Source organism: Pocillopora damicornis, chromosome 13, assembly GCF_964200805.1.
Source record: "Pocillopora damicornis chromosome 13, jaPocDami1.2, whole genome shotgun sequence".
Taxonomy (NCBI): domain Eukaryota; kingdom Metazoa; phylum Cnidaria; class Anthozoa; order Scleractinia; family Pocilloporidae; genus Pocillopora; species Pocillopora damicornis.
In genome coordinates this window covers 4,140,748-4,192,395 of record NC_142682.1, presented here as the reverse complement: position 1 = coordinate 4,192,395, position 51,648 = coordinate 4,140,748, and the positions used below count along the sequence as shown (strand labels likewise).

The 51,648-nt window shown below is 38.4% G+C and overlaps 7 protein-coding genes across 7 annotated transcripts in view; 5 read left to right on the top strand and 2 right to left on the bottom strand.

Moving 5' to 3' along the window:
- LOC113682572 (uncharacterized) overlaps positions 1–110 on the bottom strand; it is a 1,590-nt gene extending 1,480 nt beyond the window's left edge. Inside the window, exon 1 of the mRNA XM_089191234.1 lies at positions 70–110. The gene's annotated coding sequence lies outside the window, so the exon portion shown is untranslated. The remainder of the gene's footprint in view (positions 1–69) is intronic.
- A 3,891-nt stretch (positions 111–4,001) lies between these two features.
- LOC113682580 (uncharacterized) lies at positions 4,002–6,905 on the bottom strand. Its single transcript, XM_027199745.2, has 5 exons — positions 6,897–6,905; positions 6,069–6,398; positions 4,807–4,918; positions 4,472–4,711; positions 4,002–4,067 (listed from the first exon to the last, which is right to left on the bottom strand). The coding sequence occupies exons 1-4, from the start codon at positions 6,903–6,905 to the stop codon at positions 4,560–4,562; spliced, it is 603 nt and encodes a 200-aa protein (XP_027055546.2). The 3' UTR covers positions 4,002–4,067; positions 4,472–4,559.
- Positions 6,906–8,331: 1,426 nt separating this feature from the next.
- On the top strand, positions 8,332–13,170 carry LOC149035051 (uncharacterized). The gene is made up of 6 exons (XM_089191233.1): positions 8,332–8,444; positions 9,735–9,985; positions 10,559–10,670; positions 10,907–11,038; positions 11,562–11,800; positions 12,378–13,170. The coding sequence occupies exons 1-6, from the start codon at positions 8,375–8,377 to the stop codon at positions 12,738–12,740; spliced, it is 1,167 nt and encodes a 388-aa protein (XP_089047359.1). The 5' UTR covers positions 8,332–8,374; the 3' UTR covers positions 12,741–13,170.
- A 1,302-nt stretch (positions 13,171–14,472) lies between these two features.
- On the top strand, positions 14,473–19,993 carry LOC149035050 (uncharacterized). The gene is made up of 6 exons (XM_089192462.1): positions 14,473–14,542; positions 16,300–16,559; positions 17,171–17,282; positions 17,726–17,857; positions 18,367–18,605; positions 19,188–19,993. The coding sequence occupies exons 1-6, from the start codon at positions 14,473–14,475 to the stop codon at positions 19,548–19,550; spliced, it is 1,176 nt and encodes a 391-aa protein (XP_089048588.1). The 3' UTR covers positions 19,551–19,993.
- Positions 19,994–26,383: 6,390 nt separating this feature from the next.
- LOC149035049 (uncharacterized) lies at positions 26,384–30,867 on the top strand. The gene is made up of 6 exons (XM_089191232.1): positions 26,384–26,612; positions 27,861–28,111; positions 28,686–28,797; positions 28,933–29,064; positions 29,592–29,830; positions 30,408–30,867. Exons 1-6 carry the CDS (start codon positions 26,543–26,545, stop codon positions 30,768–30,770), a joined length of 1,167 nt encoding a protein of 388 aa, XP_089047358.1. The 5' UTR covers positions 26,384–26,542; the 3' UTR covers positions 30,771–30,867.
- Positions 30,868–38,385: 7,518 nt separating this feature from the next.
- Positions 38,386–43,374, top strand: LOC149035048 (uncharacterized). Its single transcript, XM_089191231.1, has 6 exons — positions 38,386–38,456; positions 39,745–39,995; positions 40,569–40,680; positions 40,917–41,048; positions 41,565–41,803; positions 42,266–43,374. Exons 1-6 carry the CDS (start codon positions 38,387–38,389, stop codon positions 42,626–42,628), a joined length of 1,167 nt encoding a protein of 388 aa, XP_089047357.1. The 5' UTR covers position 38,386; the 3' UTR covers positions 42,629–43,374.
- A 914-nt stretch (positions 43,375–44,288) lies between these two features.
- LOC149035047 (uncharacterized) lies at positions 44,289–49,573 on the top strand. The gene is made up of 6 exons (XM_089191230.1): positions 44,289–44,423; positions 46,185–46,435; positions 47,005–47,116; positions 47,348–47,479; positions 47,907–48,145; positions 48,723–49,573. Exons 1-6 carry the CDS (start codon positions 44,354–44,356, stop codon positions 49,083–49,085), a joined length of 1,167 nt encoding a protein of 388 aa, XP_089047356.1. The 5' UTR covers positions 44,289–44,353; the 3' UTR covers positions 49,086–49,573.
- The last annotated feature ends 2,075 nt before the right edge of the window (positions 49,574–51,648 follow it).

The following is a 51,648-nucleotide window of genomic DNA, read 5'->3' as shown; positions in this document are numbered from 1 at the left end:
ACACTGTAATTAAAAGAAGCGAGGTAATTTTTGCTGACCTTCACCTTTCTAAAACAAATTGCAACTCACCTTCCTTTTAGGGTTCACCTCGACAGTCCCAGGCAATTTCAATGTGCTGATTCACGTTTGAGGACAACTTCAACGGCGGAGTGAGTGTTCAAGAATATGCTTATGTCATATTCTAATGTTAGTGTGGTGCGTGACGTAAATGACGTAAAAGAGTAAAGATCCTGAGGCTAAATTGCATGAATTTCATAAAAAGTTATAATAATATTAATGTACACATTTATAAAATGACATTTTCATTTAATATAAAATGATTATAAAAACGACTACATATTAAAGTTTTACCGATTGGACATGGATGGATTAAATGTGTTCGTGTAACGATTTGTGTCCATTTTTAGCAACATAAAATTGCGTTGGTTTCTAAAATTGTGTCTGCTTATGTTCTTGGGTGGCAGCAAATGATGGAGTTTATGCGCAGTATCCAGATACGACTGAGTCAAAGAGTTTAGAACATTGTTCTTTGCGCCTGCCTTTCAAAGATCTGATGTTATACAATTCTAAAATGACGTGATATGAAAGGCCAGGAGAAATTCAAATTACGGAAAGCGCGCTTTTCTGAATATGCTCTTGGTCTTCGCTTAAATTAGCAGAAAACGCATGGTTATATAAGGGCGCACAATACTCTAACACCGGCCTAATGCAGGTAGATAGAAGCAGATGGGTTATTTTCGGGAAGAATGACTTGTTTTGTACGAGAAATACGCTCGATAAAAAAAAAACCCACCGTATACTAGACCGATTTTTGATCAACAGGATACGAACGTTCTTTGTTTGTTAGAAACTTTCGATAGGTTCGCAGTTGCTCAGATACTGATATTGATCGATACCTCATTGTGTTGCGGTAAAATAGTGTCTTTCTCAGAGGTGAGGACTCTGGAAAGTAGCCTACAAAGGGAACGATAGCCCACTAAGGGCTCCAGATGACGGTGATTACTGACTGACACTCAGATCTACTCTGATATATATATCCTATTAGTATAAGTAATCACATGATTTCGAGTACAATTTGGAATAAATAAGCACGAGTAAACTTTTTCAAAGACCGACAAAATTGCACGAGCCCGTAGTCTTTGAAAAACATTTCAAGTGCTTATTTATTCCAAATTGCACGAGAAAAGTAATTTGATTACGTATTAATAATATATATTAAAAAATACGAGATCGTTTATCATAATTATACAGAAGCAAAGCGCGCGCATCAAGTGCAAAAATAATATATTCAAATGCAAGCGACATTGTATGTTCGGTCAAAACAACCGCGTACGATTAAAACAATAATATACAATGATATTTTCACATCTTTAAGGCTCAAAAAAGTTCAAATTCAGTCTGGTTTGTTACCTCTTTGCACTGAATTAACCCTCTTATGCATTGAATTACCTGTAAACTTCATTTATCTTAATCAATCAGAACTGAGTCATTTTTTCATGTAACTTATCAGACGTTAGTGTAGCTAAGTATTTTTACGAGTTGTGCCGCATTTTGACGAGCCCGTTATCAGTACAACTAATAAGCGTCATTTATCGATCGTGCTATATTACAATTTCCCTTCTGAGCAAATTTCGTCTTAGAACAAATACACAAGGATATTTTCGTGCCAAATGGAGCCTTCGTGTTTTCCAGTTTAAGTTGAAATCGATTCAAGTTGCTTTGGAAATTAAGAAAAATCCGCAGGGTGTCTCCCAAGCAATATTGTTGACACGCATGCCCCTCGCTCATGCATTCTCTGAATAAGACTAGAGGAGCGTAACTTATTCACTGTGCAAACGTGCCTATCTGAGAGAGCTGGTTTGGTCAACTGAAATAATCTAGGCTAAAAATTTATAATAATTATTACCACTTTCGTATTTACACCATCATTACGTAAAAGCATCACATATCGAAAATCCTATCGTAGCAGTATGCAGGAATTTTGTCACTATGTACCCAGCTGTTAAACGGCCTAGGTTGCCACTGATATATTGGCCACTGGTTGAGCATCGATCCAGAGTACCAGTTGGAAGGTCGTAGTCCCTACTACTATAGGAAGCACTCAGAATTCATTTTTCCGAGTATGTCTGAGTCATTTACAGAAATAATCTATACCACTGAGTACTCTAAGCTTTCAGACACTGAATATTCCCTTTTACTTACAGTTTTTGGGCTTCTACTTTGAATTTCGCTCTCTCGACGGACCTATAATGCAGCCTAAGAACGAAAATATCTCCGGTTTTTTTCAACAAAATTTCAAAATAGTTTTCGGCCGCATCGAGTCGCGCCTAAAACGTGGTCCAATTCTTGAACTGTGAACTAGCGATGATAAAAACTGATTGGAATAGCTTTTTTTTCTACAACACAGTTTCTAAATTTTCAGTTTTGGTTCTAATCATCAGATGATTGCAGCGATCAGGCCTGATGCTACATCGATCAAAATTGAAAGAGAAAATAGGAAAAGATGAGGAAAAAGTAAACGCCCGCCTCATCTTTAAAAATGTGTCTGGTTAGAGGTTAGCCTTTCAACAGCTTTTAAAGCTGACTCATCCTAAATAATATCTTACATTTCACACGCAGTGGCGTGGTCTCGAGAGACATACACTTTTGTGATTAAAATGGAACGATATTTATAAGGGAGATGACTGGGGACGAGTTAGCCTTTGAGGTGCTCTTTGTAGAGAGGGCTTTTTCTCTGGAATTTAAGGAGGGAGGAGGCAGGGAGGGGGGGGGGAAGGGGTTAAGAACTAGGCCATTGGAAAAACCACTCAGTTCCTCGCATTAGGAGTAGGTTGAATAGTCTACATGGTATAGTTGCCTCGTTGTTTATGAAAGTGAGTCTGCTTGGCAATTTCATTTATCTCAGCCCAACACTGATCAGGCTGCTGTTAAGAGGCCGGTGGCCATTGACATTAAAGGCCACACCAGTAAATGCTCTTGAAGTAGTCGCTGACCGGAAGAATGGAGAGATCATATCACTGCACCAGAACGTGCAGCGTTTCCTGCAGTAGTAAAAGTGGCCTGTCACGATGAATCCAGAGTAGAAGTTTGTATTGCAGATGAGAAGCTCATAATTATATCTTGCGTCTGCCACACCTCCTGCTCTCCAAAACCCTGGAAATTGTTTTTGGTAATTTCCCGCTGGTACGAGACTGGAGCCAAACTGATATGTAAAGAAGTGGTGAAACAGAGAATTAACTCTGAAGTGTAAATTAAAGTGCTATTTAAACCCATGAATAACCCACAGGGCGTTAGCCCTAATAAAGGGAAACAGGGAACCACACGAGGCAAAGAAAAAATCTTTTGACCTCGGTGGGAATCGAACCCACGACCTCCGGATTTGATCTACCGTTACTCTGCCGACTGAGCTACGAGGTCGCACAGAGAAAGTCGGGGACGATTTAGGATGGTGAATCGCGGCGAAGAGAAAGTAAGGGTACATATGAATGTTGTGCCGCGTAGCACTGGGAACACAAATGGTTAAACAGAGAATTAACTCTGAAGTGTAAATTAAAGTGCTATTTAAACCCATGAATAACCCACAGGGCGTTAGCCCTAATAAAGGGAAACAGGGAACCACATGGGTTTAAATAGCACTTTAATTTACACTTCAGAGTTAATTCTCTGTTTCACCATTTGTGTTCCCAGTGCTACGCGGCACAACATTCATATGTACCCTTACTTTCTCTTCGCCGCGATTCACCATCCTAAATCGTCCCCGACTTTCTCTGTGCGACCTCGTAGCTCAGTCGGCAGAGTAACGGTAGATCAAATCCGGAGGTCGTGGGTTCGATTCCCACCGAGGTCAAAAGATTTTTTCTTTGCCTCGTGTGGTTCCCTGTTTCCCTTTATTAGGGCTAACGCCCTGTGGGTTATTCATGGGTTTAAATAGCACTTTAATTTACACTTCAGAGTTAATTCTCTGTTTCACCATTTGTGTTCCCAGTGCTACGCGGCACAACATTCATATGATATGTAAAGAAGGCTTGGTCACCCTTGAGTTCGTCAACAAAAAGAATTTCACGAAACTGCAAAATAATTTTTTAGGGAAAATGTTCCATGTGCTTTCTTAATAAATTGTAAAATGACATGCAATTCATGCTGGGAAACCCGATGATAGATAAGTGAACTTGGAATTAAGTTTCATGAGTTATTTGAGGGTCAACAGTCTTGTTAATAATGTAGCATGCCCAACTTAACATTAAATGTAAGCAGTAAACGTAAGCTAACAAAAGAAAATATTTTATGGTACATTTTATTGGGTACACAACCATAATCCTCTCCGGATGATGAATAATAACCGGTGATCGGGCCCTTATTGTTCGAAGAATAAAATTTATGTCAATCAGTTTAGGCTAATTCAAGATATTAGGTTTGAGTTTTTCTTTCATTTTTTTATTGACGACTAACTTTATCAAAGATTTTATCTCACCTGAATATGATTACAGTTAGTTCTGTAGCCATTTGTTCCATATAGCCGACGTTCGTTGTATGTCACTTCCTTTTTAGGATTAACGCTATTATTGGTTGAGTAACACATCGTCCATCCGCCCCCCAAATGACGTCATATCACAATAGACCCATATAGAGCTGTGCCCGCCATCAGGATATATGCGGTACATACCATTTGGAGCGTGCGGTGATGCAGTTTTAATATCCCGGCAACTCTTTCCTAAAGACATAGTATTAAAGTAAGCAGCGATATTAATATAATCTCTTTTCATTTTTATTCCCAAGACGCCCTTAACTACACCCAGGCCTACTTACCCGTTCCGCAGTTTAACCCGGTAAATCCCTCGCTACATTCGCACTGGAAAGTTGTTGGTGTCAACGAAAGGCAGGTGGCGTTGTTTAGACATGGACTGGACGAGCAACCATTCTGTAAAGAATATCATATTTTTTATATGTAACATATTCATTTAAACTACGCACAAGCCATTTTAATAACTTGGGCGGGTAACAAAGCCTTGATGGGCGCCTCTTCGCCTCGATGCGCTGCTCTGCCACACACAATCTCTGGAGAAGTGCTTGTAGGTCCTCAAAGCGTATTAAGAGTTTACAGAACAACCTGGTTTTAAAACTCAATATATGTTGGATCATGAATGGAAGAAGTTCCTTTTCATGTGAACACAAATATTTTCCACTTTTTTAAGACAGTGAGCGATTCTTCTATTTCTTGGCACGTAAGGTTTGGCAGCGAAGTACAAAACAGCAATTTTTCAAACGATCTTCATAATGCAAGCCATTTTCATATTATTCTACCTTTGGAGGTTCCCTTTTAGTATGGCTTCCCCGTTTTTTCCAAGCCAAACGGTTATTTGGGACAGCTAATACTGTACCAACTCTCGTGGTTATTAAGTAAACAAAAAATGTATATAGAGGGTGCAATCATTGAGAGTTGTTCATGTGGCTGGATAGAGTTTCACCCAATGACAATAGTTTTATTCTGTGCCATCTCTCTCCTTCTCTCTCTCCCTCTCTCTCGCGCCAAATATCCCAAGGTGATCGAATCTGACAGTTTTATGATTCTAGCGTAAAATTTTACAGATCATAGAGCTGTGATTAAAATCGATACGATTTCAAAGCAGAGTAGAAAGTAGTAAGTTTAGTTGGTAGTAAGCTTATACCCTATTCACACCAGCAAAACATGTTTGGTTAAACTGATTTTTTATTGAATGAAAATCATAAAGAGAGAACTGGAAAAACTTATTTTTCTATAGGATTCAAGTACTTGCTAACTTGCATTTCCAATGTGCCATATTTTAAGTAGAAAAAGATTAGGTTAAGTTGTTTCCGCTAGGAAAAAAAATTAAAGCGTGTTTAACAAAACAACTTTAAAACATGTTCAAGCTTTGGTGTTAATAGGGTATTAGTCTCTAACTAATGATGAGAAGTGGAAGAGACGCCCTAAATTGATAATGGTTCTCTCCCAGCCACAGAGGATGGGTCAGCGAAAAGGCGAAACACCTGGTGACGTGACAGATATCTAAGACGTTAAAAATAGAGAGTCTACAGCGACTACTCTGTACCATAGTCCCTATGTACGTGTAACTTGGCATGAGGACCAAATCCTGAGGGTGTTGCACGTGATCTGAATCACTGAGCTCACATTCGTGTCCATAAACTATGTGAGGTCCCACATTATAAGAGAGGCACTTAGGTTCTATGAAACATCGAAGCTGGCACTCGTCATTGTCGTTTACAAGCACGCTGATGATCACGTGACCAATAAGGGATTTATTGATGAGGGGAAGTTGGTACCGAGCTTGTCTGCAGACATCTGCAAATGAGTAGGAAAGACACCGTTGCGTCACGAGTAGAATGGCGATGTAAGAAGAAGGGCCAGCGACGATCGAGGACTATCCACATGATACATACACATACAAAAAAATTAAATCTGAGAAATTTCATGCTCAACAGTGTAGGAAGCATACTTTGTATAGTGACAATTTAATTGGCTATTCGTCGACAGATCTGAAATTACAATTTACCCTCTTTCTCTGTTTGTTTGAGCGCAAGCCTCTTTCAACATCGCTGAACGTAGTAAAGTGAGCACAGTACTTGACAAACGTGAGCCTGAAAGGGCTAACTCGCCAACAAGTTTAAAACATGGACTCTAAAGCGAAATCTGGACAGGTACGACCGAGTTCGGATCCTTATGGAATTTGGTAGCTTTCCCCTTTTCTCTTTTTTTACACACTCAAGCAAATGACACCTTTCTATATTTCCATGGTCTTGCCTCTGCTTCCGGGCTGCGGTTTAGGGTCGGAAGCTTTTTAGTAAACACTGAAGAATATCTCCATTGTTTTTTCTAATTTGAACTAAAATATTTCTCCTTGAGCTACATATATAGTTACTTTTCCCATTTCTATAGAACTGGCGACATCATTTCATAAATAATTAATTGAAAAAAAGCAATTAAACGGAGAAATTCACATTAGTCAGAAACTGTATTCACTTGTCTCACTGTGAGCCTTTCAAACTTCAATATCATAATTACATTGTTGTTTTTTTTAAGGTTTTCTTTAATTAAACAGTTTTAAATGAAGTTCAGCTAGGGACATTTTATAACTCTCACAAATCAAAGAAAAAAGCAAACCAAAATGAGATTTCATGGCAAAAGTAAAAATGAAAGTTAATCAAAACTGAACGAAACAAATTATCGCAATAATTTTATGTAAATTTATTTTCCAACGAAGAAAAAAAAATTGCTAAAGAAGAAACATCTGTACAAGACGAAATCCTCGAGGGTAAAGCGCAGAGACTAGCACACTCTAACTTTTAATTCGACCAGAAGACAGAGCACAGTTTGCTTTTACTAAGTCAAATTCTCCCTTTATATGAAGAATGATGCTTATGGATAAATAAAAAAGGCCTTACTTCGTGTAGTTAGGAAAACCTTAAAGCTTTTTAGGTATCAACAATGGAATTCTTTAACTTACCGATTCCTTGAACTGTGTGAAGATATAATGTGAGCGAGATCTTTAGGATAAGAAGAAAAACGAAGAGGTCGAACATCATGATTATCAAGGTAGGAAGCTGAAGCGCTATGTGGGCCAAGAAATCTGACTTGAGCGCTGACAGGTGTATTTTGAGATATCATGACTAAATTCTGGCTTATTTACGCCAGTAAGTCACGCCAGGCGGGCCGTTTCTCTAAAGTCCCGTTAACTTTCGCGCGCGCAGTAATATTTTTAATATTTTAAAATTCATGTTTATTATTCTAATGTTTTCGATATCTTTTAATCCTAAAGAAATATGGTGCAAGATGAAGCTCAGAAACCAGCTCATTTTAGTTCGTATGCTGATATTTTATTGACTTTTACCATGGTAAGTGGTACTTAGAATTCGCGCGGCCAAGCGAGGACTACGCAAAACCACCATTCTAGAGCCTCGTGCAAACATCACAAACAAATGTTCGCTGCAAATGTCACGACAATACAAAAGGATCGTGATAATTGCATAAGGACATAAATATTCAATATTTAATGTGGTGGGTGATATTAGGAGAAAGCCCTTTTAAATCAAATCAAAATAAATATTATTTGGTTAAGTTTAGATATGAGTCACGTTTGCAGACAGCCTTTTTCGAAGATTTCTGGCAAAGCTGGTTAAGACTTTCGTAGAACCTCTTTAGCGTTTTTTGAGTTAAATTATTTGTCTAAAAAAAAAAGCGTTGGCGATGATTTCCATAGTAACGACATAACAAGACACAAGGCTGCCTCACTTTGGAGTTTTAAGCTGGCCTGTCATTGGATCGTTTGGCTGTCAGGCTTCCTCAACTCTTCCTTAAATCTAATTTAGAAACTTGACAGCAAAGTATCATCTCTAAAACATGTTTCTCGCCATAGCTTCATCACATTACCTTATGTTCGCAGTTCATTTCGTGGTTGTCGGAGGTAGCGGTAAGTCTCTAAAATTAATTAAAGTTAGAGAGCATAATACGAAAAAGGAAAAAAGGAAACGTTCATACTTTACCTTGTCTCCAAGGTTGAAACCTAAGAAAGTTCTTTCCACTCAAAGCATCATTTTCTCGTTCACAGTTCTGCTTACGGTTTAGTTATCCATCTCGAGGGTAGCGATAAGCAGTCTTGGGTGATGGTAGAGAGACGGAAAGTTGTTCTCACGATGAGAGTTTAGTCAAACACACCAGGTGTTTCAGATCTCCTACTTACGAAAATTTGCGCGAAAATTCAAGCACTAAAAATTCAACAAGCGTAAAAATATTTCGGAAGACTATCGACAACATTTTATCACTTGTAAATACTTCAGCTGATAGGAAGGATTTTCTGCTGTTTTACTCCACTAATATCGCAACACTAAGAAGGGACTTGGTACAATGTTTGAAGATAACGATACTTTACATATCGAGGACTGATACATAACTAATCATTACTAATTCATGGTAATATAAAATGTTGTTGAATTCTTAGTTGTGTTTACGACTAAGAGACCGAAATAGTTGTACAGCTCGAATTATTTTTGACAAAGGCAAACCGAAAGAAAATCCAATTAAGTTGAGTTTGAAAAACAAATGTTTGCGTGAAATACATATATCGGCAAAAGTGATTTATGATTCATGCTAATTAGGGGTCTCTCGAAGCATCTCTTGGTCAGGTGTAGGATGAAGTATGATCATTTGCTGTCAAAAACACACAAACTCAAATGTTTCCTTTGATGTGCGGTAAGGATATTCAACTCAAAATGAGAAATTATTTCGGATCGTTACAACACGATAGGAAGAAAGTGAATGGTGGTTTTTGAATGTTGCTGCCGGCACTCATCACAAGGAAGCGTTGTAAATGAAAAAGTAATTAAAAGATTAATTTGTTGCGTTATGGTAGAAAAGTTGCAAGGAAAGCGTAAATATGTCTCTTTAAGACCTGAGAGTTCCCCTAAAGTTGCTGTTTTTGAAGAAATGTGCTTGCATCTTCCCACTTTTTATGCATTTGACTTTTTAAGTAATTCATCCTCATAAAGTGTTGTTCGGCTTTAAACAAATGATTTTGAAAAGTTTTCGCAAAGATTGTGGGGAAGCCTGCAAGCAGGCATCAGTTGTTGATTTTCGTCTTACGGCCCCTCTCCGGGCACTGCATCCTATTACACCATTGGCAGACGCCCATGGAAATTTTATTGAAAACCCCTGCAAACCATATTTGAAAAAAATCTCATGATACTTCTTGTTTTATTTACAGATGTCTGCAGACAAGTACATTTCTTACAAGGCATTGCTGATAAAGCCCTTATTGGTCACATTATCAAAACGATACCAGTGGAGACAGATGACCATTGTGAGATTGCTTGTTACCGCGACCTCATGTGTCTCTCCTACAACATAGGACCCAAACAGGCTCATGGACATCAATGTGAACTCAGCAAATCGGATCACATCCAAGACCCTGCTGATTTAGTTCCTATGGCAGGGTACATATACAGACCAACTGAGGTACATAATGTAATGGGCCATTCCTGAGTTTCAAAAAGGCCTCTCCCTCAGAATGAGGCCAAATTGGCAAAGCTTTTGTCGTAAGAATGGAGGTTATTTACATTAGGAGAGAATATGATTTCCGCCCAAAGATGTCGCACGATAATAGCCTCGTTTCAAAGCAATGTTGGAGAGAGGGAGAATGGAGACTAATGTTCACTGAACATCTAACTTTAATTTATTTAAAATAATTATGCCGTGTAGCTGACTTAAAAAAAGAAATTGTGTAGGGTTTCACCAAATTCAGGGAACAAATTTATCCTCTTTGGCAAGATTTTAGTTAGCAGCTGTCATTGATAAGTTTTCAAAATCTTTGCTGATGTATTTAAAGAAATGTTTCTTTTCGCCTTTTGGGATTAAGTGCGACATACTGTAATTCTTTGTATCAGGCACACTCAGTTAACTCTTTTGCCCGAAATTACGCCGTTATTTGAATCTCCAAAGTTTTTCCCACTTCATTTTCAAGTTTTGGCGACTGTTCGTGATTTCTCTGCCAGAATAACGTGACAGATAATTTATTTATTTCTTGGTTAGAGTCGTTGTTCGTCAAGTCCTTGCCCTGATAACGCCACATGTCTTTCTCTCACGGAGACAACTTTCCAGTGTTTGTGTCAACCAGGATTTAGTGGTAACAGCTGTGAAACGGGTATGTTAAGCAACCAAGCAATGTGGTGTCACCTCATAAATTAAGACGCGATTGTTTTTAGTTTTGTATCTGATAGCGTGAATTGATTTAGAGGATAGAGCGAGTATTCTTAACCAATCACAGAGCGAGGTAAAGCAAATTCAAAGCAGTTTAGGATCACTTTCGATGCTTGACCTAACTGACCTCCCTGAGCTGATTTTCCCTGTCAATCATTTGAAAGTCACTTTTTGCTACAGACATAGACGAGTGTGAAGTCAACCAGTTCAACTGCCCGGTGAACGAGGAGTGCGTTAACACCGCAGGCTCATATGTATGCAATTGTGTCAGCGGTGTGTTCGATGGCGTAGGAGTCTGCCAACTTATGACAGGTAAGCTAATGAGAAACGTCCGCGAGAAAGTATGATACCTTAAGCAACGCGAGCCAGCGGGAGGTCTGTACGGGATTTCAATACAAGCTACAACTTGAGTAACTCCGAGAACAAACTTAATGTTTGAATACCACCAACAAACTCATTAAAAAATAGTTTTAGTTGTAGTGGCGCCATATTGTGGAATAGCCTCCCTTGCGAGGCTGGTTGCGCGGAACCCCTCGGGTCGTTCCAACGAGAAATCAACAAAGTTCACTAAGGCACAATATTTATGGAAAGCAGTAATATAAAGTAAGTAATATAATTAGTAGTCAATATTTTTTAATCCTTTGTCAATAGCTGGTGAACTGCTCGTGATTACACAAATTTTAAGGACAATAATAACACTGATAATATCAGACCTCCGGCTAAACTCATTCCGACTCGTTTCAAATCTTCCCACGGGCGGAAAAAAGCGTGCCCTATATCGCTAATAACGAGGCCTGGTATCTAACTTCTTTTTTTTTCTCTCTCTCTTTGAAAGGAACTGATTGCAAGGAGATCAAGACCACAGTCCCGAGTGCTCCAGATGGGATGTACGAAATACAACCGAACATCGGGAACAGCAAATTCTGGGCGTATTGTGATATGACGTCATTTGGAGGAGGATGGACGATGTGTTACTCTACTGACAATCTTGCTGACCCTAAATCAGAAGTGAGCTATGACGAGAATTATCCCTATGGTGCAGATGGTTACCGAACTGACTGCAATAATGTTCAGGTGATTAAGAGGGGTTGAGGTGCAAGAGTTTAATTTTGAGGATTAACGATGTTTGGCAAATCCTGGCATATGTGTTTGTCATATTTCAGGCGCCATAATGAGTAATCAGCCTGATAAATAGCTTATAAACACTCTCTTGCCCTGATTTTACTTTATTCTGATGTTATAATTTTCTGGAAATATTTTATATTTTCACTGGGTGTTTTATCGTTTTTATTCTATATTTAGGTTTTAACCCACTCTGTATCCTACTATAGATGAGGACTGTCAGTGATCCCCGCTGGAATGCCAAATTTACTACAAGAATTTCAGTACCCTCTGTACTGTGCTTCATTTGGTCTGGCGCTCATAATTTGAACATGGGTCACTGTTTCTTAAATTTGATGACTACATTTTCAAAATTAGAGACTGTTTTTTTTTTGGAATGCTAAACTATTTCTTATCACCAGAATAGTGCTTTTTCATCAAGTTTCAGTCCGAAGATTCCTAATCTATTTGTTCTTGCTCTCTTAACCTAGTCATCTTATTCGACACGACAGTCTTTTCCTGTCTTTTTTTTCTTTTTTTTTGCTTGCAGTTTCAGGAAATTCTCTTTGTGGATGAGACCACGAATGAAAAGGCTTTCTTTACCTATAAACTTAATTCCAGTCTCGTCGCAGAGGGAATTTACCAGACACAAATCTCCGGCCTGTGGCTAGGTGGAGGTGTAGCTACCACAAGTCAAGAATACCAGCTTCTTATCTGTGACCACAGCTTCTACTCTGGCTTTTTCATATCCGGTTATACAAACTGTTATAAGAGGTGCAATAGTTGGTGTGGTGATACACACACCCCTTACTTCCGATCAGCGTCCACTCATTCAGGTTATGCTGGAGTCGCCTTTAACGTCAATGGACATCGGCCGCGAAGCAGCAGACTGATTAGTGTCGGACTGAGATAAATTATGGCTTAAAGAGTTTTTGTGGCGTACAATATGGTGTTATACCTTCAGTAAGTCAGTCAGTCAGTTGATCGTTGGTCAGTCAGTCAGTCAGTCAGTCGGTCTGTCGGTCAGTTGACCGATTATAGCCGAATGTTGTTATCTGCTACTTTCAAAATATTCATTCGTGGCAGCTTTCAAACGCAAAATGATGATGATTTAAACGTATCAGTGTTAAAAACTCTCAAACCACATGTCTTTTGGCCATCTATAGCCGTCTTCTGATGGTCAATCTAAAAAAGGACGGATATCATAATACGTGCATGTTTACGTCAAGTTTTGTTCCTTGGCCTCCAAGCCTCGCTTTCAGTTTGTAGACTGTTGAGTTTGAATTGAAAAATATTCCCGTAAGTCTGAAATCAAAGAATAAACTTATAAAAACAGCAAGAAAGTGATAAAGACTTGTGTACATTTTTGTGCAAGCGATGTTTAGGGTAAATATTTCGGTAAATGATTTCTATTTGTATACGAGCGATTGATGATGATGATAAAGAGGTACCCATCGTGCTTTGTGCTCCCCAACTTCTTCATGGCGAGCGTCACTCAAGATGGCTGGGAATGGGCCAGGTGCACTCTTAAATAGAGAAAAAGACCCAAGTAATAATAAGGAAAAAAATGAAAGCAAAAATGAAAACTTAATGTGAAAAGCACTGTTTGCGGTTGTGCAAATAAAGCTTCCTTTTAAGTCATAAAAATAGGTTAGTTCAGTTGACAGGCGGACAAAATAAAAAATTAAAGAAGTAAAGAAATGACTCCCCGTAGGCGAACTGCTATGAGTGAAATTGATTGAAGTGATTTCGACGGGAATTCGCACTAGTGCCTTTCAGATGTTAGTAATACCAATTCATCTGTATAGCTTCGTGTTGGGAGCGTAAATTTCTTTAAGCTTCTTTAACGTTTTTTTCTTTTAATGAAGCTCGCCTCTGTATATTATTTCTTTTCTTGTGTATCATTCGAAGATCAAAGTATTATTGGCGACATCAGTGCATGGCAAATTGTAATTACTTCTAGAATCATTCTGGTTCATGTAAATCACTGTGGTTGTGGTTCCCCCGGTCAACCGTCAAACGATCCGTGAAACAGCTCTTTGTTTACCTATCATCATATTTGTCCAGTGGAGACAACATGGTTACCTTTTTTTCTTTCAATAATGTTCGTAAGCTTTTTGTAACGTTGGTAGCCTGTATAAGCGTTGTTTTTGCTAAATTTTTCATTCGCTAGTTGACCTCAACTAGGGCGGTCGTTCCGTTGGTTTTTGCTAGCGCCGTGGTACTTTTTTCGGAGAGTTTTTCCTATCGGACTTGGTTATGCCACAAATTCTAAGTTCATTTATTTTTCATGTAGCTTTGTTTTTACTCTTGTCGTTATTCTTGACGTTATCATATTTGTACTTTGATATTTGTATTAATTATTAATTTTCAGTCGAATCACGTTTACACGTTTATACATTTGCACATCTTCCATCTTTACATTTGTCTATCTGGGAGTTATTAAACGCGCATTCAGGTTTGGCGTAAACCTGTAGTATTTAGCAGTAGCGACGGTTTCCATAGTAACGTCTTAACAAGACATATGGTTGCCTCGCTTTGGAGTATTAAGCTGGCCTCGCATTGGATCGTTAAGCTATGGGGTTTTCCCAACTCTTCTTTAAATCTAAACTGGAAACTTGACAGCAAAGTACCATCTCAACAACATGTCTCTCGCCTTCGCTTTATTACATCACATTATTTTCGCAGTTCATTTCGTGGTTGTCGGAGGTGTCGGTAAGTCTCTCAAATTAATCAATTAAAGTTAGAGAGCATAATATGAAAAGGAAAAAAAAACATTCATACTTTACCTTGTCTCCAAGGTTGAAACCTAAGAAAGTTCTTTTCCCTCAAAGTATCATTTTCTCGTTCGCAGTTCTGCTTACGTTTTAGTTATCCATCTCGAGGGTAGCGATAAGCAGTCTTGAGTGATGGTAGAGACGGAAAGTTTTTCTCTCGATGAGCGTTTAGTCAGACACATCAGGTGTTTCAGATCGATCTCCTGCTAACTATAATTTGCACGAAGATTTAAGCGCTGAAAATAAAGCATGCGTAAAAGTATTTCGGAAGACTATCGACAACATTTTATCACTTGTAAGTACTTCAGCTGATAGAGGGATTTTCCGTTGTTTTATTCCACTAATCTTGCAACATTTAGCAGGGACTTGGAAACATGTTTGAAGATAAAGATACTTTATATATCGAGGACTGATAATTTACTTTTCATTACTAATTCATGGTAAATGCTGTCGAATTATTAGTTGTGTTTACGACCAAGACACCGGAATAGGTACAGCTTGTATTATGAGCCTGAGCTATTAATTTTCTCGTAATTACTTTCCATGTTAAAATGTTATTGCTAACACTTAGTACTAACAATAATAAACGAAATCTATACTCGCTGTGTTTGCTTCCTAATACAATAATGCATAATAAAAGCCAATGGCAATTTGCAACTTTTTCGATTCCTAACTACACTCAGATCTCGCAAGACTTCGGAGGGGTAAGTGGTAAATTGAAGGTGGAAATAGTTATAGAATGAACACTTTTAATTTCGAGATCTGAAACGGATATAGATATCATGATTGTCAAAACTTGTACAACTTTAGCAGCAACTGAGACAATTAATTTCCATCGGAAATATTCGACAAACTTTACCATTACCCCTTACCGCTTGGTTCTGCTGCTAAAAGTGATTTCATGCAAATAAGGTGTCTCTCGAAACACCTCTTGGTCGCAGGTTATGGAATTAAATATGATACTTTGCGGTTAAAAACATGCATATGTAGATGTTTCCTCGATGTACAGTGAGGATATTTAACTCAAAATGAGGAATTGTTTCGGATCGATACAACACGGAAGGAAGGAAATGGACGGTGGTTTTTGAATGTTGCAGATGACACTCATCAAAAGGGAACGCTGTGAATGGAAAAAAATGTATTTCAAAGATGACTTTGTTGCATTATGGTGGAAAAGATAAGCGCTAACGTAAATGTGTTTCGTTCAGTCCTGAGAGTTCCCCCAAAGTTATTGTTTTTAGAAAAACGCGCTTGCATCTTCTCCCTTTCATGCATTTGATTTTATAAGTAATCCATTCTTGATAAAGAGTTGTTCAACTTTGAACAAATGATTTTGAAATGTTGTCCCACTAGATGGTGGGAAAAATTAAGCTTAGCTCAGTGACTTGAGTTTAATATACGGTGGTAGACGACAACGTTTCCTCGCTCATATTGATATAACCATTTACTCTTACCTGATAAACTAATAATTTCAGACGCAATGGTTTATAAAAAGCCGCCACCGATGTTCTACTGCCGCCATTACGAACCCTTACCGCAGTCTGTTTAACCTACAACCAGGCATTCATGTTTGAGTTTCGCCTTACGGCCCTCTCCGGGCATACCATCGGCAGGAGCCTGTGTGAAATATTATTGAAAACCCCCACAAATCATATCTGAAAAAAAATCTCACGTTACTTCTTGTTTTATTTCAAGATGTCTGCCGACAAGTGCATTTCTTACAAGGCATTGCTGGTAAAGCCCTTATTGGTCACGTGATCAAAACGATACCAGTGGAGACAAATGACCAATGTGAGATTGCTTGTTACCGCGACTTCATGTGTCTCTCCTATAACATAGGACCCAAACAGGCTGGTAGACATCAATGTGAGCTCAGCAAATCCGATCACATCCGAGACCCTGCTGATTTAGTTCCTATAGCAGGGTACATATACAGACCAACTGAGGTATACAATGTAATGGGCCATTTCTGAGTTCCAAAACACCTTACACTCAGAATGAGGCTAAATTAGCAAAGCTTTTGTCGTGCGAATGAAGGTTATTTACATTAGGATATAATATGATTTCCGCTTAATGGTTTCAAAAGATAATGGCCTCGTTTCAAAACAATGTCGGAGAGGGGGAGAATGGAGACTAATGTTGATTGAAAATCTAACTTTACAAGTTTAATTGTGAAAATGAAGCCTCATCGATTTTAATTTATCTAAAATAAATATGTCGTATAGCTGACTTAAAAAAAGAAATTGCATAAGGTTTTACTAAATTAAGGGAACAAATTTATTCCCTTTGGCAAGATTCTAGTCAGTTAGCAGGTGTCATCGACAGGTTTTCGAAATCTTTTCTGATGTATTTAACAAACAATGCATCTTTTGGTCTTTTGCCACTAAATGCGACATACTGTAATTCCTTTGTATCAGGCACACTCAGTGAACTCTAATTTTTTCCAGGAATTACGCCGTTGTTTGAATCTCCAAAGTTTTGCCCACTTCATTTTCAAGTTCTGGCGACTGATCATGATTTCTCTGCCAGAATAACGTGACCAATATTTACTTTATTTCTTGGTTAGAGTCGTTGTTCGTCAAGTCCTTGCCCTGATAACGCCACATGTGTTTCCCTCATGGAGACAACTTTCCAGTGCCTGTGTCCACCAGGATTTACCGGGAACAGCTGTGAAACGGGTATGTTAAGCAAACCAAGCAATTTAGTGTCACCTCATGAATTAACCCTTTATCTCCTAGAAGTGATTAACATGAAACTTCCCTATAATAACCATACGTTATTCAGCAAACAGGTAATGAGAATATTCGAACTTATCAGATAGAAGCTGCTATTTTGATCTAGCACCAAGCTCAAGTAACTAATTTACAAGGAAATGTGTAGCAGCTGGAGGGGAGAATTAACAATCGGATCTTGGGAGTTAAAGGATTAAGACGCGATTGTTTTTAGTTTTGCATCTGATTGCATGAATATATTGAGAGCATAGAGCCAGTATTAATGACCAATCACAGAACGGGGTGAAGCAAATATAAAGCAACTCAGGATCACTTTCGATGCTTGACCTAACTGACCTCCCTGAGCTGATTTTCCCCGTCACTCATTTGAAAGTCGCTCTTTGCTGCAGACATAGACGAGTGTGAAACCAACCAGTTCAACTACCCGGTGAACGAGGACTGCGTTAACACCACGGGCTCATATGTATGCAATTGTGTCAGCGGTGTGTTTGATGGCGTAGGAGTCTGCCAGCTTATGACAGGTAAGCTAATGGGAAACGTCGGCGAGAGAGTATGATGCCCTAAGCAACGCGAGCCGGCGGGAGGTGTGTACGCGACTTCATTTTTAACGCAGTACAAGCTACAACCTGAGGGACTTCGAGAACAAACTTAATGTTCGAATACCACCAACAAATTCATTTTAAAATATTTTTAGTTATAGTGGCCCCACGTTGTGGAATAGCCTTCCCGGCGAGGCTTGGTGCGCGGAATCCCTCGGGTCGTTCAAACAAGAAATCAATAAAGCTCTCTGAGGCTCAGTGATATAGCGTAATTAATATAATTAATAGTTAAAAGTCTTTAATCCTTTGTAAATAGCTCGTGAATTTCCCGTGATTATATAAATTTCAATGAAAATAATAACACTGATAATTAGACCTCCGGCAAACCTCTTACCGATTCGTTTCAAATCTTCCTACGGGCGGAAGAGGCGTGTCCTATATCGCTAACAAAGAGGCCTGGTATCTAACCTTTTTTTTTGTCTCTTTGAAAGGAATTAATTGCAAAGAGATCAAGACAACATTCCCGAGTGCTCCAGATGGGATGTACGAAATACAACCGAACATCGGGCACAACAAATTCTGGGCGTATTGTGATATGACATCATTTGGAGGAGGATGGACGATGTGTTACTCTACTGACGATCTTGCTGACCCTAAAACAGAAGTGACCTATGACGAGAATTATCCTTATGGTACAAATGGTTACCGAACTAACTGCAATAATGTTCAGGTGATTGAAAGAGGTTAAGGTGCAAGAGTTTAATTTTGAGGATTAAAAATGTTTGGCAAATTCTGGCATATGTGTTTGTCATATTTCAAGCGCTATAATGAGTAATCAGCCTGATAAATAGCTTATAAACACTCTCTTGCCCTCATGTTATTCCTAGGAGGTTCTTTATCGTTTTTTTAATTCCGGAAATATTTTATATTTTCACTGGGAGTTTTATTTTTTTATTGTATATTTAGGTTTTTAACCAACTCTGTACCATAATGTAGATGAGGACTGACAGTGATTCCCGCTGGAATGCTAAATTTACTACAAGAATTTCAGTACCTTCTGTACTGTGCTTCATTTGGTCTAGCACTCGTAATTTGAACATGAGTCACTGTATTTGATGACCACATTTTCAAAATAAGAACCTGTTCTTTTCTGGAAGGCTAAACTATTTCTTTTCCCCAGAATGGTGCTTTTTTCATCAAGTTTTAGTCTGAAGACTCTTAACCAACTTGTTCTTGATCTCTTAACCTGATCATCTTATTCAACACGACAGTCTATTTTTTAATTTTTTTTTTTTTTTTTTTTTTTTTGCAGTTTCGGGAAATTCTCTTTGTGGATGAGACCACGAATGAAAAGGCTTTCTTTACCTATAAACTTAATTCCAGTCTCGTCGCAGAGGGAAATTACCAGACACAAATCTCCGGCTTGTGGCTAGGTAGAGGTGTAGCTGCCACAAATCATGAATACCAGCTTCTTATCTGTGACCACAGCTTCTACTCTGGCTTTTTCATATCCGGTTATACAAACTGTTATAAGAGGTGCAATAGTTGGTGTGAGGATTGGCTCACCCCTTACTTCCGGTCAGCGTCAACTGATTCAAGTTATGCCGGAGTCGCCTTTAACGTCAATGGACATCGGACGCGAAGCAGCAGACTGATGAGTGTTGGACTGAGATAAATGATGGCTGAAAGAGTTTTTGTGGCACGCAATATAGTGTTGTACCTTCAGTAAGTCAGTCAATCAGAGAGACAGTCAACCATTCACTCAGTCAAAAGGTCAGTCAGTTGATCGTTGGCGAGTCAGTCAGTCAGTCGGTCAGTTGACCGATGATAGCCGAATTTTTTTATCTGCTACTTTCGAAATATTCGTTTGTGGCAGCTTTCAAACGTAAAATGATGATAAGATTTAGAAAGTATCAGTGTTAAAATATACATTTTCTGGCCATTTATAGCCATCTTCTCATGATCTCTCTAAAAAAAAAGGATATCATAATACGTGCAGGTTTTCGTCGGATTTCGCCCCCAGGCATCCAAGCCTTGCTTTCAGAGTGTGGACTGTTGAGTTTTAATCGAAAAATTTTCCCATAATACTGAAATCAAAGAATATCCCCAGGAAAACAACAAGAAAGTGATAAAGATCTTTGTACATGTTCGTTCAAACGATGCTCTGGATAAATTTCTTTGGTAAATGACTTCCATTTATATACGAGCTATTGATGATGATGATGATGACGATGGAAAGGTACCCATCGTGCTTTGTGCTCCTCCGCTTCTTCATGGTAAGCGTCACTCAAGATGGCTGGGAACTGACCAGGTACGCTCTTGAATAGAGAAAAATATAATAATAATAATAATAATAATAATAAGGAAAAAAATGAAGACTCTGGGTGAAAAGCAGTTTCTACTGTTGTGTAAATGAAGCTGCTTTTATAGTCAGAAAAACAGCTTAGTTGATCATGAGTTGACCGGCTAACAAAATAAAATATTGAAGAAGTAAAGAAATGATCCACGTAAGCGAGCTGCTATAAACGAAAAAATCAATTAAAAGATTACTTGAAAAAATTGGGTTTCGACAGGATTCGCACCGCACCCGTGCCTTTTAGATGTTAGTAATACCAATTTACCTGTATAGCTTCATTTTGGGAGCGTAAAGTTTTTCATGCCTCTTTTGTGGTTTGTTCTTTTAATGAAGCTCGCCTCTATATATTTTTTCGTTTCTTGTGTATCATTCGAAGATCAACGTGTTATTGGCGACCAAATTCATTAGCGACATCTGTGCATGGCCAATTAATTTGTAATTACTTCTATAATTATTTTTGTTAATGTAAATCATTGTTGTTGTGGTTCCCCCGGCTATTCAGGGTCAACCGTTTAACGATCAATGATACAGTTTGTTGTTAAACTATCATTATATTTGTCCAGTGAAGACAACATGGTTGATTTGTTTGTTTCAATAGTAATAGTAAGCTTCTCGTTTACGCTATATATATTAAGTGTTCACAGAGGTGATAAGTTTCTGAAAATTTTGAAGCTTAAAAAGTGATTGCTGGTGTCGTTAAGTAATTTTTGAGCTTGCCGAAGGAGTTTCAAAGAGTTTTTTTTCTTAACTATTGTTTAAAGTCTATATGAAAATCTCAAGCAAAAGCTGCCATTCCAACGTTTCCTAGAAATTCAAACGAGGCGTTAACTTAACATACTGCTCGTTTAAAGGATGATTAACAAGCTGATGTTCTCGTCAAAACGCTTGGTTATACTCACTCCTTGGTAGCTCAGAACAAAAGAGCCAACTGCTATCTTCTTTTGCTTTCCACCTTTTGAGTTTTTTAATAATTTACCAGTTTATGTATTAACATTACTTTCAAGAAGCGCAGCGTTGCCTGATACATTAATGCACTATAAACAATTGCCCACCCACGCGGAGGTAAATATCAACTATTTTTACCGACACTAAGGTGAATAATTGGCTTAGTATCTTTACAGAAACCAAATATTAGTTTATTTCTGTCAGTATACCAAAACAAATCGCGACGAAGGCGCCGCTAACGTTTTCTCGCGCAGCTTACACTCGTTGTCCTTGAAATCCCATTGGCTCCTCGTGACACGTCCTTTCGTTCTGATCGGCTGATGCGTTCACTTTGGTTTTATGACCTTCATGAACTTTTTCACTATTCATCCATACATCATTTGAAAAGATCAAATTCGGTTTCATTGACGAATTTCATTTCCAGACATTTGCCGAATACTGGAATTCTTACCTCGCGACCTTGGCAAAGCTCTTAGTGGTCACGTGATAACAACTGTACAAGTAGAAACTGTCGCGCAATGCGAGGTTAGATGTTTCCAGGAACCTAACTGTCTCTCCTACAATCTGGGACCTTACCAGACTTATGAACACACCTGTGAGCTCAGTAATTCAGACCGCGTGCTGCACCCTAATGATTTGGTTCCCAGGCCAGGCTACACATACAGTGGAACTGAGGTAATTTGATAGAAAATCACTTTAGATGAGTTTGGTCAGTCTGTGGATTCCACATCGTGTATAAAAATTGACACTAATGGTGAATCTTCTTTAGGGTGAATCTATTAAGAGCCCGTTTAAACAATAAAGCAAGAAATTTTGAATCAGTTTAGACCTATTTTGCAGCTGGCATCAAACTGATGCCCTTCAAGGTAGATCTTAACTCTCTTTGTTTCAAAATGGTTGCTCGTCAATTTTGTGTCTTAACAAAGCTACTTGCCTTTCACTGACACCAACAACCTTTCAGTGCCTTTGTAGCTCAGGATGTAACGGAATTAATTACGAAAGCATAATACCGCGTGATGTACGTTTCGAGATAGGATCTTAACATCTGTGAAGGGGAAACGGCATTCCTATCATTCCTATCATTCCTATTCCATCTGTCCTCAAATCCTTGCCGTATGCAGAATTTCTGTAGCATAAACGCAGTCCATGGATTAGCTACAACCAATTTCCTTGAGCTGCTGGGTCAGTAATTTATCAGAATCAGGTTAATAGTAGGTAATATGTATGACCCACCAAGGAACTTCTGGAACATTCATTGAAATAGATCATAGATCGCGTTTTGAAAAACGAAAAGCTCCTGGGGACGAGTTTATCTCATAAAACTCGCAATTAACTTTTATTTTTCTGCCGTAAAAAAATCCTTACTTATGGATGACATTGCGAGATTTTTTTTTCAATTGTTATCAAGGAAAGGACTACCAAGCCATAAAGACCCAATTCCCGCAAGCTCCGAATGGAATGTACCAGGTCCAACCAGATACCAGCAAACTCTGGGTCTATTGTGATATGACGTAATTTGGCGGAGGCTGGACAATGTGTTATTCAATTTATGACACCTTTGATCTTAAGAAGGAAGTGACGTATAACGCGAGTCTGCCTTACCGAACAAATGGTTACCAAATTGACTATAATAATATCCAGGTAAAACCACCATTTTTAAAATACTCCAGTACCTAAGTAGCATAATGTTATTGGGTGAATAGAACGAAACAGGGGGGCGATTGGGTTGGTGGTCATTCATGGTTGCTCAGCTATATTTGTCGGGTAGTTACTCACTAGGAGGTAAAGCAGTCATGACAAAAATGACGAGAAAAAAGTCAGTTATATAGAAATAACGTATGGGCGTGCGAACATCTGGAATTTCTCTTCGAGTTGAACACGAGAAAATGTTTTTTGATGTAAGATTTATAAAAATTTATTTATGTAAAAACCGTAGGCCTGTATTACAAGAAAAGCTACCAAGCGACCTTGACTTGAGAATGGTGAACGCTTTGTCATTCGTTCATCAAGCTGACCGAGTGACACGAAAGGCGAGTGACGTGTCAGCAGCTGATTGGCGATATCAAACACGCGTAAAAAAATTATCGTACTTTTTCGCGTGTACAGTTATGGCTCTTCTCAATGCTGGAAATCCTAATAAATAATAATAGTAATTGTTATAATAATAATAATAATAATAATAATAATAGTAACTATGATAATTATAAACTTATAAAAAATCCGAATTGTTGAACGTGTTCACCGTCTCCAACGACTCTAGATCTAATTTTTAGCATAACATATGAGCATTATTGAATTCTGGCTACAAAGAAAATGATTTGCCACTGGGTTTCCCTTTTCCAGACCATGCAAATGCTTATTATTTCAGATTGTTGTGTGGCAGAACACGGGCTATGAAATGCACAAAGTTTGAAAACGCACGTGATGAGCTATTGTTCCTCTCAGTAGCTCCCTGATCTGATTGTTAATTCTCCCCTCTAGCCGCTACAAATTTCCTTGTAAATTGGTTATGAGAATTTGGCGTTAAAAAAAATAACATTGTTTACCTGATAATTTCGAGTGAAGCTCCTTACCCGGGCGATTATATCACACGATTATGAGAATTTGGCGTTAAAAAAAATAACATTGTTTACCTGATAATTTCGAGTGAGTAAGTAGTGAGTTTAGTTGGTGGTAAGCCTATACCCTATACACCAGCAAAACATGTTAAACTGATTTTTACTGAATGAAAATCATGAAGGGAGAACTGGGAAAACTTATTTTTCTATAGGATTCAAGTACTTGTTAACTTGCATTTCCAATGTGCTATATTTTAAGTAGAAAAAGATTAGGTTAAGTTGTTTCCACTAGGAAAAAAAATTAAAGCGTGTTTAACAAAACAACTTTAAAACATGTTCAAGCTTTGGTGTTAATAGGGTATTAGTCTCTAACTAATGATGAGAAGTGAAAGAGACGCCCTAAATTGATAATGGTTCTCTCCCAGCCACAGAGGATGGGTCAGCGGAAAGGCGAAACACCTGGTGACGTGACAGATATCAAAGAGGTTAAAAATAGAGAGTCTACAGCGACTACTCTGTACCAGTCCCTATGTACGTGTAACCTGGCATGAGGACCAAATCCTGAGGCTGTTGCACGTGATCTGAATCACTGAGCTCACATTCGTGTCCATAAGCCATGTGAGGTCCCACATTATAAGAGAGGCACTTAGGTTCTATGTAACATCGAAGCTGGCACTCGTCATTGTCGTTTACGAGCACGCTGACGATCACGTGACCAATAAGGGATTTATTGATGAGGGGAAGTTGGTACCGAGCTTGTCTGCAGACATCTGCAAATGAATAGGAAAGACACCGTTGCGTCACGAGTAGACTGGCGACGTAAGAAGAAGGGCCACCGACGATCGAGGACTATCCACATGATACACACACATACAAAAAAATTAAATCTGAGAAATTTCATGCTCAACGGTGTAGGAAGTATACTTTGTATAGTGACAATTTAATTGGCTATTCGTCGACAGATCTGAAATTACAATTTACCCTCTTTCTCTGTTTGTTTGAGCGCAAGCCTCTTTCAACATCGCTGAACGTAGTAAAGTGAGCACAGTACTTGACAAACGTGAGCCTGAAAGGGCTAACTCGCCAACAAGTTTAAAACATGGACTCTAAAGCGAAATCTGGACAGGTACGACCGAGTTCGGCTCTTTATGGAATTTGGTAGCTTTCCCCTTTTCACACTCAAGCAAATGACACCTTTCTATATTTCCATGGTCTTGCCTCTGCTTCCGGTCTGCGGTTTAGGGTCGGAAGCTTTTTAGTAAACACTGAAGAATATCTCCATTGTTTTTTCTAATTTGAACTAAAATATTTCTCCTTGAGCTACATGTATATAGTTACTTTTCCCATTTCTATAGAACTGGCGACATCATTTCATAAATAATTAATTGAAAAAAAGCAATTAAACGAAGAAATTCACATTAGTCGGAAACTGCTTTCACTTGTCTCACTGTGAGCCTTTCAAACTTCAATATCATAATTACATTGTTGTTTTTTTTAAGGTTTTCTTTAATTAAACAGTTTTAAATGAAGTTCAGCTAGGGACATTTTATAACTCCCACAAATCAAAGAAAAAAGCAAACCAAAATGAGATTTCATGGCAAAAGTAAAAATGAAAGTTAATCAAAACTGAACGAAACAAATTATTGCAATAATTTTAAGTAAATTTATTTTCCAATGAAGAAAAAAAAATTGCTAAAGAAGAAACATCTGTACAAGACGAAATCCTCGAGGGTAAAGCGCAGAAACTAGCACACTCTAATTTTTAATTCGACCAGAAGACAGAGCACAGTTTGCTTTTACTAAGTCAAATTCTCCCTTTATATGAAGAATGATCCTTATGGATAAATAAAAAAGACCTTACTTCGTGTAGTTAGGAAAACCTTAAAGCTTTTTAGGTATCAACAATGGAATTCTTTAACTTACCGATTCCTTGAACTGTGTGAAGATATAATGTGAGCGAGATCTTTAGGATAAGAAGAGAAACGAAGAGGTCGAACATCATGATTATCAAGGTAGGAAGCTGAAGCGCTATGTGGGCCAAGAAATCTGACTTGAGCGCTGACAGGTGTATTTTGAGATATCATGACTAAATTCTGGCTTATTTACGCCAGTAAGTCACGCCAGGGGGGCCGTTTCTCTAAAGTCCCGTTAACTTTCGCGCGCGCAGTAATATTTTAAAATTCATGTTTATTATTCTAATGTTTTCGATATCTTTTAATCCTAAAGAAATATGGTGCAAGATGAAGCTCAGAAACCAGCTCATTTTAGTTCGTATGCTGATATTTTATTGACTTTGACCATTCTAAGTGGTAGTTAGAATTCGCGCGGCCAAGCGAGGACTACGCAAAACCACCATTCCAGAGCCTCGTGCAAACATCACAAGCAAATGTTCGCTGCAAATGTCACGACAATACAAAAAGGATCGTGATTATTGCATAAGGACATAAATATTCAATATTTAATGTGGTGGGTGATATTAGGAGAAAGCCGTTTTAAATCAAATCAAAATAAATATTATTTGGTTAATATAGATTTGAGTCACGTTTGCAGATAGCCTTTTTCGAAGATTTCTGGCAAAGCTGGTTAAGACTTTCGTAGAACCTCTTTAGCGTTTTTTGAGTTAAATTATTTGTCTTAAAAAAAAAAGTGTTGGCGATGATTTCCATAGTAACGACATAACAAGACACAAGGCTGCCTCACTTTGGAGTTTTAAGCTGGCCTGTCATTGGATCGTTTGGCTGTCAGGCTTTCCCAACTCTTCCTTAAATCTAATTTAGAAACTTGACAGCAAAGTATCATCTCTAAAACATGTTCCTCGCCATAGCTTCATCACATTACCTTATGTTCGCAGTTCATTTCGTGGTTGTCGGAGGTAGCGGTAAGTTTTTTAAAATTAATTAAGTTAGAGAGCATAATACGAAAAAGGAAAAAAGGAAACGTTCATACTTTACCTTGTCTCCAAGGTTGAAACCTAAGAAAGTTCTTTGCACTCAAAGCATCATTTTCTCGTTCGCAGTTCTGCTTACGGTTTAGTCATCCATCTCGAAGGTAGCGATAAGCAGTCTTGGGTGATGGTAGAGACGGAAAGTTGTTCTCACGATGAGAGTTTAGTCAAACACACCAGGTGTTTCAGATCTCCTACTTACGAAAATTTGCGCGAAAATTCAAGCACTAAAAATTCAACAAGCGTAAAAATATTTCGGAAGACTATCGACAACATTTTATCACTTGTAAATACTTCAGCTGATAGGAAAGATTTTCTGCTGTTTTACTCCACTAATATCGCAACACTAAGAAGGGACTTGGTACAATGTTTGAAGATAACGATACTTTACATATCGAGGACTGATACATAACTAATCATTACTAATTCATGGTAATACAAAATGTTGTTGAATTCTTAGTTGTGTTTACGACTAAGAGACCGGAATAGTTGTACAGCTCGAATTATTTTTGACAAAGGCAAACCGAAAGAAAAGCCAATTAAGTTGAGTTTGAAAAACAAATGTTTGCGTGAAATACATATATCGGCAAAAGTGATTTATGATTCATGCTCATTAGGGGTCTCTAGAAGCATCTCTTGGTCAGGTGTAGGATGAAGTACGATAATTTGAGGTAAAAAACACACAAACTCAAATGTTTCCTTTAATGTGCGGTAAGGATATTCAACTCAAAATGAGAAATTATTTCGGATCGTTACAACACGATAGGAAGAAAGTGGATGGTGGTTTTTGAATGTTGCTGCCGGCACTCATCACAAGGAAGCGTTGTAAATGAAAAAGTAATTAAAAGATCAATTTGTTGCGTTATGGTAGAAAAGTTGCAAGGAAAGCGTAAATATGTATAAGAAATGTGCTTGCATCTTCCCACTTTTTATGCATTTGACTTTTTAAGTAATTCATCCTCATAAAGTGTTGTTCGGCTTTAAACAAATGATTTTGAAAAGTTTTCGCAAAGATTGTGGGGAAGCCTGCAAGCAGGCATCAGTTGTTGATTTTCGTCTTACGGCCCCTCTCCGGGCATGCATCCTATTACACCATCGGCAGACGCCTATGGAAATTTTATTGAAAACCTCTGCAAACCATATTTGAAAAAAATCTCATGACACTTCTTGTTTTATTTACAGATGTCTGCAGACAAGTACATTTCTTACAAGGCATTGCTGATAAAGCCCTTATTGGTCACATGATCAAAACGATACCAGTGGAGACAGATGACCATTGTGAGATAGCTTGTTACCGCGACCTCATGTGTCTCTCCTATAACATAGGACCCAAACAGGCTCATGGACATCAATGTGAGCTCAGCAAATCGGATCACATCCGAGACCCTGCTGATTTAGTTCCTATGGCAGGGTATATATACAGACCAACTGAGGTACACAATGTAATGGGCCACTTCTGAGTTTCAAAAAGGCCTCTCCCTCAGAATGAGGCCAAATTGGCAAAGCTTTTGTCGTAAGAATGGAGGTTGTTTACATTAGGAGAGAATATGATTTCCGCCCAAAGATGTCGCACGATAATAGCCTCGTTTCAAAGCAATGTTGGAGAGAGGGAGAATGGAGACTAATGTTCACTGAACATCTAACTTTAATTTATTTAAAATAATTATGCCGTGTAGCTGACTTAAAAAAAGAAATTGCGGAGGGTTTCACCAAATTCAGGGAACAAATTTATCCTCTTTGGCAAGATTTTAGTTAGCAGCTGTCATTGATAAGTTTTCAAAATCTTTGCTGATGTATTTAAAGAAATGTTTCTTTTCGCCTTTTGGGATTAAATGCGACATACTGTAATTCTTTGTATCGGGCACACTCAGTTAACTCTTTTGCCCGAAATTACGCCGTTATTTGACTCTCCGAAGTTTTTGCCCACTTCATTTTCAAGTTTTGGCGTCTGTTCATGATTTCTCTGCCAGAATAACGTGACAGATAATTTATTTATTTCTTGGTTAGAGTCGTTGTTCGTCAAGTCCTTGCCCTGATAACGCCACATGTCTTTCTCTCACGAAGACAACTTTCCAGTGTCTGTGTCAACCAGGATTTAGTGGTAACAGCTGTGAAACGGGTATGTTAAGCAACCAAGCAATGTGGTGTCACCTCATAAATTAAGAGGCGATTGTTTTTAGTTTTGTATCTGATAGCGTGAATTGATTTAGAGGATTTATTTATTCATTCATTTGAAAGTCACTTTTTGCTACAGACATAGACGAGTGTGAAGTCAACCAGTTCAACTGCCCGGTGAACGAGGAGTGCGTTAACACCGCAGGCTCATATGTATGCAATTGTGTCAGCGGTGTGTTCGATGGCGTAGGAGTCTGCCAACTTATGACAGGTAAGCTAATGAGAAACGTCCGCGAGAAAGTATGATACCTTAAGCAACGCGAGCCGGCGGGAGGTCTGTACGGGATTTCAATACAAGCTACAACTTGAGTAACTCCGAGAACAAACTTAATGTTTGAATACCACCAACAAACTCATTAAAAAATAGTTTTAGTTGTAGTGGCGCCGTATTGTGGAATAGCCTCCCTTGCGAGGCTGGTTGCGCGGAATCCCTCGGGTTGTTCCAACGAGAAATCAACAAAGTTCACTAAGGCACAATATTTATGGAAAGCAGTAATATAAAGTAAGTAATATAATTAGTAGTCAATATTTTTTAATCCTTTGTCAATAGCTGGTGAACTGCTCGTGATTACACAAATTTTAAGGACAATAATAACACTGATAATATCAGACCTCCGGCTAAACTCATCCCGACTCGTTTCAAATCTTCCCACGGGCGGAAAAAAGCGTGCCCTATATCGCTAATAACGAGGCCTGGTATCTAACTTCTTTTTTTTTTTTTCTCTCTCTCTTTGAAAGGAACTGATTGCAAGGAGATCAAGACCACAGTCCCGAGTGCTCCAGATGGGATGTACGAAATACAACCGAACATCGGGAACAGCAAATTCTGGGCGTATTGTGATATGACGTCATTTGGAGGAGGATGGACGATGTGTTACTCTACTGACAATCTTGCTGACCCTAAATCAGAAGTGAGCTATGACGAGAATTATCCTTATGGTGCAGATGGTTACCGAACTGACTGCAATAATGTTCAGGTGATTAAGAGAGGTTGAGGTGCAAGAGTTTAATTTTGAGGATTAACGATGTTTGGCAAATCCTGGCATATGTGTTTGTCATATTTCAGGCGCCATAATGAGTAATCAGCCTGATAAATAGCTTATAAACACTCTCTTGCCCTGATTTTACTTTATCCTGATGTTATAATTTTCTGGAAATATTTTATATTTTCACTGGGTGTTTTATCGTTTTTATTCTATATTTAGGTTTTAACCCACTCTGTATCCTACTATAGATGAGGACTGTCAGTGATCCCTGCTGGAATGCCAAATTTACTGCAAGAATTTCAGTACCCTCTGTACTGTGCTTCATTTGGTCTGGCACTCATAATTTGAACATGGGTCACTGTTTCTTAAATTTGATGACTACATTTTCAAAATTGGAGACTGTTTTTTTTTTGGAATGCTAAACTATTTCTTATCACCAGAATGGTGCTTTTTCATCAAGTTTCAGTCCGAAGATTCTTAATCTATTTGTTCTTGCTCTCTTAACCTAGTCATCTTATTCGACACGACAGTCTTTTCCTGTCTGTTTTTTCTTTTTTTTTGCCTGCAGTTTCAGGAAATTCTCTTTGTGGATGAGACCACGAATGAAAAGGCTTTCTTTACCTATAAACTTAATTCCAGTCTCGTCGCAGAGGGAAATTACCAGACACAAATTTCTGGCCTGTGGCTAGGTGAAGGTGTAGCTAACACAAGTCATGAGTACCAGCTTCTTGTCTGTGACCACAGCTTTTACTCTGGCTTTTTCATATCCGGTTATACAAACTGTTATAAGCACTGCAATGGTTGGTGTGATGATAAGCTCACCCCTTACTTCCGGTCAGCATCCACTGATTCAAGTTATGCCGGAGTCGCCTTCAACGTCAATGGACATCGGCCGCGAAGCAGCAGACTGATGAGTGTTGGACTGAGATAAATTATGGCTGAAAGAGTTTTTGTGGCGCACAATATGGTGCTGTACCTTCAGTAAGTCGGTCAATCAGTTAGACAGTCAACCATTCACTCAGTCAAGATGTCAGTCAGTTGATCGTTGGTTATACCTTCAGTAAGTCAGTCTTCAGTTGATCGTTGGTCAGTCAGTCAGTCAGTCGGTCTGTCGGTCAGTTGACCGATGATAGCCGAATGTTGTTACCTGCTACTTTCGAAATATTCATTCGTGGCTGAAATCAACGAATATACTTATGAAAACAAAAGTAAAGTGACAAAGATTTACGTACATTTTCGTGCAAACGATGCTTTGGGTAAATTTCCATGGTAAATGACTTCTATTTGTATACGAGCTATTGATGATGATGACGATAGAAAGTTACCCATCGTGCTTTGTGCTCCTCCGCTTCTTCATGGCAAGCGTCACTCAAGATGGCTGGGAATGAGCCAGGTGCTCTCTTGAATAGAGAAAAAGACAATAATAATAATAATAATAATAAGGAAAAAAATTAAAAACAAAAACTTAAACTGAAGACCCAGAGTGGAAAGCATTTTTTGCTGTTATGCAAATAAAGCTGCTTCTACAGTCAGAAAACCAGCTTAGTTGAGTTGACCGGTCAACAAAATAAAACATTGAAGAAGTAAAGAAATGATCCACACAGGCGAGCTGCTATAAAAGAAAAAAATTCATTAAAAAATTACTTGAAAAAAGTTAGGTTTCGACAACATTCGCACCAGTGCCTTTTAGATTCTTTTATCGAAGCTCGTCTCTGTATATTAATTCTTTTCTTGTGTATCATTCGAAGATTAACGTGTTATTAGCGACGAAATTCATTAGCGACATCTGTGCATAGCCTATTAATTTGTAATTACTTCTAATAATTATTTATTTATTATCTCTAATAATTCTATAATTATTCTTGTTCATGTAAATCATTGTGGTTGCGGTTCCCCTGGCTATCCATGTTCAACCGTTAAACGATTGATACAGCTTGTTGTTAAACTATCATCATATTTGTCCATTGGAGACAACATGGTCGATTTGTTTGTTTCAATAATAATAGTAAGCTTCTCGTTTACGATATATATATATATATCAAATGTTCACGGAGGTGGTAAGTTTCTTAAAATTTTGAAGCTTAAAAAGTGATTGCTGGTGTCAAGTAGTTTTTGAGCTTGTTAAAGGAAATTTGGTTTTCAAAGAGTTTTTTTCTTAACTATTGTGTTAAGTCTGTATGAAAATCTCAACCAAAGCCGCCATTCCAACGTTTCCTAGAAGTTCAAACGAGGCGTTCCGTATATTAACATACTGCTCGTTTAAAGGAGGATTAACAAGCTGATGTTCTCGTCAAAACGCTTGGTTATACTCGCTCTTCGGTAGTTCAGAACTAAAGAGCCAACTTCTATCTTCTTTTGCTTCCCACCTCTTGAGTTTTTAAATAATTTACCAGTTTATGTACTAACATAAAGAAGTGCAGCGTTGCTTGATACATTAATGCACTATAGACAATTGCCCACCCACGTGGAGGTAAATATCAACCAATTTTACCACTAAGGTGAATAATTGGCTTAGTATCTTCTTTACAGAAACCAAATATTAGTTTATTTCTGTCAGTATACCAAACCAAAATACGATCCAAAATTAAACTCTCGACGCTCGATTTTGTCTCTCATGAATACTACTTGCTGATCATTTCCGAATGAACTAATCAGCGCGTGCGAAAAGCGCTATTTGCATGTGTGGTACATACAATTCATTTACGATATAAATTTTTTTAAAAGAACGAATATGTAAGCAAAGTTGAATCTACCAGCTGTGCTGATTTTCTTAATTCCTGGCGTGCTTCACAATAATCTATACCATTTGCCAGTGTAAAGCTAATAGGAGCAAGAAATCAAAACGAAAAAGCTTTCAATTTAGTGTCGAAAATGGTCTAAGATTGTAAAGCTTCACTCTGACGAGGGGATAACAATCGAAAATCAGCTTGAGAAACTCTTTACGTTGGCCAATATATTATCAATTCAGTTGATAAGAACCAAAGTATCATGTAATACTTTAACCGACGCAGCACCTCAGTTTCTTTAGAAACATACCTTCTCTCCCCCCCCCCCCCCCTTTAAGATTGCATCGATTCACTTCACCGGAAAGGTTGTGACTCGCTAAGAACATCGTGTCACTTACCCGACCAATCGGATGCCAGACTAAAACAAATCGCGACGAAGGCGCCGCTAACGTTTTCTCGCGCAGCTTACACTCATTGTCCTTGAAATCTCATTGGCTCCTCGTGACACGTCCTTTCGTTCTGATCGGCTGATGCGTTCACTTTGGTTTATGACCTTCATGAACTTTTTCATTATTCATCCATACATCATTTTGAAAAGATCAAATTCGGTTTCATTGACGAATTTCATTTCCAGACATTTGCCGAATACTGGAGTTCTTACCTCGCGACCTTGGCAAAGCTCTTAGTGGTCACGTGATAACAACTGTACAAGTAGAAACTGTCGCGCAATGCGAGGTTAGATGTTTCCAGGAACCTAACTGTCTCTCCTACAATCTGGGACCTTATCAGACTTATGAACACACCTTAACATCTGTGAAGGGGAAAACATCTGTGAAGGGGAAAACGGCATTCCTATCCCATCTGTCCTCAAATCCTTGCCGTATGCAGAATTTCTGTAGCATAAACGCAGTCCATGGATTATCTACAACCAATTTCCTTGAGCTGCTGGGTGAGTAATTTATCAGAATCAGGTTGATGGTAGGTAATATGTATGACCCACCAAGGAACTTCTGAAACGTTCAGTGAAATAGATAACACTATTATGAGTCTCTTATAGCCAGCTCAGTGGTAGAATATCTGAGATGCCATGTCAGGAATTCCTTTGGTAGCAACATCAGTTTATTTTCTCGAACAGGACACAATTCACAAGTTCTCTTTTAAGAACAATCGATTTATTCCCGCAGTTCTTTTTAAAACTCATGATGAAAAGGGTTGTGCTTGATTGCACCCACATGCAAAAACTGTCATTCAAAGATTTTAACTTTGTTCGGCCCCACTCGCCAGCAGCCATTTGAAGAACTTTATCTTTATCTTTATCTTCCGCCTTACTACATAAAAGAACTGTAAATTATTGTTTTCAAAATGTTCTTAAAAATATGCCCTTAACAGTTTGACCAAGCAATAGTCACGAATGGCTGCTCGTCAACTCCGTGTCTAAACAATGCTGCTTGTGTTTCACTGACACCAACAACTTTCCAGTGCCTGTGTTCGGCTGGATTTACTGGGATCAACTGTGAAACCCTCGTACGGCCACTGGTAAGTTATGTGATGCGAACTTTGGAAAAAAAATGGCGGTATAGATAACTTTTGTCACATGTACCTGCCATAGTTTATTGACTTGGTTACCTAAATTATAGGATATTCGCTTTAGTTTTTATGCCCTTCACAACTCAACTAAACTATCTTTCTTTAGGATGGTTGCTCGTCAAGTCCGTGTCGAAACAATGCTACTTGTCTTTCAAGGCCAACAACTTTCCAGTGCGTATGTTCCGAGGGATTTACCGGGATCAACTGTGAAACCATCATTGGTCAGGGTAAGTCAGTCTTGTCTCTAGCGTCAGCGTCGCGTTTTGAAAAACGAAAAGCTCCTGGGGATGAGTTTATCTCATAAAACTCGCAATTAACTTTTATTTTTCTGCCGTAAAAAAATCCTTACTTATGGATGACATTGCGTGATTTTTTTTCTCAATTGTTATCAAGGAAAGCATTGCCAAGCCATAAAGACCCAATTCCCGCAAGCTCCGGATGGAATGTACCAGGTCCAACCAGATACCAGCAAACTCTGGGTCTATTGTGATATGACGTAATTTGGCGGAGGCTGGACAATGTGTTATTCAATTTATGACACCTTTGATCTTAAGAAGGAAGTGACGTATAACGCGAGTCTGCCTTACCGAACAAATGGTTACCGAATTGACTATAATAATATCCAGGTAAAACCACCATTTTTAAAATACTCCAATACCTAAGTAGCATAATGTTATTGGGTGAATAGAACGAAACAGGGGGGCGATTGGGTGGGTGGTCATTCATGGTTGCTCAGCTATATTTGTCGGGTAGTTACTCACCAGGAGCTAAAGTAGTCAGGACAAAAATGACGAGAAAAAAAGTCATTTATATAGAAACAAAGCATGGGCGTGCGAACATCTGGAATTTCTCTTCGAGTTGAACACGAGAAAATGTTTTTTTGATGTAAGATTTATAAAAATTTAATTATGTAAAAACCGTAGGCCTGTATTAACAAGAAAAGCCACCAAGCGACCTTGACTTGAGAATGGTGAACGCTTTGTCACTCGTTCATCAAGCTGACGGAGTGACACGAAAGGCGAGTGACGTGTCAGCAGCTGATTGACGATATCAAACACGCGTAAAAAAATTATCGTAATTTTACGCGTGCACAGTTATGGCTCTTCTCAATGATGGAAATCCTAATAAATAATAATAGTAATTGTTATAATAATAATTATTATAATAATAATAACAATAATAATAGTAACTATGATAATTATAAACTTGAAAATAATTCGAATTGTTGAACGTGTTCACCGTCTCCAACGACTCTAGATCTAATTTTTAGCATAACATATGAGCATTATTGAATTCTGGCTACAAAGAAAATGATTTGCCACTGGGTTTCCCTTTTCCAGACCATGCAAATGCTTATTATTTCAGATTGTTGTGTGGCAGAGCACGGGCTATGAAATGCACAAAGTTTGAAAACGCACGTGATGAGCTATTGTTCCTCTCAGTAGCTCCCTGATCTGATTGTTAATTCTCCCCTCTAGCCGCTACAAATTTCCTTGCAAATTGTTTACCTGATAATTTCGAGTGAAGCTCCTTACCCGGGCGATTATATCACATGGTTATGAGAATTTGGCGTTAAAAAAAAATAACATTGTTTACCTGATAATTTCGAGTGAGTAAGTAGTGAGTTTAGTTGGTGGTAAGCCTATACCCTATACACCAGCAAAACATGCTAAACTGATTTTTACTGAATGAAAATCATGAAGAGAGAACTGGGAAAATATTTTTCTATAGGATTCAAGTACTTGCTAACTTGCATTTCCAATGTGCTATATTTTAAGTAGAAAAAGATTAGGTTAAGTTGTTTCCACTAGGATAAAAAATTAAAGTGTGTTTAACAAAACAACTTTAAAACATGTTCAAGCTTTGGTGTTAATAGGGTATTAGTCTCTAACTAATGATGAGAAGTGGAAGAGACGCCATAAATTGATAATGGTTCTCTCCCAGCCACAGAGGATGGGTCAGCGAAAGGCGAAACACCTGGTGACGTGACAGATATCAAAGGGGTTAAAAATAGAGAGTCTACAGCGACTACTCTGTACCAGTCCCTATGTACGTGTAACCTGGCATGAGGACCAAATCCTGAGGGTGTTGCACGTGATCTGAATCACTGAGCTCACATTCGTGTCCATAAACTATGTGAGGTCCCATATTATAAGAGAGGCACTTAGGTTCTATGAAACATCGAAGCTGGCACTCGTCATTGTCGTTTACAAGCACGCTGATGATCACGTGACCAATAAGGGATTTATTGATGAGGGGAAGTTGGTACCGAGCTTGTCTGCAGACATCTGCAAATGAGTAGGAAAGACACCGTTGCGTCACGAGTAGACTGGCGATGTAAGAAGAAGGGCCACCGACGATCGAGGACTATCCACATGATACACACACATACAAAAAAATTAAATCTGAGAAATTTCATGCTCAACGGTGTAGGAAGTATACTTTGTATAGTGACAATTTAATTGGCTATTCGTCGACAGATCTGAAATTACAATTTACCCTCTTTCTCTGTTTGTTTGAGCGCAAGCCTCTTTCAGCATCGCTGAACGTAGTAAAGTGAGCACAGTACTTGACAAACGTGAGCCTGAAAGGGCTAACTCGCCAACAAGTTTAAAACATGGACTCTAAAGCGAAATCTGGACAGGTACGACCGAGTTTGGATCTTTATGGAATTTGGTAGCTTTCCCCTTTTCTCTTTTTTACACACTCAAGCAAATGACACCTTTCTATATTTCCATGGTCTTGCCTCTGCTTCCGGGCTGCGGTTTAGGGTCGGAAGCTTTTTAGTAAACACTGAAGAATATCTCCATTGTTTTTTCTAATTTGAACTAAAATGTTTCTTCTTGAGCTACATATATAGTTACTTTTCCCATTTCTATAGAACTGGCGACATCATTTCATAAATAATTAATTGAAAAAAAGCAATTAAACGGAGAAATTCACATCAGTCAGAAACTGCTTTCACTTGTCTCACTGTGAGCCTTTCAAACTTCAATATCATAATTACATTGTTGTTTTTTTTAAGGTTTTCTTTAATTAAACAGTTTTAAATGAAGTTCAGCTAGGGACATTTTATAACTCTCACAAACCAAAGAAAAAAGCAAACCAAAATAAAGAAGAAACATCTGTACAAGACGAAATCCTCGAGGGTAAAGCGCAGAGACTAGCACACTCTAACTTTTAATTCGACCAGAAGACAGAGCACAGTTTGCTTTTACTAAGTCAAATTCTCCCTTTATATGAAGAATGATGCTTATGGATAAATAAAAAAGGCCTTACTTCGCGTAGTTAGGAAAACCTTAAAGCTTTTTAGGTATCAACAATGAAATTCTTTAACTTACCGATTCCTTGAACTGTGTGAAGATATAATGTGAGCGAGATCTTTAGGATAAGAAGAAAAACGAAGAGGTCGAACATCATGATTATCAAGGTAGGAAGCTGAAGCGCTATGTGGGCCAAGAAATCTGACTTGAGCGCTGACAGGTGTATTTTGAGATATCATGACTAAATTCTGGCTTATTTACGCCAGTAAGTCACGCCAGGCGGGCCGTTTCTCTAAAGTCCCGTTAACTTTCGCGCGCGCAGTAATATTTTTAATATTTTAAAATTCATGTTTATTATTCTAATGTTTTCGATATCTTTTAATCCTAAAGAAATATGGTGCAAGATGAAGCTCAGAAACCAGCTCATTTTAGTTCGTATGCTGATATTTTATTGACTTTTACCATGGTAAGTGGTGCTTAGAATTCGCGCGGCCAAGCGAGGACTACGCAAAACCACCATTCCAGAGCCTCGTGCAAACATCACAAACAAATGTTCGCTGCAAATGTCACGACAATACAAAAGGATCGTGATAATTGCATAAGGACATAAATATTCAATATTTAATGTGGTGGGTGATATTAGGAGAAAGCCGTTTTAAATCAAATCAAAATAAATATTATTTGGTGAAGTTTAGATTTGAGTCACGTTTGCAGACAGCCTTTTTCGAAGATTTCTGGCAAAGCTGGTTAAGACTTTCGTGGAACCTCTTTAGCGTTTTTTGAGTTAAATTATTTGTCTAAAAAAAAAAGCGTTGGCGATGATTTCCATAGTAACGACATAACAAGACACAAGGCTGTCTCACTTTGGAGTTTTAAGCTGGCCTGTCATTGGATCGTTTGGCTGTCAGGCTTCCTCAACTCTTCCTTAAATCTAATTTAGAAACTTGACAGCAAACTATCATCTCTAAAACATGTTTCTCGCCATAGCTTCATCACATTACCTTATGTTCGCAGTTCATTTCGTGGTTGTCGGAGGTAGCGGTAAGTCTCTAAAATTAATTAAAGTTAGAGAGCATAATACGAAAAAGGAAAAAAGGAAACGTTCATACTTTACCTTGTCTCCAAGGTTGAAACCTAAGAAAGTTCTTTGCACTCAAAGCATCATTTTCTCGTTCGCAGTTCTGCTTACGGTTTAGTTATCCATCTCGAGGGTAGCAATAAGCAGTCTTGGGTGATGGTAGAGACGGAAAGTTGTTCTCACGATGAGAGTTTAGTCAAACACACCAGGTGTTTCAGATCTCCTACTTACGAAAATTTGCGCGAAAATTCAAGCACTAAAAATTCAACAAGCGTAAAAATATTTCGGAAGACTATCGACAACATTTTATCACTTGTAAATACTTCAGCTGATAGGAAAGATTTTCTGCTGTTTTACTCCACTAATATCGCAACACTAAGAAGGGACTTGGTACAATGTTTGAAGATAACGATACTTTACATATCGAGGACTGATACATAACTAATCATTACTAATTCATGGTAATACAAAATGTTGTTGAATTCTTAGTTGTGTTTACGATTAAGAGACCGGAATAGTTGTACAGCTCGAATTATTTTTGACAAAGGCAAACCGAAAGAAAATCCAATTAAGTTGAGTTTGAAAAACAAATGTTTGCGTGAAATACATATATCGGCAAAAGTGATTCATGATTCATGCTAATTAGGGGTCTCTCGAAGCATCTCTTGGTCAGGTGTAGGATGAAGTATGATCATTTGCTGTCAAAAACACACAAACTCAAATGTTTCCTTTGATGTGCGGTAAGGATATTCAACTCAAAATGAGAAATTATTTCGGATCGTTACAACACGATAGGAAGAAAGTGGATGGTGGTTTTTGAATGTTGCTGCCGGCACTCATCACAAGGAAGCGTTGTAAATGAAAAAGTAATTAAAAGATTAATTTGTTGCGTTATGGTAGAAAAGTTGCAAGGAAAGCGTAAATATGTCTCTTTAAGACCTGAGAGTTCCCCTAAAGTTGCTGTTTTTGAAGAAATGTGCTTGCATCTTCCCACTTTTTATGCATTTGACTTTTTAAGTAATTCATCCTCATAAAGTGTTGTTCGGCTTTAAACAAATGATTTTGAAAAGTTTTTGCAAAGATTGTGGGGAAGCCTGCAAGCAGGCATCAGTTGTTGATTTTCGTCTTACGGCCCTTCTCCGGGCACTGCATCCTATTACACCATTGGCAGACGCCTATGGAAATTTTATTGAAAACCCCTGCAAACCATATTTGAAAAAAATCTCATGATACTTCTTGTTTTATTTACAGATGTCTGCAGACAAGTACATTTCTTACAAGGCATTGCTGATAAAGCCCTTATTGGTCACATTATCAAAACGATACCAGTGGAGACAGATGACCATTGTGAGATTGCTTGTTACCGCGACCTCATGTGTCTCTCCTATAACATAGGACCCAAACAGGCTCATGGACAGCAATGTGAACTCAGCAAATCGGATCACATCCAAGACCCTGCTGATTTAGTTCCTATGGCAGGGTACATATACAGACCAACTGAGGTACATAATGTAATGTGCCGTTCCTGAGTTTCAAAAAGGCCTCTCCCTCAGAATGAGGCCAAATTGGCAAAGCTTTTGTCGTAAGAATGGAGGTTATTTACATTAGGAGAGAATATGATTTCCGCCCAAAGATGTCGCACGATAATAGCCTCGTTTCAAAGCAATGTTGGAGAGAGGGAGAATGGAGACTAATGTTCACTGAACATCTAACTTTAATTTATCTAAAATAATTATGCCGTGTAGCTGACTTAAAAAAAGAAATTGCGTAGGGTTTCACCAAATTCAGGGAACAAATTTATCCTCTTTGGCAAGATTTTAGTTAGCAGCTGTCATTGATAAGTTTTCAAAATCTTTGCTGATGTATTTAAAGAAATGTTTCTTTTCGCCTTTTGGGATTAAATGCGACATACTGTAATTCTTTGTATCAGGCACACTTAGTTTACTCTTTTGCCAGGAACTACGCCGTTATTTGAATCTCCAAAGTTTTTCCCACTTCATTTTCAAGTTTTGGCGACTGTTCGTGATTTCTCTGCCAGAATAACGTGACAGATAATTTATTTATTTCTTGGTTAGAGTCGTTGTTCGTCAAGTCCTTGCCCTGATAACACCACATGTCTTTCTCTCACGGAGACAACTTTCCAGTGTTTGTGTCAACCAGGATTTAGTGGTAACAGCTGTGAAACGGGTATGTTAAGCAACCAAGCAATGTGGTGTCACCTCATAAATTAAGACGCGATTGTTTTTAGTTTTGTATCTGATAGTGTGAATTGATTTAGAGGATAGAGCGAGTATTCTTAACCAATCACAGAGCGAGGTAAAGCAAATTCAAAGCAGTTTAGGATCACTTTCGATGCTTGACCTACCTGACCTCCCTGAGCTGATTTTCCCTGTCATTCATTTGAAAGTCACTTTTTGCTACAGACATAGACGAGTGTGAAGTCAACCAGTTCAACTGCCCGGTGAACGAGGAGTGCGTTAACACCGCAGGCTCATATGTATGCAATTGTGTCAGCGGTGTGTTCGATGGCGTAGGAGTCTGCCAACTTATGACAGGCAAGCTAATGAGAAACGTCCGCGAGAAAGTATGATAGCTTAAACAACGCGAGCCGGCGGGAGGTCTGTGCGGGATTTCAATACAAGCTACAACTTGAGGAACTCCGAGAACAAACTTAATGTTTGAATACCACCAACAAATTCATTCAAAAATAGTTTTAGTTGTAGTGGCTCCATATTGTGGAATAGCCTCCCTTGCGAGGCTGATTGCGCGGAACCCCTCGGGTCGTTCAAACGAGAAATCAACAAAGTTCTCTAAGGCACAACATTTATGGAAAGCAGTAATATTAAGTAAGTAATATTATTAGTAGTTAATAGTTCTTTGTCAATAGCTGGTGAACTGCTCGTGATTACATAAATTTCAATGACAATAATAACACTGATAATATCAGACCTCCAGCTAACCTCTTCCCGACTCGTTTCAAATCTTCCCACGGGCGGAAAAAAGCGTGCCCTATATCGCTAATAACGAGGCCTGGTATCTAACTTCTTTTCTTTTCTCTCTCTCTTTGAAAGGAACTGATTGCAAGGAGATCAAGATTACGGTCCCGAGTGCTCCAGATGGGATGTACGAAATACAACCGAACATCGGGAACAGCAAATTCTGGGCGTATTGTGATATGACGTCATTTGGAGGAGGATGGACGATGTGTTACTCCACTGACGATCTTGCTGACCCTAAAACACAAGTGACCTATGACGAGAATTATCCTTATGGTGCAGATGGTTACCGAACTGACTGCAATAATGTTCAGGTGCTTAAGAGAGGTTGAGGTGCAAGAGTTTAATTTTGAGGATTAACGATGTTTGGCAAATTCTGGCATATGTGTTTGTCATATTTCAGGCGCCATAATGAGTAATCAGTCTGATAAATAGCTTATAAACACTATATTTAGGTTTTAACCCACTCTGTATCCTACTATAGATGAGGACTGTTAGTGATCCCCGCTGGAATGCCAAATTTACCACAAGAATTTCAGTACCCTCTGTACTTGAAATGAGTCACTGTTTCTTAAATTTGATGACTACATTTTCAAAATTAGAGACTGTTTTTTTTTTTTGGAATGCTAAACTATTTCTTATCACCAGAATGGTGCTTTTTCATCAAGTTTCAGTCCGAAGATTCTTAATCTATTTGTTCTTGCTCTCTTAACCTAGTCATCTTATTCGACACGACAGTCTTTTCCTGTCTGTTTTTTCTTTTTTTTTGCCTGCAGTTTCAGGAAATTCTCTTTGTGGATGAGACCACGAATGAAAAGGCTTTCTTTACCTATAAACTTAATTCCAGTCTCGTCGCAGAGGGAAATTACCAGACACAAATCTCCGGCCCGTGGCTAGGTGGAGGTGTAGCTACCACAAGTCAAGAATACCAGCTTCTTATCTGTGACCACAGCTTCTACTCTGGCTTTTTCATATCCGGTTATACAAACTGTTATAAGAGGTGCAATAGTTGGTGTGGTGATACACACACCCCTTACTTCCGGTCAGCGTCCACTCATTCAGGTTATGCTGGAGTCGCCTTTAACGTCAATGGACATCGGTCGCGAAGCAGTAGACCGATTAGTGTTGGACTGAGATAAATTGTGGCTTAAAGAGTTTTTGTGGCGTACAATATGGTGTTATACCTTCAGTAAGTCAGTCTTCAGTTGATCGTTGGTCAGTCAGTCAGTCAGTCGGTCTGTCTATCAGTTGACCGATTATAGCCGAATGTTGTTATCTGCTACTTTCAAAATATTCATTCGTGGCAGCTTTCAAACGCAAAATGATGATGATTTAGACGTATCAGTGTTAAAAACTCTCAAACCACATGTCTTTTGGCCATCTATAGCCGTCTTCTGATGGTCACTCTAAAAAAGGACGGATATCATAATACGCGCATGTTTACGTCAAGTTTTGTTCCTTGGCCTCCAAGCCTCCCTTTCAGTTTGTAGACTGTTGAGTTTGAATTGAAAAATATTCACGTAAGTCTGAAATCAAAGAATAAACTTATAAAAACAGCAAGAAAGTGATAAAGACTTGTGTACATTTTTGTGCAAGCGATGTTTAGGTCAAATATTTCGGTAAATGATTTCTATTTGTATACGAGCGATTGATGATGGTGATAGAAAGGTACCCACCGTGCTTTGTGCTCCCCAACTTCTTCATGGTGAGCGTCACTCAAGATGGCTGGGAATGGGCCAGGAGCACTCTTCAATAGAGAAAAAGACCCAAGTAATAATAAGGAAAAAAATGAAAGCAAAAATGAAAACTTAATGTGAAAAGCACTGTTTGCGGTTGTGCAAATAAAGCTTCCTTTTAAGTCATAAAAACAGGCTAGTTCAGTTGACAGGCGGACAAAATAAAAAATTAAAGAAGTAAAGAAATGATCCCCGTAGGCGAACTGCTATGAGTGAAATTGATTGAAGTGATTTCGACGGGAATTCGCACTAGTGCATTTCAGATGTTAGTGATACCAATTCATCTGTATAGCTTCGTGTTGGGAGCGTAAATTTCTTTAAGCTTCTTTAACGTTTTTTTCTTTTAATGAAGCTCGCCTCTGTATATTATTTCTTTTCTTGTGTATCATTCGAAGATCAAAGTATCATTGGCGACATCAGTGCATGGCAAATTGTAATTACTTCTAGAATCATTCTGGTTCATGTAAATCACTGTGGTTGTGGTTCCCCCGGTCAACCGTCAAACGATCCGTGAAACAGCTCTTTGTTTACCTATCATCATATTTGTCCAGTGGAGACAACATGGTTACCTTTTTTTCTTTCAATAATGTTCGTAAGCTTTTTGTAACGTTGGTAGCCTGTATAAGCGTTGTTTTTGCTAAATTTTTCATTCGCTAGTTGACCTCAACTAGGGCGGTCGTTCCGTTGGTTTTTGCTAGCGCCGTGGTACTTTTTTCGGAGAGTTTTTCCTATCGGACTTGGTTATGCCACAAATTCTAAGTTCATTTATTTTTCATGTAGCTTTGTTTTTACTCTTGTCGTTATTCTTGACGTTATCATATTTGTACTTTGATATTTGTATTGATTATTAATTTTCAGTCGAATCACGTTTACACGTTTATACATTTGCACATCTTCCATCTTTACATTTGTCTATCTGGGAGTTATTAAACGCGCATTCAAGTTTGGCGTAAACCTGTAGTATTTAGCAGTAGCGACGGTTTCCATAGTAACGTCTTAACAAGCATATGGTTGCCTCGCTTTGGGGTGTTAAGCTGGCCTCGCACTGGATCGTTAAGCTATGGGGTTTTCCCAACTCTTCTTTAAATCTAAACTGGAAACTTGACAGCAAAGTACCATCTCAACAACATGTCTCTCGCCTTCGCTTTATTACATCACATTATGTTCGCAGTTCATTTCGTGGTTGTCGGAGGTGTCGGTAAGTCTCTCAAATTAATCAGTTAAAGTTAGAGAGCGTAATATGAAAAAGGAAAAAAAAACATTCATACTTTACCTTGTCTCCAAGGTTGAAACCTAAGAAAGTTCTTTCCCCTCAAAGTATCATTTTCTCGTTCGCAGTTCTGCTTACGTTTTAGTTATCCATCTCGAGGGTAGCGATAAGCAGTCTTGAGTGATGGTAGAGACGGAAAGTTTTTCTCTCGATGAGCGTTTAGTCAGACACATCAGGTGTTTCAGATCGATCTCCTGCTAACTATAATTTGCACGAAGATTTAAGCGCTGAAAATAATGCATGCGTAAAAATATTTCGGAAGACTATCGACAACATTTTATCTCTTGTAAATACTTCAGCTGATAGAGGGATTTTCCGTTGTTTTATTCCACTAATCTTGCAACATTTAGCAGGGACTTAGAAACATGTTTGAAGATAAGGATACTTTATATATCGAGGACTTATAATTTACTTTTCATTACTAATTCATGGTAAATGCTGTCGAATTATTAGTTGTGTTTACGACCAAGACACCGGAATAGGTGCAGCTCGTACTATGAGCCTGAACTATTAATTTTCCTGTAATTACTTTCCATGTTAAAATGTTATGGCTAACACTTAGTACTAACAATAATAAACGAAATAACTAAGTCTATACTCACTGTGTTTGCTTCCTGATACAATAATGCATAATAAAAGCCAATGGCAATTTGCATCTTTTTCGATTCCTAACTAAACTCAGACCTCGCAAGACTTCGGAAGGGTAAGTGGTAAAATGAAGGTGGAAATAGTTATAGAATGAACACTTTTAATTTCGAGATCTGAAACGGATATAGATATCATGATTGTCAAAACTTGTACAACTTTAGCAGCAACTGAGACAATTAATTTCCATCGGAAATATTCGACAAACTTTACCATTACCCCTTACCGCTTGGTTCTGCTGCTAAAAGTGATTTCATGCAAATAAGGTGTCTCTCGAAACACCTCTTGGTCGGAGGTTATGGAATTGAATATGATACTTTGCGGTTAAAAACATGCATATGTAGATGTTTCCTCGATGTACAGTGAGGATATTTGACTCAAAATGAGGAATTGTTTTGGATCGATACAACACGGAAGGAAGGAAATGGACGGTGGTTTTTGAATGTTGCAGATGACACTCATCAAAAGGGAACGCTGTGAATGGAAAAAAATGTATTTTAAAAATGACTTTGTTGCATTATGGTGGAAAAGAAAAGCGCTTACGTAAATGTGTTTCGTTCAGTCCTGAGAGTTCCCCCAAAGTTATTGTTTTTAGAAAAACGCGCTTGCATCTTCTCCCTTTCATACATTTGATTTTATAGGTAATTCATTCTTGATAAAGAGTTGCTCAACTTTGAAAAAATGATTTTGAAAAGTTGTCGCAAAGATGGTGGGAAAAATTAAGCTTAGCTCAGTGACTTGAGTTTAATATACAGTGGTAAACGACAACGTTTCCTCGCTCATATGGATATAACCCTTAACTCTTATCTGATAAACTATTAATTTCAGACGCAATGGTTTATAAAAAGCCGCCACCGATGTTCTACTGCCGCCATTACGAACCCTTACCGCAGTCTGTTTAACCTACAACCAGGCATTCATGTTTGAGTTTCGCCTTACGGCTCTCTCCGGGCACACCATCGGCAGGCGCCTGTGGAAAATGTTATTGAAAACCCTGCAAACCATATCTAAAAAAAATTCTCATGTTACTTCTTGTTTTTACAGATGTCTGCCGACACGTGCATTTCTTGCAAGGCATTGTTGATAAAGCCCTTATTGGTCACGTGATCAAAACGATACCAGTGAAGACAGATGACCATTGTGAGATTGCTTGTTACCGCGACCTCATGTGTCTCTCCTACAACATAGGACCTAAACAGGCTCATGGACATCAATGTGAGCTCAGCAAATCGGATCACATCCGAGACCCTGCTGATTTAGTTCCTATGGCAGGGTACATGTACAGACCAACTGAGGTATATAATGTAATGGGCCATTTCTGAGTTCCAAAACACCTTACCCTCAGAATGATACTAAATTAGCAAAGCTTTCGTCGTGAGAATGAAGTTTATTTACATGATTTCCGCTTTAAGGTTTCGAACGATAATAGCCTCGTTTCAAAACAATGTTGGAGAGGGGGAGAATGGAGACTAATGTTGACTGAAAATCTAACTTTACAAGTTTAATTTTGAAAATGAAGTCTCATCAGTTTTAATTTATATAAAATAAGTATGCCGTGTGGCTGACTTAAAAGAAGAAATTGCATAGGGTTTTACTAGTCAGTTAGCAGGTGTCATCGATAAGTTTTCTAAATCTTTGCTGATGTATTTAACAAACAATATATCTTTTTGGTCTTTTGGGATTAAGTGCGACATACTGTAATTTCTTTGTATCGGGCACACTCAGTTAACTCTTATTTTTGCCTGGAATTACGCCGTTATTTGAATCTCCAAAGTTTTGCCCACTTCATTTTCAAGTTTTGGCGACTGCTCATGATTTCTCTGCCAGAATAACATGACAGATATTTCATTTATTTCTGGGTTAGAGTCGTTGTTCGTCAAGTCCTTGCCCTGATAACGCCACATGTGTTTCCCTCACGGAGACAACTTTCCAGTGTCTGTGTCCACCAGGATTTACCGGTAACAGCTGTGAAACGGGTATGTTAAGCAAACCAAGCAATTTAGTGTCACCTCATGAATTAAGACGCGATTGTTTTTAGTTTTGTATTGATTGTATGAGCTGATTGAGAGGATAGAGCGACAATTCATGACCAATCAACGAGGTAAAGAAAATTCAAAGCAACTCAGGATCACTTTCGATGGTTGACCTAACTGACCTCCCTGAGCTGATTTTCCCTGTCACTCATTGAAAGTCGCTCTTTTCTGCAGACATAGACGAGTGTCAAACCAACCAGTTCAACTGCCCGGTGAACGAGGACTGCGTTAACACCGCGGGCTCATATGTATGCAATTGTGTCAGCGGTGTGTTCGATGGCGTAGGAGTCTGCCAGCTTATGACAAGTAAGCCAATGGGAAACGTCCGCGAGAAAGTATGATGCCTTAAGCAACGCGAGCCGGCGGGAGGTCTGTACGGGACTTCATTTTTAACGCAATACAAGCTACAACCTGAGGGACCCGAGAAAAACTTACCACCACAAATTCATTTTAAAATATTTTTAGCTATAGTGGCCCCACGTTGTGGAATAGCCTTCCTTGTGAGGCTGGGTGCGCGGAATCCCTCGGGTCGTTCAAACGAGAAATCAATAAAGCTCCCTAAGGCTTGGTGATATAGTGTAATTAGTACAATTAAAAGTTAACAGCTTTTAATCCTTTGTAAATAGCTGGTGAATTGCCCGTGATTGCATAGATTTTAATGACAATGAAAAAAACCGTGACATATATCGCCAATAACGAGGCCTGGTATCTTTTTTTTTTGTCTCTTTAAAAGGAATTAATTGCAAGGAGATCAAGACCACATTCCCGAGTGCTCCAGATGGGATGTACGAAATACAACCGAACATCGGGAACAGCAAATTCTGGGCGTATTGTGATATGACGTCATTTGGAGGAGGATGGACGATGTGTTACTCTACTGACAATCGTGCTGACCCTAAAACAGAAGTGACCTATGACGAGAATTATAGCTATGGCACAGACGGGTACCGAACTGACTGCAATAATGTTCAGGTGATTAAGAGGGGTTGAGGTGCAAGAGTTTAATTTTGAGGATTAACGATGTTTGGCAAATCCTGGCATATGTGTTTGTCATATTTCAGGCGCCATAATGAGTAATCAGCCTGATAAATAGCTTATAAACACTCTCTTGCCCTGATTTTACTTTATTCTGATGTTATAATTTTCTGGAAATATTTTATATTTTCACTGGGTGTTTTATCGTTTTTATTCTATATTTAGGTTTTAACCCACTCTGTATCCTACTATAGATGAGGACTGTCAGTGATCTCTGCTGGAATGCCAAATTTACTACAAGAATTTCAGTACCCTCTGTACTGTGCTTCATTTGGTCTGGCACTCATAATTTGAACATGGGTCACTGTTTCTTAAATTTGATGACTACATTTTCAAAATTAGAGACTGTTTTTTTTTTGGAATGCTAAACTATTTCTTATCACCAGAATAGTGCTTTTTCATCAAGTTTCAGTCCGAAGATTCTTAATCTATTTGTTCTTGCTCTCTTAACCTAGTCATCTTATTCGACACGACAGTCTTTTCCTGTCTGTTTTTTCTCTTTTTTTGCTTGCAGTTTCAGGAAATTCTCTTTGTGGATGAGACCACGAATGAAAAGGCTTTCTTTACCTATAAACTTAATTCCAGTCTCGTCGCAGAGGGAAATTACCAGACACAAATTTCTGGCCTGTGGCTAGGTGGAGGTGTAGCTAACACAAGTCATGAGTACCAGCTTCTTATCTGTGACCACAGCTTTTACTCTGGCTTTTTCATATCCGGTTATACAAACTGTTATAAGCACTGCAATGGTTGGTGTGATGATAAGCTCACCCCTTACTTCCGGTCAGCATCCACTGATTCAAGTTATGCCGGAGTCGCCTTCAACGTCAATGGACATCGGCCGCGAAGTAGCAGACTGATGAGTGTTGGACTGGGATAAATTATGGCTGAAAGAGTTTTTGTGGCGCACAATATGGTGCTGTACCTTCAGTAAGTCGGTCAATCAGTTAGACAGTCAACCATTTACTCAGTCAAGATGTCAGTCAGTTGATCGTTGGCGAGTCAGTCAGTCAGTCGGTCTGTCGGTCAGTTGACCGATGATAGCCGAATGTTGTTACCTGCTACTTTCGAAATATTCATTCGTGGCTGAAATCAACGAATATACTTATGAAAACAAAAGTAAAGTGACAAAGATTTACGTACATTTTCGTGCAAACGATGCTTTGGGTAAATTTCCATGGTAAATGACTTCTATTTGTATACGAGCTATTGATGATGATGACGATAGAAAGTTACCCATCGTGCTTTGTGCTCCTCCGCTTCTTCATGGCAAGCGTCACTCAAGATGGCTGGGAATGAGCCAGGTGCACTCTTGAATAGAGAAAAAGACAATAATAATAATAATGAGGAAAAAATTTAAAAACAAAAGCTTAAACTGAAGACCCAGAGTGGAAAGCATTTTTTGCTGTTGTGCAAATAAAGCTGCTTCTACAGTCAGAAAACCAGCTTAGTTGAGTTGACCGGCCAACAAAATAAAATATTGAAGAAGTAAAGAAATGATCCACATAGGCGAGCTGCTATCAAAGAAAAAAATTCATTAAAAAATTACTTGAAAAAAGTTAGGTTTCGACGACATTCGCACCAGTGCCTTTTAGATTTTAGTAATACCAATTCACCTGTATAGCTTCATTTTGGGTGCGTAATTTTTTTCGAGCCTCTTTAGCAGTTTTTTCTTTTATCGAAGCTCGCTTCTGTATATTAATTCTTTTCTTGTGTATCATTCGAAGATTAACGTGTTATTAGCGACGAAATTCATTAGCGACGAAACTCATTAGCGATATCTGTGCATAGCCTATTAATTTGTAATTACTTCTAATAATTATTTATTTATTACCTCTAATAATTCTATAATTATTCTTGTTCATGTAAATCATTGTGGTTGCGGTTCCCCTGGCTATCCAGGTTCAACCGTTAAACGATTGATACAGCTTGTTGTTAAACTATCATCATATTTGTCCAGTGGAGACAACATGGTTGATTTGTTTGTTTCAATAATAATAGTAAGCTTCTCGTTTACGATATATATATATATATATCAAATGTTCACGGAGGTGGTAAGTTTCTGAAAATTTTGAAGCTTAAAAAGTGATTGCTGGTGTCAAGTAGTTTTTGAGCTTGTTAAAGGAAATTTGGTTTTCAAAGAGTTTTTTTCTTAACTATTGTGTTAAGTCTGTATGAAAATCTCAACCAAAGCCGCCATTCCAACGTTTCCTAGAAGTTCAAACGAGGCGTTCCGTATATTAACATACTGCTCGTTTAAAGGAGGATTAACAAGCTGATGTTCTCGTCAAAACGCTTGGTTATACTCGCTCCTCAGTAGTTCAGAACTAAAGAGCCAACTTCTTTTGCTTCCCACCTCTTGAGTTTTTTAATAATTTACCAGTTTATGTATTAACATTACTTTCAAGAAGCGCAGCGTTGCCTGATACATTAATGCACTATAAACAATTGCCCACCTACGTGGAGGTTAATATCAACTATTTTTACCGACACTAAGGTGAATAATTGGCTTAGTATCTTTACAGAAACAAAATATTAGATTATTTCTGTCAGTATACCAAAAAATGATCGAAAATTAAACTCTCGACGCTCGATTTTGTCTCTCATGAATACTACTTGCTAATCATTTCCGAATGAGCTAATCAGCGCGTGCGAAAAGCGCTATTGGCATGTGTGGTACATACAATTAATTTACGATATAAATTTTTTTAAAAGAACGAATATGCCAGCAAAGTTGAATGTACCAGCTGTGCTGATTTTCTTAATTCCTGGCGTGCTTCACAACAATATACCATTTGCCAGTGTAAAGCTAATAGGAGCGAGAAATCAAAACGAAAAAGCTTTCAATTTAGTGTCGAAAATGGTCTAAGATTGTAAGGCTTCACTCTGACGAGGGGATAACACTCGAAAAGTCAGCTTGAGAAACTCTTTACGTTGGCCAATATATTATCAATTCAGTTGATGAGAACCAAAGTATCATGTAATACTTTAACCGACGCAGCACCTCAGTCTCTTTAGAAACATACCTTCCCTCTCTGAAACGTTCAGTGAAATAGATAACATTACTATGAGTCTCTTATAGCCAGCTCAGTGGTAGAGTATCTGAGATGCCATGTCAGGAATTCCTTTGATAGCAATATTAGTTTGTTTTCTCGAACAGGACACAATGTAAGAACAATTGATTTATTCTTGCAGTTCTTTTTAAAACTCATGATGAAAAGGGTTGTGCTTGATTGCACCCACATGCAAAAACTATCATTCAAAGATTTTAACTTTGTTCGGCCCCATTCGCCAGCAGCCATTTGAAGAACTTTATCTTTGACTGTATTAGGCAGCTTCCGCCTTCCTGCATAAAAGAATTGTAAATTATTGTTTTCAAAATATTCTTAAAAATATGCCCTTAACAGTTTGACCAAGCAATATTCACGAATGGCTGCTCGTCA

Bases quoted from the DNA above. Each gene is read 5' to 3' on its own strand.
- LOC149035047 (XM_089191230.1), top strand. From the start codon at position 44,354: ATGTCTCTCGCCTTCGCTTTATTACATCACATTATGTTCGCAGTTCAT. The intron at 46,436-47,004 runs GTATATAATGTA...TTTCTGGGTTAG, and splicing joins ACATGTACAGACCAACTGAG to AGTCGTTGTTCGTCAAGTCC. The intron at 47,117-47,347 runs GTATGTTAAGCA...TCTTTTCTGCAG, and splicing joins CGGTAACAGCTGTGAAACGG to ACATAGACGAGTGTCAAACC.
- LOC149035051 (XM_089191233.1), top strand. From the start codon at position 8,375: ATGTTTCTCGCCATAGCTTCATCACATTACCTTATGTTCGCAGTTCAT. The intron at 8,445-9,734 runs GTAAGTCTCTAA...TTTTATTTACAG, and splicing joins CGTGGTTGTCGGAGGTAGCG to ATGTCTGCAGACAAGTACAT. The intron at 11,801-12,377 runs GTGATTAAGAGG...TTTTGCTTGCAG, and splicing joins CTGACTGCAATAATGTTCAG to TTTCAGGAAATTCTCTTTGT.
- LOC113682580 (XM_027199745.2), bottom strand. The intron at 4,919-6,068 runs GTACAGAGTAGT...TATTCTTTACAG, and splicing joins ACACGTACATAGGGACTATG to AATGGTTGCTCGTCCAGTCC. The intron at 4,712-4,806 runs GTAAGTAGGCCT...CTATGTCTTTAG, and splicing joins CGGGTTAAACTGCGGAACGG to GAAAGAGTTGCCGGGATATT.
- LOC149035049 (XM_089191232.1), top strand. From the start codon at position 26,543: ATGTTCCTCGCCATAGCTTCATCACATTACCTTATGTTCGCAGTTCAT. The intron at 26,613-27,860 runs GTAAGTTTTTTA...TTTTATTTACAG, and splicing joins CGTGGTTGTCGGAGGTAGCG to ATGTCTGCAGACAAGTACAT. The intron at 29,065-29,591 runs GTAAGCTAATGA...TCTCTTTGAAAG, and splicing joins AGTCTGCCAACTTATGACAG to GAACTGATTGCAAGGAGATC.
- LOC149035048 (XM_089191231.1), top strand. From the start codon at position 38,387: ATGTTTCTCGCCATAGCTTCATCACATTACCTTATGTTCGCAGTTCAT. The intron at 39,996-40,568 runs GTACATAATGTA...TTTCTTGGTTAG, and splicing joins ACATATACAGACCAACTGAG to AGTCGTTGTTCGTCAAGTCC. The intron at 41,804-42,265 runs GTGCTTAAGAGA...TTTTGCCTGCAG, and splicing joins CTGACTGCAATAATGTTCAG to TTTCAGGAAATTCTCTTTGT.
- LOC149035050 (XM_089192462.1), top strand. From the start codon at position 14,473: ATGTCTCTCGCCTTCGCTTTATTACATCACATTATTTTCGCAGTTCAT. The intron at 14,543-16,299 runs GTAAGTCTCTCA...TTTTATTTCAAG, and splicing joins CGTGGTTGTCGGAGGTGTCG to ATGTCTGCCGACAAGTGCAT. The intron at 16,560-17,170 runs GTAATGGGCCAT...TTTCTTGGTTAG, and splicing joins GACCAACTGAGGTATACAAT to AGTCGTTGTTCGTCAAGTCC.